Source organism: Myodes glareolus, chromosome 1 (assembly GCF_982192425.1).
Source record: "Myodes glareolus chromosome 1, mMyoGla1.1, whole genome shotgun sequence".
Lineage (NCBI taxonomy): Eukaryota > Metazoa > Chordata > Mammalia > Rodentia > Cricetidae > Myodes > Myodes glareolus.
The window spans coordinates 37262408-37334496 of NC_142026.1; the positions used below are offsets into that span (position 1 = coordinate 37262408).

The 72089-nt window shown below is 38.2% G+C and overlaps 1 protein-coding gene and 1 long non-coding RNA gene across 3 annotated transcripts; one reads left to right on the plus strand and one right to left on the minus strand.

Annotated features, from left to right (window-relative positions):
• Positions 1–24898: 24898 nt before the first annotated feature.
• Positions 24899–28687, minus strand: LOC146896097 (uncharacterized). The gene is made up of 2 exons (XR_015003939.2): positions 28336–28687; positions 24899–25319 (listed from the first exon to the last, which is right to left on the minus strand). It is a non-coding gene; the product is annotated as an uncharacterized LOC146896097 (long non-coding RNA).
• Positions 27425–59215, plus strand: Fam174a (family with sequence similarity 174 member A). Of its 2 annotated transcripts, XM_087905914.1 has the most exons (3): positions 27434–28031; positions 49912–50046; positions 58607–59215. In XM_087905914.1, exons 1-3 carry the CDS (start codon positions 27595–27597, stop codon positions 58608–58610), a joined length of 576 nt encoding a protein of 191 aa, XP_087762040.1. In that variant the 5' UTR covers positions 27434–27594; the 3' UTR covers positions 58611–59215. The 2 variants fall into 2 exon arrangements, with proteins under 2 accessions (XP_085552286.2, XP_087762040.1); XM_085696160.2 differs by lacking the exon at positions 58607–59215 and having other exon boundaries at positions 27425–28031; positions 49912–50050.
• Positions 59216–72089: the final 12874 nt, after the last annotated feature.

Sequence of the window (72089 nt, forward strand, 5' to 3'; positions counted from 1 at the left end):
TCATCTAAGAAGCCTTTCTTTACAGCAAATGGAAACCCTCACAGAAAAGCATAACTGGACATAATACAGTGATCAACAGATCCTGGGATTCTGGCCACAATGGATCCAGCTACATCAAAGCTCAGGACTCTACAGGAAATGAGATATTGGGGAAGAGGGGCAAAAGGACTGTATTGGGGAAGAGGGGCAAAAGGACTGTTACAGCCAAAATACTAGGAAGTTGGCTATGAAATCTATTCTCCTAGAACTGGCTGCATAAATAATAATGGAACAATGACAATATCAACAGACATTTTAGTGTAAAATGGGGAAACTCTCAAGGTGTTCCATCACTAGAAAAGGAACTACAGGTAACTACTAATGACTGATAGGAAGAGAATTAAGTGCTTCTGGGGATAAGGCTCATTATTGGTTATTTAGGGCACAGTGGTCAGCCTTGAAAAAATATATACACGAAAAGAAAAAAATTATGACACATATAATATCTATCTTTCTATATATGTTTATAGATAGATGATATAGATATAAATATACATGGAAATAGATGATAGGTAGATAATATAGAAATATTAAGAATAAGAAACAAGCTATTGAAGGTGTGGGTGTGTGAGAGTAGTTAGAGGAAGGATATCTAGGGGAGGCTCAAGGCAGGAAAGGGAGTGGGAACGTGATATAATTTACTTCAATTATGAACAAACTTTAAAAATCGCACTAGATAGTTTAATTTCAATCATTCTTTATATTCTTTATGATGAACAATGTTTGTTTTAGTTCATTTGATTTTACCAAAGTGGTATAAAATCTGAATTTTAAATTCTACGAAGTTCGTCATCTTACCTTTAACAGCAGCAGCAACAACAGCATATTCTCTAGTGTCTGAAATAAATATCTAAATCTGTAGTAATTTCTGTTTTTGCATATTTATTTGTTTGCTTCTGCTTTGTTGAAAATGGTTCCAGACTTTGTGTTTGAAAGGAAAGAACTCTAAGCTCACCCCAATTCTTTTGCTATAGTGTGAGCAATCCAGGAAGCTATAGCTTCCAAACATTCAATTTTGTTGCTTTGAAATAGCAATCTGCAAAGTTCTCTTTCAGAAGAGATTATATTTCCTGGACGGAAACATCCCTTCTGTCGCTATCACTCTTCAATAATATCATCTGCCTGGAAATGCCACTTCTCGTGTGCTGTGTGACAGGACGTTCATTCCATTTGCTTTGCGGAATAAACATCATAGTTTTCTCAATTCAAGTTCTCCGACATTCTAAATTAAATTCAAGTTGTATTCAACCTCCTCAAAATTGTTTCAGAAGCAAGTATTCATGTATAAATCTCCTCACTCAAAGCAATTTACCTTTAAATTTATAAATCTTCAGAGCAGAAACATTTAGAAACATTAAAATTTCACTCATGTGACACTGGTGTCCTTTGTAAGAATACTCCGCTAGAGTTGTTCTATGTAAGTTGATGCGAGAATGTCCTGTTTGATTTGGAGATTGTCTACACTGTTACACATTCATTTATTTCTCCAGCTTTACTGTTACAGAATTAATACATAAAATTAGTTAGTTAGCAAGTACAATCTGATGTTATGTGATTTTTATATATGAAAACTTTGTGATTATCACAATTAAGCTAATTGACATACCTTCTTTGGTACTTCATTTTTATGAGTGTGTACAGTGTCAATTCTTTATTTCTCTTCTTTCGTACAAATAACAAATTGATTATTAATTGTAATCATGATGTGCAAAATTGGACTCCAGATAATGTTTTACACCTTTTATATCCCACTAAGATTCTTATTTTATGTGCTCAGAAATATCATATTAGTAAGAAACTGCCATAAAGCATCAGAAACTTAAATTCAGTGAAAATACTTAGGATTCCTACAATTATGTATTTTACTATATAAGGTTTTAATTATAAAATTAGTAGTTATCGCTGGGTTGTGGTGGTGGATGCTTTTAATTCCAGCACTTGGGAGGCAGAGCATGTGGATCTCTGTGAGTTCAAGGCCAGCCTGGTCTACAAGAACTAGTTTCAGGACAGGCTCCAAAACTACAGAGAAACCTTGCCTTGAAAAAAAAAATTAATTGTTTTAGTAGTGTTCTACATTTTCTTATGCAAACTACATAATAATATCACTATTTTCCTTTAAAAATATTTACACTGACATGAAAAATGCTTATTTTAAAGCTAAATATGTGATTAAAGATAACTGCTACAGAGTCCTTTATTCCTTTACACTTTACAAGTGATGAATGTAAAAACCCCAGAAGGATGTGAATAACTGCACATGCAAATATCTTGCTACCCAGTGAATGATTTTTGTTTCAAACTTCACCCTTCATAAGAAGCATCTCACAGATTGGCTGGGGCTTTTTCATGTATGCTATGTCCATAGTTTGCTTGGATATACATTAAATGTTTCAGGGCAATATTATTTTATAAAATTATAGTTCTACTCATCATTTAGAAGCACATTAAGCAGGTATTTCTCTCCACACACCACCTCTGTCGCCAACTGCTGCTCTCATCTTCAGTTAGCTTGAAGCTTCCATCTATTCAAACACTATGAAAAAATACATTCTTTAGCATTTGTTGTCATGAAAATGACTGAAATGAAAGTTTCTCATACTAAATTCTGGTAAAATATGTTCATCACCAGTTTCAAGGATAATCAGATGGGATATGGATTTCAAAACTGGTATCTTTTGATTTTCTGTGACATCTTCACGATGCTACTGCAGTCTCTGCTGTCTGTGATTTGGAGAGAGCATACTCCTTCATTTGTGTTTGGAGGTTTTCTGATTTTGCATATCACACCTGAGTCTGGAGTGTGTCAATCTGGATCCTTTTCCATTTCTCTAGCACAACAATCTCTCACTTTGGTGAAACTTCAAGACACAGTTTTCTATCCATCATTTTTAAGAACTGCCTAGTTTACTTCTTATCCTCTACTCTCTTGGCCATGCCAGTGTGTATTTATTTAACTATGATTTTTTTCTGCAGTTGCACAAAGGTCATCCTCTTTATTCTCCTTAGATCATTTTATTCTCTAAATAAATATCATAATTCCTATAGAACTGTTTTCTGAAAAGCTCCAACTCTCACTGAATTGGCCAGTGTCAGTCTCTTAACTCCATTTCTTTTAGGGACTCTATTGGCAATAGGTAATAAGTTTCAGTAAAGTGTATCTTTGGTTCTCTTGACTAGTCCTCTGCAAAGGTCTGTGAGCCATGTGGATAACCCTATTAGATTTTGCTGCCTCACTCCACATTGGCTTCCATCCATTATAAAGCAGAGAACTATGATTTCTGTCTGCTTAGATTTCAACCTCCCATATTCCTATTAACTGAAGGTCTTTGCCCTGGATATTGCAAATGGTTCTACAGTTGTGATGTTCTGCTGTTTGTTCATCATGAGAATCATGGACCATTTGTGTTGTTGTCTACTTTTGTAGACACTGTTCCTATTCCTACTTGACTCTGTTCTGCCCATTTCAGCGGCAGTTCTTTCCTTCTTACTGTTCTCACTTCTTTCTGTGACATTTCTATTATGTCTTTGCCGTCTATTTTTGATACATTCTGTTAGACCATGACCCAAAGGTTCTATGTTATTTTCATGTTTTTTTTTCCTGGACTACTAATTTTTGTCTTATTGAAGGTTGTTTATTTACCTTATGTAGAAATTCTATTGTTCAATAAATGTAGAGGACCTCCCAGGTATAGAGAAGGAATAGCAGAGCCGAAAAAAAACCAAAACAAAACAATGGACTGCTCTCATTATTGCTCAGAGAAGCTTTTGTTTGCTTCTTGGTGACCATTAATGCATTGAAACACAATGCAGCTCAAAGTGCTGAGAATAAGTAACTGTCCCAAAGAGGAAACCTGTGTAACGCCCTCCAAAGCTCAATAAAGATCAAAGAGGAGGTAGAAAGAATAAAAAAAAAAAAACAGAGAATGAGGGCACTGCATTGGTATGCTTTCAACCAGATATGATACATTTCAACAGTCCAGAAAAGAGAATATGAAAAGAACACAGAACCTTAGGGGTTTGGGCTAATAGAATGTTCAAACCCAAGAAGTCAAGATAAAATTGCAGTATCAGAGAGAGAATATCCAATATCCCTCTCTCTCTTGCATACACACACAGAGAGAGAGAGAGAAAGAGAGAGAGAGAGAGAGAGAGAGAGAGAGAGAGAGAATGAGAATGTATGACATTGTTAAAGAATAAAATTTAAAACTTTCCAAAAATATAGCATGAAAATGTGATATGAGTTCTTGTCATCAGATACAGTAATAAATAATCATTAACTTTGAACCTCACCATTAATGGACAAGCATGGATATTTGGACATTAGAAAATGACTATTAAACTTTCTTCTTGTGTGATTGAAATTAAAATGGAATGTTTGGCAGGCAGGGAGATTTCTGACCAGCAAGGGATACTGATCCTGTAGCAGAAGATACAATGGAGGGGTAAGTGTGTTCCAGACCCGCCACACAAGCCCGGTAAGGGAACACACAATTTTCCCACCATCCTTATCTCCCTGGATATTCTGAAGGGGTGGCTTCCCCCAGCTAAACCCTCTCTCCTCCTACCCCATCCCGGCTTTCCACCAGGAACCCCTTCCCTTCCTCTCTCCCTTTTTCGGGGCATAAAATCCTCCAACTCAGCCTGTGTGGGCACCACCAGGACGGGGCGGTGAGTGCAAACTGAGGGAGTTTCTTTGTTTTAATAGCCTGCCTGCAGCAAGGTAGGAATGCAGGCAAAGTGATTCCTGGCCAGCAAGGGGCACTAATCCTGTAGCAGAAGACCCAGCAGAGGGAAGAGCCATTGGAGAGCATCTGAAGGAAGAAATGGGCAGGTGACAAGGCAAGAATTCCTCCAACAATCTGAAAAACAACAAGAAAACACCAGATCCCAGCGATCTTATGACAGAAAGACTTGAACACCCTATTCTGGAAGAAGTGGAAAACAGTGTCATTATGAAAGCAATAGAGTCTCTTAAACAGGGTATGAATAACTCACTTAAAGAAATGGAAGAGAAATATAACAAAAAGATGGAAGAAATGAGTAAATTCGTAAACGATACCCTGGGAAACCAAGAAAAAACAAACAAACAGGTAATGGAATAAGTTCAAGAATAGAAAACTGAATGGGGGCAATGAAGAAAACACAAACTGAGGGCCGGTTGGATATGGAAAATGTAGGTAAACAAACAGAGACTTCAGGAACAAGCATAACCAATAGAATACAAGAGATAGAAGAACGAATCTCAGATTATGAAGACACCACAGAGAAAATAAACGCTCTGACCAAAGAAAACATCAAATCCAACAAATTCTCATCACTAAACATTCAGGAAATCTGGGACATAATAAAAAAAGATATAAGAATAATAGGGGTAGAGTCCATTAATATTAAGTGATATTAATGACCAGTGGTTGTTGATTCCGTTTATTATTTGTGTGTGTGTGTGTGTGTAGTAGAGTTTGTGTGTTTCTCTTCTTTGAGTTGTGGTTGTGAAGGGTCGCTAGATGTCTGGGTTATTGTAGGCAGTGATGGCAATGTTGGATTCCTTGACTTCAAACTCTATTACAGAGCAATAGTATTGAAAACAGCTTGGTATTGGCATAAGAACAGAGAAGTCGACCTATGGAATCGAATAGAAGACCCGGGTATTAACCCACAAACATATGAACACCTGATATTTGACAAGGGAGCTAAAGGCATACAATGGAAGAAGGAAAGCATCTTTAACAAATGGTGCTGGCATAACTGGATGTCAACCTGTAGAAGAATGAAAATAGATCCATATCTATCACCATGCACAAAACTCAAGTCCAAATGGATTAAAGACCTCAACATTAATCTGACCACTTTGAACCTGATAGAAGAGAAAGTGGGAAGTAGTCTACAAGATATAGGCACAGGAGACCAGTTCCTAAGCAGAACCCCAGGAGCTCAGACAATAAGAGAAGCAATGAAAAATGGGACCTCCTGTCAGGAAGACCAAAAGGCTACCTTCCGACTGGGAGAACATCTTCACAAATCCCTCATCAGACAAAGGTCTGATCTCCAAAATATACAAAGAACTCAAGAAACTAGACACTAAAACTCTAACTAACCCAATTAAAAAATGGGGTACTGAATTGAACAGAGAATTCACAACAGATGAACTTCAAATGGCCAAAAGGCACTTAAGGTCATGCTCAACCTCCTTAGCGATCAGGGAAATGCAAATCAAAACAACTTTGAGATATCATCTTACACCTGTCAGAATAGCCAAACTCAAAAACACCAATGATAGCCTATGCTGGAGAGGATGTGGGGTGAGGGGAACACTCATCCATTGTTGGTGGGAATGCAAACTTGTGCAGCCACTGTGGAAATCAGTGTGGCGGTTTCTCAGGAAACTGGGAGTCAACCTCCCTCAGGACCCAGCAATTCCACTCTTGGGAATATACCCAAGAGATGCCCTATCATACTGCAAAAGCATTTGTTCAACTATGTTCATAGCAGCACTATTTGTAATAGCAAGAACCTGGAAACAACCTAGGTGCCCCTCAATAGAAGAATGGTTAATAAAGGTGTGGAACATTAGAGTTCTACTCAGCGGATAAAAACAATGACATCTTGAATTTTGCATGCAAATGGATGGAAATAGAAAACGCCTAACTGAGTGAGGTAAGCCAGACCCAAAAAGAGGAATATGGTATGTATTCACTCATATGTGGATTCTAACCATAATTAAAGGTCTTTGAGCCTATTATTCGTGATCCTAGAGAAGCTAAATAAGAAGGTGAACCTGTTGAAAATCATGTAGCTATCTGCCTGGAGATTGGAAATAGACAAGAGTCCCAGGTAACCTCGGGTGCATGGAGGGGGTGGGAGGGTTGTTGGAAGGGGAGAGGGTTAGAGAGAAGGGAGTAGGGGAGGAATGGGGAAAGCTATGTGGACTGGGATGGGGGAAGGAGGAAGGATGGATATGAGATCAGGGAAGAATATATCTCAACTAAGGGAGTCATTTTAGGGTTTACAGGAGACTTGATTATAAATGGGATCCCAGGTCCAAGGAGAGATCCCCAGACTGTTCTCTAGACAGAGGAGAAGGTGCCTGAACCGGCCTTGGCCTATAACCATACTGATGAAGATTTTGCTTATCACCATAGATTTTTCATCTGACGATGGATGGCGATACAGATGGAGAACCACATTGGAGCACCGGACTGAGCCCCCCATGGTCCAAATGAGGGGCAGAAAAACAAAGAACATGAAAAAATCTCAGGACTGCGAGGGGTGCAATCATCCACTGATACAAGGGGACTGATCTAATGAGAGTTCACCAAGGCCAGTTGGACTGGGACTGAACGAGCATGTGATCCAACCAGATTTTCTGAATGTGGCCGGATCTCTGAATGTGGCTGGTCCGGAGCCTTTCTGAAAAGCCACTGACAATGACACTGGAACTTGTTTCCTCTGCATATGCTGGATTTTTGGGATCCAGTCTGTTCGGATACTCACCTTCAGGGACCTGGAAGGAGTGGGGAGGAACTTGAACTTCCCACAGGGCTGGAAGCCCTGACTGCTCTTAGGGATGAAAAGGGAGGAGGAGAGGGTGGGGGGAATGGGAGGGTGTTGGGAGGAAGGGCGGAAATGAAAACTTTCATAATTTAATAAACTTAAAAAAAAGAATAATAGGGGTAGAAGAAGGAGAAGAATTGCAGATCAAAGGTCCAGAAAGTATATACAACAAAATTATAGAAGAAAACTTTCCCAACCTAAAGAACAATATTCCTATGAAGGTTCAAGAAGGATACAGAACACTGAATAGACTGGATCAACAAAAAACATCCCCTTGCCATATAATAATCAAAACACAAAGCATTCAGATTAAAGAAAGGATATTAAGAGCTGCAAAGGAAAAAGGTCAAGTAACTTATAAAGGTAAACCTATCAGACTTACACCAGACTTCTCTATGGAAACCATGAAAGTCAGAAGGTCCTGGATAGAGGTACTGCAGAAACTAAGAGACCATGGATGCAAGCCCAGACTACTATACCCAGCCAAGCTATCATTCACTATCAACGGAGAAAACAAAATATTCCAGGATAAAAACTAATTTAAACAATACGTAGCTACAAATCCAGCCTTACAGAGAATAATAGAAGGAAAATTACAACCCAAGGAATCCAATATTCCCAACACTGCCAACAATAACTCAGATATCTAGCGACCCTTCAAAAACACAACTCCAAGAAGGAAAACACATATACTCTACTACCCCCCCCCAAAAAAAATGACCGGAGTCAACAACCACTGGTCATTAATATCACTTAATATCAATGGACTCAATTCACCTATAAAAAGGCAGAGACTTAAGATTGGATATGAAAACAGGATCCAACATTCTGCTGTTTACAAGAAACACACCTCAACCACAAAAACAGACACCTACTCAGAGTAAAGGGTTGGGAAAAAGTTTTCAAAGCAAATGGACCTGAGAATCAAGCAGGTGTGGCCATTCTAATATCTAATAAAATTGACATCAAACTAAAATCAATCAGAAGAGATGGAAATGGACGTTTCATACTCATAACAGGAACAATTCATCAGGAAGAAGTCTCAATCCTGAATATCTATGCCCCTAATATAAAGGCACCCACATATGTAAAAGAAACTCTTCTAGAACTCAAGGCAGTCATCAAACCACACACACTAATAGTAGGAGACTTCAGCACACCTCTCTCACAAATGGACAGGTCAATTAGATAGAAACCTAACAGAGAAATAAGAGAATTATTGGAGGTATTGAATCAAATGGACTTAACAGACATCTATAGAACACTCCACGCAAATAGCAAAGAATATACCTTCTTCTCTGCAGCTCATGGAACCATCTTGAAAACTGACCACATACTGGGTAACAAAGCAAACTTCCACAGATACAAAAAAAAAATATTAGTAATCACCTGAGTCTTGTCAGATCACCATGGATTAAAGTTAGAATTCAACAACAATGGTACCCCCAGGAAGTCAACAAACACATGGAAGTTAAACAGTCAACTACTAAATCACCCCTGGGTCAAGGAAGAAATAAAGAAAGAAATTAAAGTCTTCCTTGAATTTAATGAAAATAAAGACACAACATACTCAAACCTATGGGACACTATGAAAGCAGTGCTAAGAGGAAAGTCCATAGCACTAAGTGCCCAATTAAAGAAAACAGAGAAAACACACATTGGAGACTTAACAGCACACTTGAAAGCTCTAGAAAAAAAAAGCTGATTCACTCAGGAGGAGTAGAAGACTGGAAATAATCAAACTGGGGGCTGAAATCAACAAAATAGAAGCACAGAAAACAATCCAAAGAATCAATGAATCAAAAAGCTGGTTCTTGGAGAAAATCAACAAGACCGACAAACCCCTATCCAAACTAATCAAACGGCAGAGAGAGAACAGTAAATTAATAAGATCAGAAATGAAAAGGGGGACATAACCACAGACACAGAGGAAATTCAGAGAATAATTAGAACTTACTACGAAAGTTTATATGCCACAAAGTTGGAAAATGTAAAAGAAATGGATATTTTTTTTAGATAAGTACCATATACTAAAGTTGAATCAAGATCAGGTGAACAAACTAAATAGACCTGTTAGTCGTGTAGAATTAGAAGCTGTTATCAAAAATCTCCCTACCAAAAAAAGCCCAGGACCAGATGGTTTCAATGCAGAATTCTACTAGAACTTCCAGGAAGAGCTAATACCTATACTCCTTAATGTATTCTACAATATAGAAACAAAAGAGTCATTGCCAAACTCCTTTTATGAAGCTACAGTTACTCTTATACCAAAACCACACAAAGACACAACCAAGGAAGAGAATTACAGGCCAAACTCACTCATGAACATCGACGCAAAAATTCTCAATAAAATACTGGCAAACAGAATCCAAGAACACATTAGAAAAATTATCCATTATGATCAAGTAGGCTTCATCCCAGAGATGCAGGGCTGGTTCAACATACACAAATCTATCAATGTAATCCATCATATAAATAAACTGAAAGAAAAAAACCATATGATCATTTCATTGGATGCTATAAAAGCATTTGACAAAATTCAACACCCATTTATGATAAAGGTGTTGGATAGATTGGGTATACGAGGATCATACCTAAATATAATAAAATCAATATATAGCAAGCCGACAGCCAACATCAAATTGAATGGAGAGAAACTCAAAACCATTCCACTAAAATCGGGAGGGCGACAAGGCTGTCCACTTGCTCCATACCTCTTCAATATAGTGCTTGAAGTTCTAGCAATAGCAATAAGACAACATAAGGGGATCAAGGGCATTCGAATTGGAAAGGATGAAGTTAAACTTTTGCTATTTGCAGACGATATGATAGTGTACATAAGTAACCCCAAAAACTCTACCAAAGAACTCCTACAGCTGATAAACATCTTTAGTAATGTGGCAGGATACAAGATCAACTCCAAAAAATCAGTTGCCCCCTATACACAAAGGATAAAGAAGCAGAGAGGGAAATCAGAGAAACATCACCTTTCACGATAGCCACAAAGAGCATAAAATTTCTTGGGGTAACTCTAACCAAGGAAGTGAAAGACCTATTTGACAAGAACTTTAAGTCTTTGAAGAAAGAAACTGAGGAGGATACCAGAAAATGGAGAGACCTCCCCTGCTCTTGGATTGGGAGAATCAACATAGTAAAAATGGCAATTCTACCAAAAGCAATCTATAGATTCAATGCAATCCCCATCAAAATCCCATCAAACTTCTTTACAGACCTTGAGAGAACAATAGTCAAGTTTATATGGCAAAACCAAAAACCCAGGCTAGCCAAAACAATCTTATACAATAAAGGAACTTCTGGAGACAATACCATCCCTCACTTCAAACTCTATTACAGAGCTACAGTATTGAAAACAGCTTGGTATTGGCATAAGAACAGAGAAGTCGACCTATGGAATCGAATAGAAGACTCGGATATTAACCCACAAACCTATGAACACCTAATCTTCGACAACGGAGCTAAAGGTATACAATGGAAGAAGGAAAGCATCTTTAACAAATGGTGCTGGCATAACTGGATGTAGAAGAATGAAAGTAGATCCATATCTATCACCATGCACAAAACTCAAGTCCAAATGGATTAAAAACATCAACATTAATCTGTCCACTTTGAACCTGATAGAAGAGAACGTGGGAAGTAATCTAGAAGATATAGGCACAGGAGACCACTTCCTAAGTAGAACCCCAGTAGCACAGACAATAAGAGAATCAATGAATAAATGGGACCTACTGAAACTGAGAAGCTTCTGTTAAGCAAAGGACACTGTCAGTAATACAAAAAGGCTGCCTTCGGACTGGGAGAAGATCTTCACCAACCCCTCATCAGACAAAGGTCTGATCTCCAAAATATACAAAGAACTCAAGAAACTAGACACTAAAACTCCAATTAACCTAATTAAAAAATGGGGTACTGAACTGAAAAGAGAATTCACAACAGATGAACTTCAAATGGCCAAAAGACACTTAAGGTCATGCTCAGCCTCCTTAGCGATCAGGGAAATGCAAATCAAAACCACTTTGAGATACCATCTTACACCTCTCAGAATAGCTAAACTCAAAAACACCAATGATAGCCTATGCTGGAGAGGATGTGGAGAGAGGAAAACTCTCATCCATTGTTGATGGGAATGCAAGCTTGTGCAGCCACTGTGGAAATCAGTGTGGCGGTTTCTCAGGAAATGGGAGTCAACCTTCCTCAGGACCCAGCAATTCCACTCTTGGGAATATACCCAAGAAATGCCCTATCATACTACAAAAGTATTTGTTCAACTATGTTCATAGCTGCACTATTTGTAATAGCCAGAACATGGAAAAAATCTAGGTGCCCCTCTATAAAAGAATGGTTAAAAAAGGTTTGGAACATATACACATTACAGTTTTACTCAGCGGTAAAAAACAATTGCATCTTGAATTTTGCATGCAAATGGATGGAAATAGAAAACGCTTTACTGAGTGAGGTAAGCCAGACCCAAAAAGAGAAATATGGTATGTACTCACTCATAAGTGAATTCTAGCCATAGTTAAAGGTCTTTGAGTCTATAATTTGTGATCCTAGACAAGCTAAATAAGAAGGTGAACCTGAAGAAAATCATATAGTTATCCTCCTGGATATTAGAAGTAGACAAGATTGTCAGGCAAACTTGGGTGCTTGGGGGGTGGGAGAGTGGAAGTAAGGGGAGATGGTTAGGTAGAGGGGAGTGGGGCAGTATTGGGGATGGCTTGAGGGAATGGGAGGGGGAGGGAGGAAGGATGGTTATGGGATCAGGGAAGAATATATCTCAACTAAGGGAGCCATTTTAGGGTTTGCAAGAGATTTGATTCGGGAGGGGTTCCCACGCCTAAGGAGAGGTCCCCAGATTGTTCCCTGGGCAGCAGAGGAGAGGGTGCTTGAACTGGCCTTGGCCCATAACCATACTGATAAATATTTTGCATGTCACCACAGAACCTTCATCTGGCGAAGGATGGAGATAGAGACAGAGACACATATTGGAACACTGGACTTAACTCCCTAGGTCCAAATGAGAATCAGAGGGAGGGAGATCGTGAGCAAGGAAAGCAGAACCAGAGGGAACCTTCATCAGATGATGGATGGAGATAAAGACGGAGACCCACATTGGAGCACTGGACTGAGCCCCCAAGGTCCAAATGAAGAGCAGAAGGAAGGAGAACATGAAAAAGGAAGTCAGGACTGTGAAGGGTGCGTCCACCCACTGATACAAGGGCACTGATCGAATGAGAGCCCACCAAGGCCAGCTGGACTGGGACTGAAAGAGCATATGATCAAACCGGATTCTCTGAATGTGGCTGACATGGGGGCTGACTGAGAAGCCATTGACAATGGCACTGGGTCTTGTTTCGTCTGCATGGACTGGCTTTTTGGGATCCTGGTCTGTTTGGATGCTCACCTTCCTGGACCTGGAGGGAGGGGGCAGGAACTTGGATTTCCCACAGGGCAGGAAACCCTGACTGCTCTTGGGCATGGTGAGGGAGGAGGAGAGGGAGTGGGAGGAGCGGGAGGGTATTGGGAGGAGGGGAGAAAGTGGAAATTCTTTAAATAAATAAATAAAGAAAAAAAATTAAAAAATAAAATGGAATGTTTGTTGATACCAGATTTACGTTTATCCTACTGACATGAACATAGCTGTGTTGGAACCCAAACATGTTCGTTTAATTGCTAAACTTTCAAGATCTCTCAAAAATTAAATACATTCATGTTAAGTGTATCAACTACCACCAAAGAAGCACATCAACAGCATCAGCTGAGATATCTCCTTTAGGTTAAATTGTAACTTTCTTTATTACAAATAAAAAAAAAGAGTGAGAGAGAGAGATATTGCTTCTCTCTATGCCGGTTCTCTACTAGCCTTCTACTTGACGTCAGCTTTGAAAAGAACCTGATTCCTTTACTGATCCCTTTAGTACTCTGATCCTTGAACAACATAAGATGTCACCTGGTATAAATGAACTAAGTAGGTGGCCTAGAACAAACTATAGAGAGGTTGAGTCTGAGTTAGCAACATTTTAGTTAAGCATACATGAAAGAGAAATGTTTACTTGCAGTATGCCACTGTGATTTTATTGTTACTGGTTATGCACTATTATCCCAGGAACAGCAGATTGAAACATTAAGCTAGAATCAAGACATAGGCATATTTAATTAGGAAAATATAATAACAAGGCAGTAGATAATCTATGTTTGCTTATACCACCAGGGTTCAATATTCTTCAATGCTATTAATCATGTGTGTTTTAGAAAAAATAATTTTGTATCTCAATTTTCTTAGTTATAAAATCAGAATAGTAATGGTGTTTGGTTTAAATAAAACAAGACAGTTATTTACTATTTGCTAACACGATATCTAGTGCATACTTGGTACTCAATGTTTGAGCCCCTATTAAATATAGACTAAGTTCAAAGTACAATCAGCTGACCCAAATTTTGAGTGTATTTTGACAAAGTTTATTTAATTGGAAACATGGATATTTTTTAATAAATTAGAACATTGTTATGTTTTCCCAGTATTCCCGCTATACATATCAACTTTGATCACTTTAATATAAATTTATTGTAAAATGTTATTTAAATGTTTTTTAAATATTTAATGCTTGGAGCAAACTGTAAGTTAAACAATAAGTGAATGATTGATACGTAAATATTCATAAGAATTCAGAAACAACTATTTACACCAATTTTGGAAAATCTGTTTTCATTTATTATAAATTGTATTTTAAATAGGACTGTGCTTAAAATATATATTTTTAAATTGCAAAAGCAAAGTAGTCTTTTTCCTAGGGAAATTGCTCCTCATTCGTATTATAGATTTGATGGTGTCTTTACACTACAATGGTCTACTATAATATGTTATCTTTAATGAGCACAACAATCTCTAGGTGGCTTGGTTGCTTACTAGTATTGCTACTGTGGACTGGGGATTTTTGGAAAAGAAGAAGTGTTTGCTTATGGTTTGTTATTTCAAGCTAGATCTGAATTAGAAAAGTTTGTCTAATGGAATTTCGACGTTTCAGTTTTAGGTTAATGCATAAAGGACAGGAAACAGAGTAGGAAAACATGTAGCAAAAGTATTATAAAGATTTTCTGTACCCAGGCAGTGGTAATGCAAGCCTTTAGTCCTAACAATTGGGAGGCAGAAGCAAGCAGATCTCTATGAGTTCAAGGCCTGCCTGGTCTACAAAGAGAGTTTCGGGACAGCCAGGGCTGTCCTGAACAGAAAAACCCTGTATCAAAAGAAAAAAAGAAAAAAAAAGGTTGTTAGTTATAGTTATGGAGCATAAAATATGTTGAGAGAAAAGATATAATCCAGATGCAGGAGGTGAGGAAAGAAAATTATTCTTGAACTGTTGTATAATATAAATACTGTTTTTACTTATTCATGGTTTGTGTTACTACTCTTGAACGTCATGTCTCAGAAATTTTGAAATATAGGATCTAGATACTATACTTTCCATATCTCCCACCCTTTTTCTAAAATTCAAGTGGTCAGAGTTAGATTTTGAGACACATTGGAAAACAGTTTTGTTTAAATAATTTAAAAACATTAATTTGACTCTCAAATTCAGAATGATTTATATTTTCATCTTTCCTAAATATTGGCATGGATGCTTATAGATGAGAATGTTTGGGTAGCAAATGGCTCCCTGATTTTATCTTAGAAAATCAGAATTCCATGAATAAAAATGAAGAACAAAATATTAAAACAAGCATTCAGAATAATGATTCCTCCCTTCCTCTTCTGTCACTATTTCTTTCCTCCTCTGGACCTCTTGGGAGGTCTGAGCGAGTGCATTGGATACTAACACATGCAGGTATGTACAATTTGGGATAAATACCCGAGGACAAAGAATGGAAAGTCAAATGAGCCAGTTCATTGCTCATAAATGTCATCTGGAAACTGGCAATGAGATGTATCACACACCACACTGCAGCCCACATTGAGATGACTTCCTGACAATGCTACAGGGTAGAGCAACTGCATCAGTTAAGTCCCCAAGCACAGCTGAAAGGCAGACAGTGCGGTCCCTGCTGAAAGCCGCCACTGCGAATTGGGTTCTGTATATCATATACTGTCTTTGGGGGTATATATTACAGTATTAGAGTTTAGTGTGATTACACTGTCATTCTCACTGAGCCTGTATTATATGAAGTCAGGCAGGAGGTCTTTTGTGCACTGACATTCATAATTTAGCAGAAAACATCAACTAACTGAGACTAGATGTTTTCTTTAAAAACATTATTAGAAAATGTCATGCAGTGTGTTTTGATCATATTCATTCTATTCCCAACTCATTCCAACTCCACTCCTCTTCCTTATCCTTTCAATTTTGCATCTTCTCATTACTTTTTGACACCCATAAAATTCACTTTGTGATTCTCATATATTCTTGGACGCGAGGACTTCCATTGTTGTCAACTTACCAGGGGCTACACTCTTGAAGGAAACTGATCCTCTTTCTCCTAGAACCTATCAATCCCACAAAATTATATTAATTACAATATTGTTTGGCCAATGGTGCAGGTGCATTCCTATCTAGCTCTTAAATCTTAAATTAATCCATTTCTATTATTTTATATTTTACCATGAGCTTGGTGGTTTGTTACCTCACATCTTGTCTCAACATGACATCTGCCTGACCCCACCTTCTTTCTCCCTGCATTTAGTTTAGTTTTCCAACTTAGGTATATTCTGTCCTGACATCAGCCAAAGCAAATACTTTATTATTAACTAATGGTAACAAACCATATTCACAGCATGGAGAGGGGAAACCCACATCAGCGGTCATTATATCTCTTCATAGTCATAAAAATTCTTCGACACTGGCAAAATATCATGGTGGCAACCAACCACTCTCTTATGAGATTTAAATCCCACTCCACAACATGAAACCAATACATGTCACAATTATTGAGTCAAGAACCTGTGATGAAATAGCTCATGGACTCTAGGGCACCACCTACTATTATGCTGCCAAAAGTACACAGAATTAAAGTAAACCTGTAATTACTGTGTGTATAGATTACTGCATCCTTCAATTCTCATTAGAAAAGAAGAATATGTGTTGTTTTTAACGAAGTTTCTATCATTCTATTTTGTTAATAAACACTCAGGAACCAAATACAGTCATGAAAACCTGCTAGCTCAGAAAGGCAGAGAAAGCTCCCAACTGTTTCCTCCTCTTCTACCATCTCAGAAAAAGAGCTTTTCATTATTCCATTTCTAACAAAAACTCTCTCCACATTCTACAACTTGTGAGTTTCTGTCTCCTTCTTCCTGACTTCCTCTTATATTCTATGGTTTTTTTCTTGTCAACTGGTGGCTTGTTCAATTTTATCTGTGGTTGATTTTATTTAATACCATTTATAATAATCAAGCAGAAAGTGATGTGGGATTCCCCTCTGTATACTGTGAATACCAATGATTAATAAAGAAACTTTCTTGGCCTGTGATTAGGTAGAGTAGAGCAAGGTGGGGAAAACTAAACTGAATGCTGGGAGAAAGGAAACTGAGTCAGGGAGAAACCTTGGAGCCACCACCAGAGACAGACATGCTGAAACCTTGCCAGTAGGCCACAAACCTCATGGTAAAATATAAAACACTGGAAACGGTTTAATACTAGATGTAAGTGCTAGCTAGAAATACAATTAAATGATTGACAAATCAGTGATTTAAATAATATGGTTTCAGAGCTTAGTAGTTGGTAACAAACAAGAGGCCTCCTACAACAAGAAAGTTCTTGGATTAAAGATATGTGCTAGAGCTGAGCCAATGCACTAGAAACAATTTTTTTCCAGCAAATAAAGCAACTTTGGCATTTACAGTGCAATCAAACATCTTGCAACATTTCCCACTTTTGTCTAAATGAAAAGAAAAGATTTTAACTCTAACACAGTGAAATAATTTTCAATAATGAAACTTTTTCTGACAAACTTTGCAAAATGTAAAACTTGGTTGCATTTGGCAGTTTCAGGATTACTTCTAACTTCAAAATTCTATAGAATGTTTGTGTCAGTCTCATATCAACTCAGTTATTTGAATGTTCTGAGCAGTTCTTAGTCTGAAGCTGATCTAGGGTATATGTATGTCAGCTTGGTGGTATTACCACAATCGAGGTCAATTTGTCATTGCAGGGTCCCATCATCTGGGAGACCTCAAAGGTTATTTCTAGGGCAATTTCCTCTTCTTCTTGGGACATGTTTTACTTGATGAAATGTTCATTTTCTTTAAATGTTTTTCGTTTGTCCAATGGTCTCTGGATTCTTTAGTTAGATGCTTTTATGTGCCTGAAAAAAATAAAAACAAAACCCTGCCCCAGTTCTAACTTTGGGCAAGAGGTACTTTTCTTGGTAGGTTATATCTTTCCTAGGGAAATATGCTTTGGGGCAACAAAAAAAGTATTATCTTTCAATTAAATTTTTTGAAATATACCAATATTCCTCTTTTTCTTTATGTATACAAATTCAAGGTTAAAGTATATTTACTTTTAAATATAATCTATCATTTTTAAGTGAAGTCTATCGTTTTAAATGTAATTTATTATTCTTGCTGATTGATTCTGAACCTGTTTCCTAGAAAATTTTAAAATCTAGTCTTAATTAAGCATGATGTCAATTTGCCCACTATTTTATTATTTTTCAGACATTTTGTCTGTTTTGCTTACATAAGCTACATAAAATGTAAAGCCATACATTTGAAGGCTTTGCTAAGTTTTGCTAGGTTTGGTCATTTTCATTCATGCATTCCATGATCAGATATCTTTGCCATTTATCTGCCTGTTAGTGATTTTCCATTTTGATGACCATATAGATATACCATTGCATGTACACCATGAACTAGAGAAGACATAAATTTCCTTTTGCCCCTTTTATGTTTATCCTATAGCCAATAGTGCTGCTATTTCTTCAGTGTATTATTCTGATTTGGTAGTATCTTCCTCATTAAGAATAAACCATGCATTATCCAAAATGCTGTGACCATTCAATTGGTCCGCACTGTGTAATGGTGCTTTTTTGGGGGGATGGGTGTGTAGTTTAGGGATGTGGGTAACAGGCAAATGAGCTGTTTCCTCTGTGTGGGAAGGTATAGACCCCTTTGCCACCACATCCTGGTCACAAAAGACTTCTGGCAGGTATCAGTTCCACTGTAATACCTTTCTTTCCATGGTTAAGCTATGAGGGAATCTCCCTTTGAACAACCCAATAATTACAGTAAAGGTCACTCTTATGAACATATGGTCATAGGCAATGACTGAGGATAAGGTTCTCCAAGGCCTGTAAAGTATCATGATTTTTTTTTTGTCAAAGAGAGAATATTTATTCTCTGTATGTGGAAAGTGTTCACAACAGAATCCAACAGGCAAATGTTGATGGATGCCTTTTTGCTTTATGAAGAGTCCCCAGCTTATAATTCATCAATAAATATGATATACCTAATTAGAGTATCATCTGGTTCAATATTGTTCTGGGTTGCATTCACAGAGAAGTGCTTACTGGCAGTCAGAAAAGCTGCTCTTTGTTCCTGTCCGCATTGGAAATCAGATAGTAAATTTCTAGTAACCCTGTAGAGGGGTTTACAATAATCTGTAAGTATGATAAGTGTTTTATCTAGTGTGCTAACATACCAATTATGACTGTATATGAGTTTTGTCACTGGGTGTTTGGATAAAATGCATGTGCCACCAATACCTACTCATTGTAACTCTAGTATTCAGAAACAACTAACTTACAGAGATCCAACTGTCTCTACTGGGATTAAAGGTATAGGCTACCACCACCGTGGTCAAATATTTTATCTTATTTCCAAATAACTCCAACTCTTGGAGATTCAGAAAACAATTTTGAACTGTAGTAACTTCTTAAATATACTTAAAACATTTTAAATCTCTTAACTGTGTTTTTAATACCAAACAACAAAAATATCCTTTTTATTTGAGAAGAAAACTCAAAAGTTAATGTCTAAGATTGCATGGCCATATGGCAATATACAGTCTAATATTCTAACATAGAATTAAGACATGTGATTTAAGAAAACCCATTTTTCTTTCCATGTCAGTTAAGACAAGTTCATCTTTGGAAAATTATCATTTGAAGATATTACCATTTTTATTTTTTCATACCTGATCCAATAAAAGGTATTTGTCAGTCTTTATAAATTAGTCTGGATTGAATGACCAAGCTGTCTAATGAACCTTTGGTATTCAGGAGGTCTCTTCTGTTTGAATCTAATCTTTATGAATCTTGAGGGTATCCACAACTTTTTTCTGTGGACACAAAAGCAAAACCACTTCCTCAATGGAGCACATATCCTGCTTTCTATAAAATATACTGGATGAGTTACTTCAGCAGTTCATTTCTGCTGTCCAATGTCTCTGTTCAGTTGTTGTTCCTTTCTCATTAGCATTTTAAAAATTTAGATTCAGTAAATTGTGGAAGATACCTCTGGAGGTCTTTATTACCCCTTCTGTTTATTAAGCATGTCTTTTACAGTATGATTAGATCTTTGTTTAAGCACTTGTCATGTAGGACTGAGAGGCATACATGTGCTTCATGTTGTAATATGCAAAAATTGTTTCATTTTACTAGAGAAATATGCTGGAACATTATCAGTACTAATTTATACAGGTATCCCCAAATAGCCATAACTTCTAATGTATAATTATAGAATCAACCTTTTCAGAACTTAAAGCAGTTGCTCACTGAAATCCAGAATATGTTTCTATGGTATGGTTCACATACTTTAATTTTCCAAAGTCTATAATGTGAAATACATCCATTTGCCAAATTTCACTTTTGGGGGGTAACTTCTTGATTATTTCCTGAACGTATTGGAATTTGATTATTCAAAGAACAAATAGGACATTTCCTTCTAATTTCCTTGGCTTTTTTTCATGTGATAGAAACTTCTTTCTTCAAAATGTTGCTGTTGTTGTTTCTTATGAAATTCTGAGGCCTCTAGCACATTTCCCATTAATAGCTGATTGATTTGATCATTATCTTGTGCTTGAGTGCCAGGTAGACCCTGGGAAGTCTGATATCTGTTGTATACAATAGATGATTTCTATTTCTGATTGCCTGGGATTGAAGGTGTGTGCCACTATCTCTCGGCTGGCAAATTTCTTTTTGATGACAAATGAAGGAGAATTCCAAAGAATGGTCAATTCTTCAATATGTTGAGCATTTAACTGTTCTTGTACCAGTTGTTCTAGTGCCTGTAACTTGTCTACTGTCAAGTACATAATCAGTTTTTCAGTTAACCATTTTAAAAGTATAGCAGTTGGTACTTTTGAAAGACAACGGCTATTGTATCCTGCTTTTGTACCAACTGAATGTTCTGTGACTATTCTTGATAATCTCTTTAAATATTTTTCTCAGAAATATTCTTTATTTTATTGTTTGTTTCTAGATTGGATGAATATTAATCTGTGTTTTTCATTTCTGCAACAAATTATGTTCCCAGAAATTCATGACTATATTTTTATCTATGACTTTAATTTTCCTATTTGTCCTTCTGGCCCTAAACACTCAACCCATTTTGCACTTTGTTTTAAAGTTCCAATCCCTAGAAGTTGAAAATTTACCTCCTAAGAAGGCCAATCTTAAAAACAAGATTTTGGTGAAATTATTGTTACATTTGCTTATGTGTTTACTAAGCCTTCAATTTTAATGTGATTTGTTTCCAATTTTAGCTTTGGTAATAGTTAATTTATAACAGTTTGCTGTAAGTGGATTTTATTCTGTCTTGCCTGCCATCTTCCAAATAACCACTGGGAGATTTCATATTAATTATGAAAGTTCAGCCGATAGCTTAGTAGCTTAGTCTTATTTCTAACTGGCTCTTTTTTTCATGGCTTATTTTTTATTTTTTATTTTTTCGAGACAGGGTTACTCTGTAGCTTTGGAGCCTGTCCTGGAACTAGCTCTTGTAGACCAGGCTGGTCTTGAAGTCACAGAGATTCGCCTGCTTCTGCCTCCCAAGTTCTGGGATTAAAGGCGTGTGCTACCATCGCCCTGCTCTAACTAGCTCTTATAGCTTAAATTAACCCATTTCTATTAATTTACATGCTGCCACATGACTTGTGACTTTTCCCTCTTATATTGCATGTTTTATTGCATGTTTGCATGAGAGGGGTCTCATCCACTGGAGACTTGGCCTTATTCCTTCAACATGCTCTCTCCTCTGAAAACTCCTGCCTAACTATTGACCATTCAGTTTTTTTTTATAAAACCAATCTGAATAAAAATTCTTCACAGTGTACAAAAATATTATTTCACAACAGTTTGCCAAGATACTTGTTTTCTGATCTCTCCTGTTTTTTTTATTTTTTATTTATTTTATTTTTTTGTCTACTGAAACTGTTCAGTTCTTTATTACATCCAGAGCAATTTCATTTTTAACAGACATTCAGTCTTTTAATTTCTGTGTGGATGAGTTTCTTTAATGATGACAGGAAGCAGCAGAATCTAATTTGATATCATGATCCACAGGAAACCCTTAGGGCATTTCCCAATGGCAAAGGATTACCTTGACTGTTCTTTGTTGATCTGCATTAATTAGTCCAATACTGGCCTTTGCAACACTTACTGCCGAAAGCTTAGGACTTCTGTTTTGACTATTTCTAGAAAAATTAGTGTTTCTAGGAATGCCTTGCTTACATTCCCTTTTCAAATGGCATTGCTTACCACAATTAAAATATCTGACATTTGGATTTTTCTTAAAACTTTCAGAAATTACTTCTCCTATCAGAGTAGCATCATAAGCATGAGATCCAATATCAGATGTATTTTCAATCCATTCAGCTATTGGTGCTGATCTTGACTGTGAAGGGCTACTCACCCTTTTCATTCTTAATTATCATTTTTAAAAGCCAAAGATTTAATTAATATTTGTCTATTTTCTAGATATGATACTATTCTATTACAGTCAAAGTCAATCTTTGCAAAAAAAAAATCAGTGAAGACTTTCTTTGGGGCAGTGTATAATTTTAGTCCCTTTTCTCATTTTTCAATGTTGTCCCAAGCATTTAAATCTGTTTAACTATATGGTGCTAAGGTATGTCATCAAATAGCAAAGCTGCCTTTGCTATTCAGCATATTGGTATTCATGTAAAAACTGCTCTTTGGAAATATTAACATCTCTAACACAATTTTGTTGTTTCATGACCCTCGTTTCCTCTTTCCACTATGTTCATCATTGAAACTGAGGATCAGTTTCCCATATTGTTGTTGCCAAATCTTTCCAGTCTTGGGGGACAATTCTGTTCTGACTTGGCCATGACTTGAATATCTGCTTTACATTGGGTGAGTGTATCCTATATGAAATGATTGACTCCTTAAATCTCCTCAAATCTATTTTTACTATAGGATTTAGTTTAATTTCTTGATAACTTTGAGGGTACCTATCATCTCCTGGTAGTTCTTGTATAGCAATTGGATAAACTAATGTTGGTTTTCTAATAACCTTGTTCATCTTCAGTTTAATCATGTGGGTAGTGCAGCAGGTTCTTATCTAAATTCCTCTCTCTGTATCTTACTATTTTTATTTATAAGTCTTTCCAAGGCTTTTATTTCTGTGCCCATGTCATGGGACCCAAAACAGGACCACCACAGAGCTGATATCCTATGTAAACACATTGGGGCTTATTGACTACAAGTAAGGTAACTCGAAATACAAGCCATCACACAACCACAGTGGGTAGAAGAAAATGGCCCTGAGGCTTCAGGTTAGGGGGATTTTAAAGGGAAACACTACAAGCAGGGTGTCACAAATCTTGGCATTTTGGGATTGGGTAAAAGTGTACAACTTTTGAGTTGGTTGGTTGGGGTATAGGAGAATTTCAAAACAGTGGCAAATCAGGTACCTACAAGGAAGTTTGAAGCAAGCAGATGTAAACAGAAGTTTTTTGGATACACTGGTGGGTCACTTTGACCAGAACAGGCACAGTTTTTGGGGAATGTCTATGACTTCACTGGGCTGCATTCACCCCCCTCCCAGTTATGTCCTGTCTAAAATGAAAACTTTTTCAAAATGGAGTTTGTTCTCTTCCTTCACTGTCCTATCAGTCCACTTCGCATATTTGGCATAAAAGGTTTACCTTTTAATACTACTTAACTCTCTCTTTAAGGATTTCTTAGGTATCTTACCAAATCTGACGATTCATAAGTTTGTCCTCCACTGGCATGTTTTCTCTGTCCATGTGTTTGTGCCACGTGTTGGAACACCAAATGCTGTTTATCAACGAAGTCTCTGTCGGTGTATTTTATCAATAGACACTCAGGAGCCAGATGCTGGGATGAAAACCTGCTAGCTTTTAGAGGCTTAGAACACACACAGCTGCTTCCTCTTTCCGCTGTTGTTCCACAAAGACCTTTCTTCTACTTTGTCTCAAACAAATCCCCCCCATACCAGATCTCTCTCCCTTCTACTTCCTGTGTGTCTCTCTGTCCTTCCTCTTGACTTCTTACACTCTATGGTTTTGTCTTGTCAATTGGTTACTTGCTCTGCCTCTTAACCTATGGTTGATTTTATTTAATCCTGTTTACAATATTCAAACAGAAATTTCTTGGATTAAAGGTGTGTACTAGAGCTGATCCATACACCAGGAAACAGCTTTTCCCAGTACATAATGCAATCTCAGGGTTTACAGTGTAATCAAATATCCTGCAGCATATCTGTACTTGATGGTAATTGATACAGATTCTTAAAACTGGTCGAAATCAGATGTGCTCTTGCTAATCTTTGCTTAAACTGGAGTTCTCAATCATTGGAAACCAGTTTGTTGAGGTCCTTTATCTTTATTTGGACTGAAAAATTAGTGGACTAGGAGAATATTTTCCACTGCCAGCAGTTCTGGAGGACAGAAGGCCTAGGGGCAGAACTGCTTCAACTATTGCTACCTGGGAGTGTACTGCTCTTGTGTCCAGGTACTTAGATTGGAGGTTTCGTTCTGTGAGATCTAAGAAGCCCTGACTTTTGAAATTTTCATCAGTGAGCCAGTGCAAAACAGTTGCAAACACTAATACGCAGAGCTTTCCAGAATTGGAAGGACCTACACTGGACTCTATGTTTGGGACAGTCAGAGCAACAGTGGCAAATGCCACAACTCACTAGTAGAGGGTGTCGGAACCCTTAGCCCTGACAGTCTCAGTTTTCAGGCCTACACTGGTTGAGATACCTGCCTGTTAAAGTTCGACAGCACACTGGAAGACTTCTGATAACCAAGTTATTCTGTCCAGATCCTGGAGACCCCACAGAACAAACAAAGAAACTGAGCCACACATGTGAAAGCAAAGAGCCTTTATTCAAGTTGGAACTTAGATTCTCTGTGTGTCCAATGCATTGGCATGATCAGAGAGCCCCAAGCTCAATTGGGATGGGGCTTTTCATCTTAACAGAGGTTGGGATGAGAGATTTCTAAGGCTCAGGACCCCTGGTTGACTGACATTTGCCTGAGGGTGTCCTTGTGAAAGGAGATGGGTGTGTGTTGGGCTAAGGGGCATCAGGTGTTCTTATCTACAGCGGTTGAAATGTTAGGTACTTTCCTCTCAGGTGGTCCATTTCCTCTCAGGTGGTGCCTGGGTCTTCTTTGTTGAGCTTGTTATGGTTGGGCCCCACCCAGGATTTACTGTTTCTCCTCACACTGTTGAAACTTTGCTGTTGTGACATCTTTCTTCCTTTGTTCCTCTTACAACTCTTTTAGCTCCTGTCATGATGAAAATAAAAACGTTGGCAAGGAAAGACAATACAGAGGAAACCACTGCGCCCAATGTGGCAACACTAGGGAACAACACAGAAGACTGTCACCCAGTGGCTCAAAACTAAGCTCAACAGCCTACTTAAAGCATCCAGTCGTGATGAAAATAAAAACATTGGCAAGGAAAGACAATACAGAGGAAACCACTGTGCCCAATGTGGCAACACTAGGGAACAACACAGAAGACTGTCACCCAGTGGCTCAAAACTAAGCTCAACAGCCTACTTAAAGCATCCAGAAAGGAGGTGTTACAAGGGTGACTAATCATAGTAGACCTGCAGGTAAATGACAGTCTATCTATACAAATCACAGCACAAGACCTCATAGGGATTCTTCCAATCACAGATCTCTTGTGGGCCAAGAGGGTGTTACGAAGTTCTTGACCCCTGGGAAAAGACCACAGACTCAATTCAATTATAATTAAAAAGTTTATTAATTAGCTGCTGGAAGGAAATCAGCCTTAAAGGTCAATTTCACATATGTCGTGAAACAGGGGTATGGGGAAAATTTTTGGTTGTTGTTGTTGTTTTTAGGTGAAACCACAAGAAGACCTTCAATATTTATGCAAGCAAGCAAAAACTGATCTGTTCTGCCAAGTTTACGTGGTTAAGACCACTCAAAACAATCTTTGGGTATCTGTCTATCTTAGTTAAAGACGTCAAAAGCACGGTTAGTCATGCAGTAATGCTGTACATTTCTGGGTGGGGTCACTAAGTGAGGGTTACTGGGAACTTACTCCAGGGACTGCAGTCAGAAGACAAATGGCTAATGGGTCTGAAGATGGATGCCTTGCATAAAACAGACTGTTCTTTTTTGTTTTTCTTCTTCTTTTTGGCTATCACAAAGGAATTGCTTGAGGTCTCGGGTGAAAATGGCTACAGAATTAAGTAGAATTCATCAATGCTTGTCTTGCTTCTTACTACTGTCTAAGACTGATTTAGGATGTCTGGAGCATGTCTTCAGTGGTCCTCTGTAGTTGCTGGAATGTCTTCAGAGTGATCTTGCTGAGGGCCAGTTCAAGGAGTACACTCTAGCTCCAGAACCTTAAACATCTGGCTCTTGAGAACTTTACTCCTTTAAGAAAGACTTAAAAATCTGTTTGTCATAAAGACTGAAAGAAATCTCAACAAAGAACCAAAAATTCTAATCACATTTACCATTACTGAGTAGTATTTAACAATATATAACTATATACATACTCAATCCTTGTCCCACTGCCCCAGGAAAATGTAGGTATTTGAGTCTTCTTACTGTTACGTAATGGGAAACTTAAGACAAAGACAACTTTATATAAATGTAGGCAGACAAGAAATCTGACCTCAAGTTCTGTAAGATAAAACTGAGTGGGCAAGTGAAGGGTCCACATATTTGCTAAGTTAATATGCAAAGGGAAAGGCAGTTTTCTGTGTTCTACAAGTCGAGGAGTCGTTTTTGCGTCTTGAGGCAAGAAACTTGCCTGGGTTAGAGTCCTATCCTACTGCAGAAACTAGGGAATATGGAGACTGTTCTCTTGTTGATTGTCTTTCAGAAGGATGACTGCAGGTCCCTGGAATCTAACCAAAGGGCTTCACAAATATTTATCTTTTAAAGTGGGGAAACCTGAATTAACAACTGTACATTTTCTGAAGTAAAAGCTTCCAAGAAAAGTCGGGATCCTTTAAACTTGAAAAGGTTCTCCTTGAAGTTTGTAATCCTGATGAGGGAACTGGGACCAAAAGCACACTGATGAGACACAGTTTTGAAGTTTGACATCAGGGAATTAGTTTAATTCCTTTTCACACATGTGATGCACACGACATACAATCCATTTTCGTTCATCCTGCTCCGTTTACCCAACCTGGGCCAGCCCTTTCACTGAAAAAAATGAAAGCAAAGTTTCTTGAAAAATTTTAAAAAAAGGAAAAAGAAAGCAAAATTGGCCTGCCCATTAGAAGGTCCCACTGCTGCGCGTGCGCAGTCGGCTCGAGTAGTTGACGTCACTGAGTGCGGCCCGCCCCTACATATTAGCAACCAGAGGCGTCCGTAGCAGCAGTGGCTGCGGAGATGTACGAACTTCCGGTTGTCCCGACGAGCTGTCGTCGCCTCCTAAGCCGCCGCCGTCGTCTCCGCCACCCGCCACCCGCCGTGCGGGCTCTCGGCCGGTTCCGGTGCGCCCATGGTCGGCGCTGCGGACCGGGAGGCTGGCCCGGCGGCTGCGGCGTGCTGAGAGGGCGGCGTGGGGACGATGCGGGCCCCGCGCAGCTGCTCCCGGCCTGGCTGTCTCCTGGCTCCGGCCTTCTTCTTGCTGTTGCTGCCCGCGCTGAACGAGTCCGGGACGGCGCTGTCCACGGCGGCCCGGGCGGCGCCAGGATCCGGGCCTCCCGAGTCCGGGCCGCGCACGCAGTCGCCGCTGCCTCCCGGCCCCACCGCTGCCCAGCCCCGGGGCCAAGCTCAGGGTGAAGCCGCCGGCCCTCGAGGCGCGGAGGGCCGCAATGGCAGCAGCCCCGGAGCGGGGCCTGAGGCGGATGGCCTCGGAGGGAAGGCCGCGGAAGGCTCGGCCGGTGGCAGCTTGGCTGCTGTGAGCCCCAACCCTGGCGACAAGCCCATGACCCAGCGGGCCCTGACCGTGTTGGTGGTGGTGAGCGGCGCTGTGCTGGTGTACTTCGTGGTCAGGACCGTCAGGTGAGGCATTGCCTCGATCCCCACCCCCCTCCCCCGACACACACACAGACACAGACACACACACACACACACTGGCCTAGAGCCTGCGGACAGGTGATGTCTGTGATCCGGGTTTGACTCCCTTCCTTGCTTCCAGTGTCAGAGACCTGAATTCCAGACCATCTGGTTGACTGTCTTAATGGCCCTTGCTCAACCTTACGTCCGTGACACAAGCTGATACCTTTCATTTATAAATCAGCAACCCACCTCCAGCGTCTCGTTCCCCGAGGCTTGCCTCTGCCATAGCCATAAAAGACACCCTTACCTTGAAGTGGAAGTGATCGCCCATCCCTCGGAATTTTGATTGCACAGCTGTGCAGTTCTCTTACTGCTCTGCAGTTGGTGTAGCTAACTTGTCGGCGGGTTGCCTGTTAGAGTGCACTCCTGTGTGTGAGGCAGGGTTCCACAGACAGTAGTTCAAAAGCGCCTGATGCGTGTTTCACTTTTATAAACCTTAGGTGTCCCTCCTTGCTAGTTGTATTTCTTAGTCGGTGCCCCGAATCTTCCCCTAAGTTGCACTCAGTTAATTGGGTACTGCATCTCTGGAAAGGTGTCAAACAGAGCAAGACCTCCATCAGAAAGGGCCATCCAAGAGAACAGCTGAGGAGAAGCTAATGGCGCAGATGGTATTTTGTGATATTTGCCCTGGTTTATTGCTTTCCAAATTAGTTCACGCTTTCCCCATCATTACACGCTACCATTATTTAATAATATATGTTGTTAAACTGTCAAAACAAAATTTCGTTTTTAGCAAAGTGTGAATGGAAAACCGACCTGACTTGATTTAAAAGTGTTTGATTAAAAAAAACTACGATGCTTTTGGCGATGCCATCCAAGGAACAGTATGGAATTTGTTTTTATGACACATCTTAATATTTGGTTGCTGTGTTTAAAACTATTTGCCATGTAATACATTATCTTGAAGCGTTTAAACTATAAAATATTTACCAGAAAGGTTTGAAATTCTACACTGAAGCTGATATTAAGGAAATACCTCTTGTCAAACTTTGTTGTTGTATATATAAAAATGAAGAAGAATCAGAAAAGGGTAATGAATTGCTCCCTTATTTTCCAAGTTGATATGTATTTGAAACTAGATTTTCTTTGTAGCCACTAACCAAATATTACAAATGATTGGATGCAGAAGCAGATTTGAAAATCTAGTGTTTTTCTTTCCTGTTTTTATTTTGTATATACAGTTTAGACCAAAAGTTAGATTTTGAAGAAAAATATTGTGCCATTCTTTTTACTATTTTTATTTTTATGAACCGTTAACATCCTAAAACATTTTTCTCAGTTTTCACTAACAATTTAGATATTGTTGTGTGCAATCCACATGTATAGCTCCCTAAAGCCTGTAATAACTATTAAGAATGGAAAGGAGTTCAAAGCATTTGAAAAACCCCTTGTAGAAGCAGTGTTATTGATCTGAAAACCATTGATTTAAAAAGTTCAGAAAATCCACAACCACTCTCAGTCACTGTGAAGTTAGACAATGTTGAAAAGGTATTAAAACCTGTGACTACCAAAGTGAGACTGCTTTATGTTAACAAATCTGAAAGGAAAATAATGTTATTTAATATCATGTGTAATTCCTGTAAGGTACATAGAAAATGTGGTAGAATGATAATTCGCTTGTTGTGTTTTCTCTTCCTCGTCATTCTACCTTATTTCATTTATAATCTTACCTACACATGTTTACTGCCTTTACTTCTCTACATTCATTTCTGTTAAACTTGAGAGGACTCAGCCTTCTCCGGTTCTATTAGATGATTCAGTAACATGTGGTATAAGAGCAGCCAAATTCACAATTGGGCCTGATCAAAACTGTGTTGCTGCATCTAACACATGGTGTAGTCCCAGTTCTAAATTTAGTTGGTTGCCTTACATCCGTAACCTGATTGGTGCTGACGGAACCAGGGGATCTCCAGAACTCACATTCTTTACTTCCGACTATGCTTTTCATCCTCATTATGGCTCCCTTTCCAAAATACGTGTGACAGCGAGCCAGAGTTGCTTTTATGCCAAGGGAGAATACTCACAGATCATTTCTTTAACTGATGATGTGAGGTGAAACTGAATATTTTATTTATAAGATTTTATTGTATTAAACTTTATGCGACTTCAAACATTTTTCTTTAACTCAGCATCACAAATATTTGGATAGAAATAATTTATACTGGCAGTCTAGAAATTTTCCAAACAATGACATTCTTTCTGTAGAGGAACTTGAATACATTACAAGAGTGCTGTAGGGGCAAAGTAGACTTCACAGGATGAATACAGCCTCTCTGTGAAAATGTTCTTGCCCGTTTTATTCTTTACCCTGTGCCCATTACTGAACTTTGTAGCACTGTGCACAGAGAATAAAGCATACTGTTGCTTTGTGAATGAGCTTTAATTCATTCTTTATGTTGCTGAATAGGTAAGTGGTGAGAATTAGAAACTTAAAGGATAATTACTACTTGCTAATTGATAGAACAGAGAAATATGAAGATCTCAATTACTACTAGGATTTCTTTCTTTTCTGTAGGACATTCTTTCTATACTAAAATGTATAAGGCCAGATGCTGTGGGACAATGGTCTGTACCCTGTCGCTTATATCTTAAATAAACGCTGATTGGCCAGTAACGAGTCAGGAAGTATAGGTGGGCGACCCGGCAGGAAGTAGAGGCAGGACAACGAGAATTCTGGAAAGAGGGAAGTTTAAGTCCACAGTTGTGATCCAGACACAGAGCAAGCAAGATGTGACTGCCTTGCCGAAAAATGTACCAAGCCACATGGCTAGCATAGACAAGAATAATGGGCCAATTTACGATTTAAAATTAATCAATAAGAAGCCCGAAATACTAGGCCAATCAGTTTATAACTAATATAGACCTCTGTGTGATTCCTTTGGGGCGGAACTACTGAAGGACCGGGTGGGACAGAAACCTCTGTCAACAGCCAGAAAACAATCATAGAGAGTTATTACAATTTTAAGCGTTGTATGGTGATTATGTAAAAATAGTTCCTATTATAAATTTATGATTAATTATTCTTACCTTAAAGCTGAGGTTCTTTTGCCCCCCCCATGATATGTGTGTGTGTGTGTGTGTGTGTGTGTGTGTGTGTGTGTGTTTTATTCAGTGTGATGCTTAACTTTTCCTTCTTCAGGAAGGTCCTTGACTTCTCCAGTCTCAGAACTCTGAAACAGAGATGAAGAGCTCTTTGAAGTGGTGGCGATGAGTACCAAATTTAGCTTTGATAGTCTTCATTCAGCCAGTCAGTATTTATTCAGCTGTCCTACACTGGGCAATTGCAGTGTCGTTTTGGGATAAATCAACATTATGGTCCCCGTGGTACTGCCAGCCTGGAGGAGCACAGGGACATTCATCAAACAGTTAAAACAGATAATTAACAATCACTCCAAAGGCGCACTCAAGTTCCCTCTCCTCAGTCTGTCCCCCTTGGTAGTGATCCTTCTTCACTTTCCATCTTGGCTTCCTTGGATGACAAGAACCATCTGTATGTACAATTATTGTACAACAATTAAAAGTAGAGTTATAATATTTATGTCTGGGTCTTATTAATACTTAGTGTGTAGAAACTACATGGCATTAGTTTAGTTTAACCAGAACCTGTATTCTAAGCATAAAGTGGAGCTTTCTTCAAAGAATCTTGCTTTGTAGCTAAAACACTCCTTTTGAGATTTTTATCTACCACGCATATAAACTAACAAATATCAATATTAATTGATGTATATCATATATAATGTCACAAAATTTGAGTATTTTTCTAATGCTTGCAAAAATCTTCAAAGTAGCTGATGTTCATCTGAAGGTAGTTGAGGCTGAACAAGGTCAAGGGTTTGTCTGGAGCACATCTGTAGGACCTGCCCAAATCCAAGTCCACCTGAACCTAACATAACCAGTGACTGTGCTGTCTGCTTTAACAAATACACCTTATTCAAGGTGATGCTGTACGAGAAGATGGCCTGTTCATTTATGGGGAAATGAAATGGGTAGCCATTCTTTGTAAAATATGATTTTTGGTGAATGTAACTTTCTAAGACTTTACAAATTGAAAAAGTAAAACAACCTTAATATTTGATGATACTCATTACTGTTCTAAACTTTAAAATACTATAGTGCTATATCAGTCCTATATCCTGCCCTTCAAAGATTTTCTTGATTTGCTATATATAGTCAGAGAGTGGATATATTTTAAAGTAATTACTACTGCTAGACATTGCCTTGTCTGCTTTACTTTTTCTTTTCCTTCCTTCTTTTCTCCCTCCCCTCCCTCCCTCCTTTTCTTCTTTCCTTCCTTCCCTTCCTTCTTTCTTTCTTTTGAGATAGAGTCTCACCATCTGACATTATGTGGCATATTTCTTGCTATGTAGAACAAGCTATATAGCCTTAAACTCGGACACATACCTGCCTCTTTGCCTGAGTGCTGAAATTAAAGCTATGTGCTCCCATGTCCAGCTTGCTATCTGGTTTCTTAAGATTTAGAGTGACTACAGGACTTTCACTACCAATTATAAAATTATGTCATTGATGAAAGTTCAGCTTAGACAGTGACAGAGATAGAAAGTTTGTAAAGCTATTTCCAGCCATGAGTCACTGCCATTAACTTAATAAGTATTGCTGTGTGCCTGTCAGCTCTAGGCCTTGTGATAGGAACTAGCAGTGCATAAGGTTGGAATGTGAACAATTTGAAAGAATCTGTTTACTTGTTCAGATATCCTTCGGAAGTGTCGTTCGTGCTCTGGTTTGTCATCACTGAGACAAGAAATATATATTGAATATATACTATATAGAGAGATAAGAGTGCTTTGAAATATATTTAGCAAGTATGACTCCTCAAGGAATTGTATTTTTTGAGAAATGAAACTTTCCCAAATGATTATGCCTACTGTGAATAATGCAGTGTATAATATAGTAAGTTGTGTGGCCTACTCTCCTGATGTCAAATAGGACCAGTGATGGTGATTATAGTAATATAAACTGTCAGTCATAATAGTGGGATGGAACGCTGGAGAAGACTAAGGAAAACTAGGGAAGGATGGATATTTTACTTCACACTCCTCATATTGAAAGGAGCACAGTGCTTACACCTAATAGTAAAGTAAGTAGATGTGGGCTGACTGTAAATACGCTATGAGGGAAAATCAGAGTTATCTCATTGAGATTTTCAGCAGAAGTAGTCTCTCTCGGGCCTTCTCTCTCTACAAAACATGCATGCAAAAAGAGAAGCTGGCTGAGTGCTAGCATTTGCTAGAGTTCTGAGTTATCAAGAAGTCACAGGGAAGAAAGGAAAGAGAACAGACTGAGGATTTGAAGAGCAGGCAGGGATCAGTGAGGACTAAGGCAAGAAGGATACAAGACCAGCCCTGCACAAAGGTCTCTGCATCTGTATTGTGGGAATACAACTTCCTTGGGTTTTTGTTTTTTGTTTGTTTGTTTGCAGTGCTTCTTTGCTTTTGTCCTCCAGCTCAGGAATTAAATGCTTGTGGGAATATACGTTCACTTGTTGCCAAGGATGGTAGCGATCCTAATGGCCATTTTACCAGATTTTGATTTTTGTGGGGAAGATACCAATAAGGATATATGGAGTACTGCAAGGGAGGCGAGATTTGCAGTTGTCAGAAACAGTTGGTGTTCATCTTTATCTTCACTTTAGGTTTGGGGAGGACTATTGTTTTATGTTTTATGTTACTGTTTTATAACCTAGCCATTTAAAGCTCTAATCTTTGGAGCTGACTCCAAAATATTGTATGATTTGACCAGTTAGTCATAGGAGATGATGTAGCAGGACAGAGTCCAGCCCAGCACTCTGGGCTATTCAAATACACACCCCTAATAGTCATAATTCTATAGAGAGGGTCCATTCTGAACAGTTCCCGTACAGTAATGGGCTATTTGTGTTAATCTTCCTGTGCAGGTTTCTTTTCTGTTGTCCTAGCCCAGGTCTATTTCAGTGTGGCCTGTTGGGAAGTCAGCCCTCCTGCAGTGTATGCCTGCTTTCACATGTGACTTCCATAGTGCACTCACAGTCCATCTCAGGCTTGTGAATCAGGGAAGCGAACTGTTTCTACCTGCAAAGATTACTCAAGGACTTACATATGTGTGGTACGGGTTCTGCCAGGTCATGGCCATTTTGGTGGTGATGGTGGTTATTGGTTTTTTTTTCTTTCTTAAGCATCATCTATAAATCTATTTCTTTTCTCCTATAATTTAAGCATAAGCCATACTTTTGAGAGTTTCATTTTTCAAGTCAATATTTTATTTTCATGTAGCCCAGGCTGGCCTCAAATTCCCTACATACTGGGGCTGACCTTGATTACCTGATTGTCTCCATCTCCTGAGTACAGAACTTATAGTAGTGTACTACAGTGATAAACATTTTCAGCATTTTGGGTTTTCTTTCAGTTGATTTTATTATTGTTGATGGTGTGTGTGTGTGTGTGTGTGTGTGAGAGAGAGAGAGAGAGAGAGAGAGAGAGAGAGAGAGAGAGAGAGATGCAGGCTCATGTGGACCATGGCACACAGGAGGAGTTCAAAGAATAAATTTCAGGAGTTAATTTTGTCTTTCTATGATAGGGTTTGGGACAGGATTCAGGTTGTCAAGCTTTTAGGGGAAGTGTTTTTATTCATTAAGCCATCCTGCTGTCTCTAAGTAATTTTAATGCAATTTTTTTCACCTGTCCTTCCATACATGCTAAAGCTACTGCATTTAGTCACTAATTTTCTGCATGTAACTGAAAAGCGAAAACATTTTAATTTTTTTAAATGTTAATCCAGGACTGTGTTTCCCTGTTTTCCTATCATCTTAACACACAGGGAAGTTGATAGTCTGTATGATGTCCTTTGGTATTATCCACCCAAGACCCTGCTCTGTGACTTCAAGAATGGAGAGTGGGAGGAGCATTGCCTTAAGTATCAGCATGTATGTACTGCATTAGTGTGTATGACACATTATTCGGGAACTATCTGAAGGACGGCTGCAAGTGTGGACTATATTAAGGCATAACCAAGCAAGTTTATGAGCCACTTTTGAATTTGTTAAGTTAGTTCATGGTAAATTTGAGAGACTGTTAAGCTTCTCAAATTGCTCTGCTTGTTGGGACTTCAAAGATAACAAGTTAGGTTTCTCCTCAAGGAGGCAGCAGTCCAGGCGAGGACTCTCACCACTGATTAGGGTACTAGGTTGAAGGCAGAAGAGTTTAGGAATGAAGGATCAAGCTCAGTGTTGGAAGAAACTGCCCTGGGATCTTACAGAGGTCATTTGAAAAGGCACTCACTGTTGTTAGCACTGTAGTGTTTGTCTATAATTAACATGTGTCCTCTGCAAGTCCAGTCCAGGACTTCAGCCTCTCAACTGACCATTACAGACAAGTATTTGGGTTACTGTTAGCAATCATAATTTTGCACACAGATGTCAGGGACCACCCCCGCCCCTTGGCCTGCAGAGAGATGGTTCATATGAGGTGGGATGAAACTCTAGTCAGTGTCATTGTCTTCTTAGGCACTGGGTCAAAACTTCCAGAGTCTGGAACATGTAGACACAATAAAAAGTTGGAAAAAAGGTTTCCAAGTAACAATTATCACAAAAGAGCTTTAGACATACCTACATAAATACTACCTAGTGAAGTTGCAAAGCATCTATGACCTTTGCAATAAGAATGAGTTCTGTTCGCCAGATAAACAGAGCTAAGGAGGACCTCGTATAAGCATAAGAATGGAGTCTATTGGTGAGGATGCAAAGAACTCTTTCATAAGGATGGGTTCTAGTCACTGATTGTCCAAGCTCAGGATCAGGGCCTACACAATGCTCAGGATATTGGAGGGTTTCAGGTGGAGGCTGGCTCCTAATAGAATAGAAAATAGAGAAGGAACATTTGAAGGTATGAGAAAACACAGAATCTGAGAGAACAGGAAGGGCTACCTAACACTCACATGGTAGGAATAACAGGGGTAAGGCAGCAAGTGCTTTTGTACTGAAATATCCCCATTTGTTTATGGCCATGGTACCCTGCACATGCACGATCTCATCAGACACATCTTGTTTCCAAATACTTAACCTCTTTCCATAGCCCGGCTTCTAACTGCACCACTCTCAGACATCCTTACAGAGGACAGTTCATAAATACTTTGCCTTCCTTCTGTGTACTCCCTCCATTCTCTGTGAGCAGTGAATACAGCAGTTTATACTTTGACTTCTGAAGCACCATTTCTCAATTTTTCTTTTCTTTCTATTTATAGTACCTTTTTTATGTTTCCTTCTTGATAAAATTTATTTTAAGCTTTGGTTTGTTGGTTTGTATATGTTCCTTTGAAGCAGGGTTACATGTGGTTCAGGCTGGCTGCTCATTCAAAATATAGCTGAGGCAAGCTTTGAACTCCTGTTTCTCCTGATTCTGCTTTTAGAGAGTTCTGATCTAGGTAGCTATGGATCACTGAACCTTTTTCCTGTTTTGTTCACCATTCTTTTGCCTCAGAGAGCAGGTCTGTGAGTTCTAATGTCCCTTTCCAGATAATAGAATATGAATATTTGCAAAGGGATATTCTTACCTCTGCTAATATATTTCTATGACATGTGAATCATTCCCTTAACCCTTTGCATCTTATTATCCTTGCTGCTCAATGATCCATCCAAGATTTGCTTTTAAATTGCCATTTCAACCCTATTAACAGTATTGTGAGTTGTAAGCTACCATATTCAGCTAGCCTCTTACTAGATAGATGATATAGTCTTGCAAATTTCAAATTTGAAACCATCTTTCTGTTTTTGAGACAGAGTCTTCCTACTGTTAGGAATATTTCTTAAGAGGAGCCTCTCTATTGGTGCAAAGAACTCCAGTCAAACCAAATTAGACCAAATCAAAAATGCCCAGGTTTATTGAATGCAGCACTCTTGGGTGGCCAGGAGCATGGTGGGGGAAAGACACAGAGGGAGAGCACACGCCAAACCTGAAACCATGTGTTCCTTTTTCTGACACGAGCCTAAATAGCCTGTGGGAATGGTCCTGACCTTGGGGAGGGGTCAGCTTTTGGTTTCCTGGAGATGGAGTCTTGTACAAAGCAACTCCCAGGGGAGTTGCTCCATTGGTGCTCCATTGGCACACCAAGGATGAATGTCAGAGGCTGGGGTGATGCCCCCAACTTAATATTGCATTTCAGACTCTTTGCATGTAGGGATGATAGAGGGCTGAGGTCTCACTTTTGATCAAACATCCCAGAGTCCTTGGATATAGGGACATTGGCTTTGTGGGCATGGGGTAATGTGGGAGAGAGGAGAGCTGGGAGTTGGCGCGCTCACACTCAGCGAGAGGTGTGGCTGGCGCATCATCCAGTTTGCTGTCCTCCTGGAGTCCTCAGGCAGCTGCTTTTTGAGGGAGATAAGAAAGCAGGTGGCTAGGAGAAAAAATATTTCTATTAGTGGCTCTATGAAATGGGGCTAGCCATGGGATGGGGGCACAATTGCAGATAGAACCAGATTTTAGTTTGCAGGTGTCCTTGATCTAGGAGAGTTGGTACCAGTGGTGAAGTCCTTGGAGCTGGTGCAGGTGTTGGCATCGTCTGGAGAGCGCTTTATAAGTTGGTCCTGGTCTAGGCAGCAGGAGTGACCTGTAAAATATGCTTGAAATTGGCTGGGGTTAGCATAGCAGAACTTCTTCCTGGAGCCTGTAAAAGAACTGGAACAGATTTACATCTTGGTGTCAGCAAAAGGCTATTGCTTTAGGTTAAGACAATTAAAGGAATTGGGAAACCTTGATTTTTAAAAATACACCTGAAATCTGTTAGTCCAAGACTATGAATCCTGTTAAAGAGGCACACTTCTCTGTATTTTAGCAGGAAACTTCATTAAATGTCATGGATGAAGTAATAAGTTAACAGTACCTAAGTTATTATGCCATTAGATGGATTAAATGAGCAAAAATGAGTCAGCTTTTTTTTTTTTTTTTTTTTTTTTTTAGCTACATAGGCAATCCCAAATCTTCTCCTTAGTCCTTGGAGAATCCCAGTCTTATAAGCAGTGCTTTCCATTAGCTGCCCAAAGATTTTCCTCTGGGGGGAAGATTTAGTCTACCTGTCTTGGCAGGATGAGAATATCGATTCCCCGGGTGAAGCATCCAGGAAACTGAAGAGGTGAAAGGCCGCTGTTTGCTGTGTGGGTGGGTTTACCAAACCCAAAGGCAAGGCCTGTAGGCAGAAGGTCTTTCTTCTTGGAGGAGCTAAAGAGTGCTTTGGAAGCTACATGTCTGTGTTAGAAGCTCTTTTGTTAAATGCCATATTCTCAGATCTTTAAAGACACTTGAGAATTAGGTACCATTTCCTGTTATTGTAAACTTGGCATATAAGTTAAATTTAGAAGTGTATCCAATAAGTTACAGTTTACCAATGCTAGTAAATGTAGGAAGATTAAAAGGAATATTTTAATAAGTCAAAGAATGTTAGCACACATGGATACTCTTACCCCAAGATGACACTCAGGTCAAAATGGCGACTACCCGTGTGTTGGTATTTTTCCAGAGCTGTTACAGTCAGGAGATATCTTTAAATGAGCACATGAGCACACAGAAACATAAATCCACATCACGAAAACACATTTATATTCACACAGACATACTGTGGCTGCATCATTTTAACAGACAGACAAATAAAGCACTTTTGAAAACCTGTGTCAGCTGACCAACTTCAAAATCCCGGCATAGTTCAGCAGAGTGAGACAAACAGCAAACAGCTTTTTCCAGCACTAGCCTAAATAGCCTGTGGGAGTGGTCCTGACCCTCCCTGTGGAGGAGTCAGCATTTGGCAGGCTTTTCAGGAGGTGAGTCCGGCCCAAGGCAACTCCCATGGGGAGGGAACCTGACATGGAGCTTTTTGCCCCATTGGCATCCCATGTCAGGGGCTGGGGTGACACCCCCAACTTAATGTTACAGCTACATAACCCATTCTGGCTTTGAAGTCACAATTCTGCCTCAGCTCATGAGTTTGTGAGTTACAGGCATGCAGCACTATGCCCAATTTCAACCATCATATTTTTTCCTGCCTATAATCTTAAGCTGAATGGTTTCAACTAGGTGATTGCAATCACATTCATAATTCCCCAGGCTAGGAACTAGACCTGCCTCTGGCTTGTTTACCATTTACATCCAGTTATTTAGTTTTTGTTTACAAATGTCCCTTATGTGAAAAAGCCATGTATTTGTTTCATAAATTTGTTCTCATTGGTGCTGTCCTCATTTCTCTCTTTACTCTAAATATGCCTTTTCAGTTTATCTTCCATCCTGAACAGATTGTACTCCTTCTAAACTGTAACTGTATATAACATGTGCACGTGTGTTTATAGTTCCGGTGTGGCTCTACTCTCCAGTCTGTTAGTCACTGTTCATGTGCAGCTAGAATGTATGCAGCTTAAATGAAGTTTAATTATACATTAATTACATCACTCTATCAATAGAATCAGAACCGAAAAAATTTACTATTACATAAAATTCTGAGCAGCACACATCCCTGGGGTTAGGGTTGTTCTTAGAAAATTTCAGCTATAGGTTTAAACTGTGTTTTTGAATTGCTTGAATAAACTCAACAGTTTAGCTACCTGTAATAATCTGGTTTTGTTGTTATGTGAGTCACTTGTCAGAGCTTGAAGTTATTGATGGGTGACTATGAGAATCACAACTGCTTCTACCCATGTTTTAGTAGCTAGAATTAGGCATGGCCCTAACTATTTGAGGGCTAGAAAGTATATGTGTGTGTCATGGAGCATGGGGGTATGTTTACATTTGGTGAACATAGTTCTATCCATCAAAGGCCGTGATGCTTCTGTACAACCACAGCCCTGCAGAAACCAACTTCAGTTCTACTTTGGACATTTCTTTTGTAAGTTTGACAACCTTGGTGAGAGAAATTGTGCCCCTCTCAAGATCATCATACGTTTTCCTGAGAGGTTGCAGTTGTTTGTTTTCATTGTACAAACCATGACTATAATTGCTCTTCCATTCACAGGAGTGTATATAGAGAAAACGTTTTCTTTGGGAGGATGCCATGAATAGGATTGCTTTGTATTTTATGTATTTTTATATGCAATATGTAATATTTTGTGCATTGCTCTGATATTAGTTCTCTCTCTCTCTCTCTCTCTCTCTCTCTCTCTCTCTGTGTGTGTGTGTGTGTGTGTCTGTGTGTGTGTGTGTGTCTGTGTGTTTGTGTGTTAGTGTTAGGATCCCAGTATCCCAGTATGTAAACTAGTTAGGAAAACAAATGTTATACTATTTGGGCAGTGTTCACTGAAGTAAGAGTCTGAGAAACTTAATAGAACTGTGTTCTTGATTTGATATTGATAGAGATAGAATAGCTCAATGTATTAGAAGTACTGTGTTAAGCTGAACAATATAAGACTGTCAAAAATTGATAGGGTTTGTTTTATTCATTTTACTTTTGGCTCAGCACTTTAACATTAAAATCTGCTGAGGGATCCTGATGAAGGTATTCAGAGTAAAGAGCTGTGAACAGAACTGACCTGGTATGTCCTGAAGAGAGTTCAGGGGATGTAGTCACTGGTGGAATGTAGATGACAGTGTCTCACAGACAAACCAAAGTACTCGGTATTGATTAGGAGGGTTTTGATACTCAGAAACAACATACACAATTGGCAGTGGCTGCAATGTAAAGACGTGTTTCATCTTTGCTTTCCTGTTGTATATGTGAACAGCCCCAAATTTGTTGCAGTAATTTTTATAAAAATATTATATAAAATTATCAAGAAGTCTTAATTTTTACTCTTTGTCTCTATAGGATGTATAATTTACCCATATTCTTGTGTTTCCATATAACAGAATTACGTAGAATGGGGAGCGACCTGAATGGAATAAAGGAGACCTTTTTCTTTCTTTTTTTTTTTTTTAGTGGGGGGAGGCAGTCTTTAATAGAAAGCCCACAAGAGAGATTTCTTTCAATCTCATTTGTCTAAATTGCTTAATTTCCTCACCACTCAGAATGCCTTCCAAAGGAAATTGTTTTTGTGATAGTTTATGACAATTGTTATGATCACTTTGTATTCTTTAGGGCTGGGTAGACTTCATTGCTGTCCAAGTAAAATAGTGATTACAGTGTCTAAGAACACTCACTAATGAGAAAGATTCTATGCGGTCATGGAATGGAAGAGATGGGCTCATATGAGCCTCGTTGTTGTGCTTGGGAGTGTCAGTAGATGCTAAGTTGTTATTCTTCACCAAAATTTAAAAAGTGTGAATGTGAATAACACAATTATATTAACTGAAATTATCCGTTCTAATATATTGTAAGAATATTGTTTTGGGCATCAAAAGGTGATTTGACCAATTAACTTTGTAACTCTGGTTAAGATAACTTAGGTGGATTATGATGATAATATACTATACATTAATGTTTAACATTTCTAGTTGTGTAGGCAAGCTGTTTGTGTGTGAATTTTATTTTAAAAATTACAGAAGGTAAGGCTTATAAACTACATAGTTCATGTTTGCCACTTGTGTCTGCACACTAAACAGTAATTACTTTTATTGGAACTGTTTTGTTTCTCATTACAATTGTAATATAGTCTAGAAAATTTTACTATATGTTTTCTAATTCCTGCACCATGTTTTAAGACTTTGTCATGTATTCTTTTGATACTTAGAATATTTGGGATATGTACATAGATATGTATCATAAATACACAGAATATATTTCATGCCTGTATTATTTGGTTCTCCAAAATTTTATTTATTGATTATAACTATTTTGAGTCAATTTTAAGAACATATTTACTTAAATTGCAATACAATGAAGTTGAAATTTCAAAATACATTCTTCAGTATGAGAGATACTAATAAACAATTTAACATGTATATAATGATTAGAAAATGTCTCTGCTGCCAGAAGGTGGTGACACACTTCTTTAATTCCAGCACTCAGGAGGCAGAGGCAGGCGGATATCTGTGAGTTTAAGGCCAGCCTGATCTATAAGAGCTAGTTCCAGGACAGACTCCAAAGCTACAGAGAAACTCTGTCTTAAAAAAAAAACAATAAATAGATGAATAGATAGATAAGCAAATGAATGAATGAATGAATGAATGAATAAGAATGAAAATATCTCTACTTTGACCAGGATAAATAAGAAAAAGTTTAAAATATGAGATTAAAAAATAGTTCAATACCACGGCAACACTTGAATAGGAATATTTGATGGAATTAATTGAGTAATAAATTATAATTCCTGAGGGTAATAATTTTGCTTAAATTGCATATTGCATTTTGGATAAATACATGGCAACTTCTTTAATCATATTTTGTGGGATTTACTTATAAATATGGAAACTCAAGTGTTAGTATTGACACGGTTGGTTCATTCTTAGTGTTTTGAAGGAGGATCTTATTCAACCCTTTTCATTTACTAATAATAACTGTTTGTCTTATTTTCATACAACCTTATGGGAGCCATGGAGAGGAAAGTGGTGGTTTGGATAAGAATGGCCTCCATAGGCTCATATATTTGAGTGTTTGTTTCTTTGTTGGTGGTCCGTTAGGAAGGACTAAGAGGTCTGGCCATGTTGGAAGAAGTGTGCCAGTAAATGATGTGCTTTGAGGTTTCAAAAACCCCACCTGGCCCATTGTCTTTGCTCTGCCTGATGGTCAGGATGCAAGCTTCCAGCAACTGCTCCAGCTCCACTGCTGTCTACATCTTGCTCTGATATAATGGATTAACCATTATATCTACAATTGTAAGCAAGCCCCAGTTAAATGTTTTCTTCTATAATAGTTGTCTTGGTCATGGTGTCTTCTTCACAGCAATAGAACAATAGCTAAGACAGTTTCTCATCCATTTAAAACACATACATACACACACACACACACACACACACACACACACACACGAGAGCACCTTTGTTACCTGGTCCAACTTGAATTTCTCTGTAAGGATCATAATACCAAAATAAAGCCACATTCTGTATTTCTTACAGTTATCTCCTCAACTCTAACTCAAGTTTAAAATTTGGAAGACATTTTTCAGTCTAAATGCCATTATAATCCATTATTTGTGTCTGTTTCTATAAGAATTTCAACTGAAAACTGGCGTGTTTGGTTTGATGAAGTGAAATGAGAGATGCCCAATTAGTCAAAGAATTTGATTATGTAGCACATCCAATTTTGATTTCATGAAGAAAACTATAGAGAATTAACATTGTGGCTCACGAATGTTGTTTGCTTATATTGCTATTACAAAAGTGCTTCAGATTAATTCTTGTTCACAAATTGCTACATTAATTCCTGGTTTTTTTATGATAAAGAAAGTAACGATAAAAGTTTTATTTATGAAATATACAAGTATATAAATATGTAGTTGTATATTTATATATTGAAATCTACTCTATTTTCTGTCTAAGCACATAACTAATTCATAAGTACGTGTGTGTGTGCTTGTGACTGATTTATATATCCCTCGGTCTAGTTAGGATGTCTTATAAAACAAAGAAATTCCAATGACTATTATTTTATACTTAATACATTCCTTGCACATATTCTATTAAAAGGAAATGAAAAGAAACAAATTTATGGATCAAATGATGTGTTCACACATTTGTAGAGTAGTAGAGTGACATGGAATTTTATTCTGTTGTGTTTATTTTATGTGGCATCTAACATTTTTACATAAAATTTTATCGTGCTTACTTTAGTACTTTTATTTTCATTCTATAAATAACTGATGCATATTATTGAAACAGGGAAAGTTCTGACTGAGCTGAATATATTTAATGAAACATTAAGGAATCTGCATCTATGTTAAGACAGCCACTTGAATCACTTATGCTGTGATTAAATATAGCTGAATATAGATGACTGCTTCATTTTTCCTGCCATTTCAGGATTCCATACTTTTCTACGTGTTTTAGATAATATTTCTAATTTTATTAGAAACCAAGAAAATATACATTCATATTACAGTATGTGTTTGTTATGCCTAACTGAAAAATGTGCATATTAATAACCATGTATATTACTATTAACATTTGTATGTATGAGAGTAAAGACTAAAAGTAGAAAATTTTAAACTCTCCTTTACGTTTTGATTGAAACATAATGTAAACTGGATAGGAAAAAATACATAGCTTTATTAAAATTAATATTTTGTACTTAGTGTTTTAAGTAATTCATTGGATCATCACAATTTTATAAAAATTGTGTTGGCTTTTGTTTTCCTTGAGAAGCATCACTACACACAGCAGTGTTTATAATAGCAGTTGATATTTTTATGAAATGTAGATGTCATGACCATGTTGCCATCACTGTATATCACTATAATAAGGAAAGACGTTTTGAGAGAAATATCATTTCAAGTTATTCTATTAATATAAGACTTTTAAATTTTGTTTAATCATTTTATGAGTTAATACATATACTAAAAGGGAAATTTATTTTAATCAAGATGTACCTCCCACTTTTTATGTGTATTTATTATTATTTTATTTTTTTAATTTTTCAAAAATTTACACTTTCTCCCCTCCCATTCCCCTCTAGCTCCCCTACTCATGCTTCCTCCCTTTCCCTCCCTCTGTTAGAGAGGGCAGGGTATCCTGCCCTGTGGGAAGCCCAAGGCCCTCCCCCCTCCAACCAAGCCTAGGAAGGTGTGCATCCAAATAAACTAGGGTCCCAAAAAGCCAGTACATGCAGTTGAAACAGGTTCCAGTGCCTTTATCTATTGCTTCTCAGTCAGCTCCCATTGGCAGCCACATTCAGAGAGTCCAGTGTGATCACATGCTCGTTCAGTCCTGGTCTTGCTGGATTTGGTGAGCTCCCATTAGATCAGGCACACTGTCTCAGTGTGTGGACCAAGCCCTCACGGTCCTGACTTCTTTGGTCATCTTCTCCCTCTCTCTGCACTTCACCTGGGTCTTGGGAGCTCAGTCCATTGCTCTGATGAGGGTCTCTGTCTTTTTTTTTTCAAAGTTTATTAAATTATAAAAGTTTCCATTTCCGCCCCTCCTCCCAACACCCTCCCACTTCCCCCACTCCCTCTCCTCCCTCTCCATCCCTAAGAGCAGTCAGGGTTTCCTGCCCTGTGGGAAGTTCAAGTTCCTTCCCCCTCCCACCAGGTCCAGGAAGGTGAGTATCCAAACAGACTGGATCCCAAAAATCCAGTATATGCAGAGGAAACAAGTCCCAGTGTCATTGTCAATGGCTTTTCAGAAAGACTCCAGGCCAGCCACATTCAGAGAATCTGGTTGGATCACGTGCTCCTTCAGTCCCAGTCAACTGGCCTTGGTGAACTCTCATTATATCAGTCCCCTTGTATCAGTGGGTGATCGCACCCCTCGCGGTCCTGATTTCCTTTTTCATGTTTTTCCTCCTTCTGCTCCTCATTTGGACCTTGGGGGGCTCAGTGCTGTGCTCCAATGTAGGTCTCCGTCTGTATCGCCATCCATCGTCGGATGAAGGTTCCCTCTGGTCTTGCCTACTTTGCTCATGTTCTCTCTGTCTTTATCTCCATTCTTCACCTGACGAAGATTCTATGGTGATATTCGAGATAATAATCTGCGTGATAGTGGGGCAAGGCCAGTTCAGGCACCATCTGTACTGCTGTCCGAGGCCTTAACTGGGGACATCCCCGTGGACACCTGGGATCCCCTCAAGAGCCAAGTCTCTTGCCAGCCCTAAAATAGCTCCCATAATGTAGATACCTTCTTCCCCATCCTATGTCCGCCCTTCCTCCATCTCCACCCTCCCATTCCCCCAAGCTCTCCCCAGTCTTTTCCTTCTCCCTTCTCTCTCCCCCTCAACCCCTTCCCCCATCCCTACCCCTATCTCCACCGCCATGCTCCCAACTTTTGCCCAGCAATCTTGTTTGCTTCCAGTTTCCAGGAGGATCAATATATGTTTTTCCTTGGGTTCACATTGTTATTTGGCTTCTCTAGGTTTGTGAACTCTAGGCTCAATGACCTTTGTTTATGGCTAGAGTCCACTAATGAGTGAGTACATACCATATTCATCTTTTGGGGTCTGGGTTATCTCACTCAGGATAGTGTTTTCTATTTCCATCCATTTGCATGCAAAATTCAAAATGTCACTGTTTTTTACCGCTGAGTAGTACTCTAATGTGTATATATTCCACACTTTCTTTATCCATTCTTCCATTGAGGGGCATCTAGCTTGTTTCCAGGTTCTGGCAATTACAGATGATGCTGCTATGAACATGGTTGAACAAATGCTTTTGTAGTATGATTGGGCATCTCTTGGGTATATTCACAAGAGTGGTATTGCTGGATCCTGAGGTAGGTTGATTCTCAATTTTCTGAGAAACCGCCACACTGATTTCCAAAGTGGTTGCACAAGTTTGCATTCCCACCAACAATGGATGAGTGTTCCCCCTTACTCCACATCCTCTCCAGCATAGGCTATCATTAGTGTTTTTGATTTTAGCCATTCTGACAGGTGTAAGATGGTATCTCAAAGTGGTTTTGATTTGCATTTCCCTAATCACTAAGGAAGTTGAACATGACCTTAAATGTCCTTTGGCTATTTGAACTTCTTCTGTTGAGAATTCTCTTCAGTTTTATACCCCGCTTTTTAATTGGGTTAATTAGAATTTCAATGTCTAGTTTCTTGAATTCTTTGTATATTTTGGAGATCAGACCTTTGTCTGATGTGGGGTTGGTAAAGAACTTTTCCCATTCAATAGGATGCCTTTTTGTCTTAATGACAGTGTTTTTTGCTTTACAGAAGCTTCTCAGTTTCAGGAGGTCTCATTTATTCATTGTTGCTCTCATTGTCTGTGCTACTGGGGTTATACATAGGAGGTGGTCTCCTGTGCCCCTATGTTGCAGTGTACTTCCCACTTTCTCTTCTATCAGGTTCAATGTGGTCAGATTTATATTGAGGTCTTTAATCCATTTGGACTTGAGTTTTCTGTCGAGAATCAGGTGTTCATTGGTTTGTGGATTTATATCCGGGTCTTTGATTCATGTCTTGGTGGTTTGGTCTGATCTTTGCAGAAGAAAAAGAAAAGTATACAGGCTAACTGTATACTTGGGGGATTTTCTTTGCTTGCCCTCTCTTATGTCCTCTCAGCACTGGGGTTGACTCTCAGATCCTCTACCTGAAGTAGGCTGTGGTGGTGGATCCCTCTGGATGGATCTACTGGTACTAGATCAGGGCCACTTGCTGGCTAAGGGACCTCTCAGACAAAAGGGTGGGTTTGGTAGATGCTGGCTCGGTGGAACAAAGAAAGCCCTGCATCCTTGCACTCACCACTGTGTCCCCAGACCCTCAACCCCAAAGCAGGCTGAGTAGGGGGATTCTAGGACCCCACAGATGGAAAAGGGTGCTTGGGGGCAAGCTGGGGTGGGATATGTAGAGAAAGCCAGGAACTGGGGAGAAGCCCCACCAAATGGCCAGAGAGTTTAGGGGATTGGAGGGTGCCTGTGCTCCCTTCCTGAGGCATCTGGCCAGCAGGGCGGGGACACACTTCTCCCGCCCACTTTTTAATGTTTAGTACTTAACTATCCTATCTCTGTTTATGAAATGGGTTCTTGTTTTCAAGAGGTTTCGACAGGTAATATTTAGATATGTCACTTAATAAATCTGCAATGTAAACGAGAGTGAGAATATGCCTAGAGAATACATAACTGGAACAAATGACAACATTCTGTGATCCATGCAGGCAGGTGTTTATATCACACCCTGGAATGGGATATAATGTTAGACGGATACATTTTTCTGTTTGCTAAAGATTAAGAAATCATTCATTAGTGATGACTTTTGTTCTAGATAAAGGGTTAGCTGAGGTTAATCCAGGCTACTAACATGTTGCCCACTGGACATACATGACCTGAGAGAATTTAGTTTATAACCCAAGATAACTTCATATATGACATTAAGTTCCTCATTGACCGAAACTCATTCACCAGGAAGTCATGTGATTTAGAAAAACCCCTGAAAGACTTGCCAAAGAGAAGAGGCTCCATTAGAACTGTCATTGTCCACAGCTTGTACTATGGAAGGCTTGACGCTGTGTGTACTCTTTCAAATCACAGGACAACACAGGAAACATCACAGATATTTGGAGGGCATTGTAATTGCCAATCTTAAGGGAAACGGGAACGGATCAATAGTGAACTACTTTCCTTAACTTTTTCCTCTTCTTTCCAAAGTGATGTTTTAAATTTTTCTGTCAAGTACTTTATTAAGTCTAAATTTAACCTTGGTAAGCAAGCTAAATTCCTTCTGCGAGCAAGTTTTTGTAAAGTCCTAGATACAAGAATTTTTTAAAAAGTAATAAATAAAACAAAATACTAAGACAAAGATGTGACAGAAATCATATTGCCCCATAAAACCTAAATAACAGGAAAAATTTAGGATTTTCTTTGATGATATGTTTGAATGCATGCAGACATACATGTATTTGTGTATGTTGATTTATACATGCACTGTAAATTTGTTAGTTTAAGCTTGCAATTTCTTACAATAAAATGCTTCTTTATACTTCACTCTGTCCTGTTCTTCCTAGTTAAACTACTGGGTTTTATAATGGTTAGATATGTGATGTTAAATACTGTACTGAAACCAATTTCTTAGTCCATCACTTTTGGTTAGATATAAAGATAAGTCAAGAATGACTTTTAGAAATTTTATTTTTCTCCATAGTTATATCTTATAAATTTTGATTGCTGAGAATAGATTTTTTATAATCAAAAACTAATATAGTGTTTATTGGTTAATACAATTCAAACATTAATTTTAATATATGTTTATGTAAATGTATGGGTACTTTTCTTTCTGGGTTCCCAGAGTTCCTTTTGAAGACGTTTCTATTACTCTGCCACTGGTGCTGAAGTGAATATTCTAAATATAAATTAGCATTGTTATCTTAAGCTGAGTAAATTAGTGTTTAAGTAAAAGAAATTTCATTTGTGATCACTTGCTGAAATATTTTGTTTCTAATCTCCGCAAAGTTTCTGTGGAGGACTACCTACTACATAGAGTGGTGAAGCTTTTGCATTGGAATCAACTTGGGCATTGAATACAAGTTCATAGTTTCAGATCAGTGAGTCAGAAATCACCAGCTTAGTGACTCCTGGTCTTTACTCCTGACATTTTGGTTTAATTATGGCCGTAGTGTGATCATTTAAAAAATCCCGGGTGATTCTGATGGGTAGTCCAGGTTCTGAACCATTAATCTAAATTTGAGTGTATGTCTAGGACCTTCCGTTATCTAAATGTAACTTCTTCATGGTAGCAGCAATGCTTAATGTGTCTATCAATAAGAGTGCATCAAGGATATGAGATAAAGGCCGGATTGAAGGCTTCAGGAAATTTTAATATCTGACGTAAGGCTTAGGAATTATCTTTCGGGACTGGACAGATGGCTCAGCAGTTAAAGCACTGCTGCTCATCCACGGGACCTTGAGTTCAGTTCCCAGCACCCATGTGGGGCATCTGGGAACCAGCAGTAACTACAGCTGCAAGGGCTATGACACCCTCATCCTTCTGGCCTACGTGGGCATCCACACGAGTTTCATTCACTCACATATTCATAAATAAAAATAATATATTATCTCTTAACTTCAGTTCACAGAGGGTTAAAAGAGTAGAGAGTGTGCTAGACAGGAGAAATGTTGCCATACAGATATATAGGAATAGGTTTATTTAATGAACTACCTATGATCTTTGGTGCTAAATTGATTGTTTTCATACTCCTGATTGTAATCATTTTTGTACTGAGTGTGTGCTTGGGAGGAAATGTGGACTAATTTGTTTAATTTACAACTACATTTGAGGTGATGATTAGGCTATATTAAAATACTTTTATTAATTTATTTGTTCTCTTTAATAGGATGAGAAGAAGAAACCGCAAAACTAGGAGATACGGAGTTTTGGACACTAACATAGAAAACATGGAATTGACACCTTTAGAACAAGATGATGAGGATGATGACAACACATTGTTTGATGCCAATCATCCTCGAAGGTAAGTTGGTACCGTAGTTAAATAGTGATGCATAGCTTTGCTCACATAACTGACGTATGATATTTTACAGTGTGTTTAATGATGTCCTCTGTCCTGCCTAGACCCCCAATCTCATTCACATGCCTTTGCTAAAGTGCATATAACCAATATTATACATTCCCTAAAATGAGCCGCCTTTTGCAAATTTCTTTGCAGTATTTGGGGTTTGAATTTTTCATTCTTGCGGTATTCATTATTTTTGCATATGTTTGTGTTTGAGAAGTATTTAGTAAGCTTGCTTTTATTTTTATATTCGTAAATGGTTTTGTTTGTTGTTTGATTTATTTGATTTGCAAATAGTACTTCCTGACAGAACTCTAAGACTGCAGTTTTGTCAACTCGTGTAGCTGTGATGTCTGTGTTCAGATCTAGTCTCATGACATGCCAGGATCTTTCCGAAGGCACTTGTTATGATTATTATCAGCGCAGATAGAATGAGAAGAGGCTACAAGGGTTACAGCATGTGGGCAAAATATGCTAAGAGAAAGAGGAATTTCTTGTAAAGAAAAGTTAGATTCTAGAATCATGTAAATCTGAGAGCACACAACTCATTCATTTACTTGATTAAACTTATTTAATCAAGTGTCATACTTGTGTGTAGTACATTCTTCCTAACCTCACTCCCTTCTTTGTTGTTCTCTCTTCTGGGGATCCCCAACCATGCCCACATTTATGCCTTTTTGTTTTGGTTCCAGTGCACTGGAGTTTAATCTGCACCGTGTGTGAACACAGGTATACAATAACCCATTGAGCATGGTGGTCTCACAGTTAGGTCCATAACTCAGAAGAATGACTGTGCCTTTGTGAGAATTGTTCAGGAGCCAGTAGCTCATCAGAGAGGACTGTAGCCGCAGTTCGCCACTGGCTGTTGACAGGCCCAGTGTTACACATGCTTGGTGCAGATGACTCAAGCCGTTCTGTGCAGTGGCTGTCATGCCCTGAAGGCAGCAATTCATAGTCCTTTTTTGTATCTTCCACCTGTTGCATTCCTTCCACTCAGTCTTGTGAAATGTTTCCTGAGCCTTCTGGGGTAGTTTAAATGTTGTGCTTAGGGGTGAGCTTTCAGCTACCACTTATTAATAGCACCTTGAGCAGCCATGACTGCATTCACTGCTGTTCTTTGGAAGAGATATATCTGTAATTATGGATAAGAGTGACATTTGCCTATTGGTATAAACAGGTGTATAGAATGCAGTTTGGTTCCATGTCAATTTATTAAGCAACAGTAGTGAATCCCCAATTAGGCCCTATGCTCCTTAGCTTCTGGCTTTGTGGGTTTTCTGTTTGTTTAGTATGTTTGTAATATCAGGCGTGCATTCCACTCTGGAGAGGTCAGTCTAAAAGCCGTTGGCTGTCCTTGGGACAGTCACTATTGCACTGCTGGGCATATCCCGCAGGTTCCCGCTGTTCTGAGGATTCATGCAGGTTGACTTTATATTAATGTAAAAATTCCCTGATCCTCTTGCTCCTGCAATCATTTCACTCTGGCAGTTTTCCTTGAGCCTTCGGTGGGGGAGTGTTTTGTAGGTGTATCCATTGGGACTGGGCTCAACCACTCATTTTGATGATAGCTCTAGGACTTGAAGGAGGCGAGAGTAAAAAGAAAGGTGAGTTAATTCCTGCAAATATAAGAGTAATTTGTGCTATTTAAGGGTTTCAGAAACTATCAACCAGACTTAGGAATTACTTTTTCTAGACATAGGTGAGAGAAATAGTAATAATAAAGGTGGTGTAGTGTTCAGAGATAAATAGTGAAATTATCTTGAAATTTGATATCACAGTAGGTATTAAATATATCACAGCTACACATGAGGAGCACACTCAAACCATATGAAGCTGTAGAAGTTATGGATCATCAAGGGCGAAGCCAGTTTTATTGTGAGGAAGTAGGGATGATTATGCAGTATGCCAGTGATCAGAGCAAACTGGATGGTGGTGGCGTACACCTTTAATACCAGCATTTGGGAGGCAGAGGCAGGAAGGTTTCCCAGTGTGAGGCCTGCTGGGTTGAGTTCCAAGACAACCAGGACTATATAGAGAAACCCTGTCTATAAAACAAACCAAAAATGGAATCATTCTGTTATTAGAATCAGTGTATCCAGGTATTCTAGCAACTTCTGCTTTTCTAGGGGAAACAGAAATCAGCAAATGGCCCAGTTTTATATGGCTACTGGGCTATTAGACTTAAGCAAAACAGAAAAAAAAGAAACTTAAAAATAGTAAACTTGGGATTCCACATTTTTGTTAATTAAGGTTACCAGAATTAATGATTATGTACTTTTTGAGGATTGATATATGTTAATTTTTTAAATAAGAAACAAAGATGACACAAAGTAGCAAAAGTGTTCCTATGTCCATTCTCTACTCTCTCTCTTTCTCTGTGTGTATGTGTTTGTTTGTGTCGATGTAGATTAAATCCAGAGTCCAGCATACTTTTCTAGGGAAGCACCAGCTGAGCTACATCCCCAGCTTCACATTTGTGTGTTTTTACTACATAGTGCTGTTCTTTCTTGTCGGCTGACAGAATTCATGAATGGGAGCACTAGAAAATGAAGTTTTTCCCTTCCCTTTGCTAAGTCTGCTAGTGCATTCAATTTTGTAATAGCGTTTTTACATATATACATAGATACACATACATATATAGGTTTGTTTGTGCATATTGCATATACAATTAAAAATACTAGGGTGGTACAAAATTCTAATTATTAATAAAGGTCCTTCTTTAAATTGTATTTGAGATAAAATTAAAGGAATCCAAAAGCATTTGGATGCTTCCTATTTATTTCTCTTTTGTTTGGTGTTTTCCCACTTTAGTCTTTCTGTCTATTTCTTACTGTTCCCTTTGTATTGCTTCCATTCTTTAGACCAAACCTTCTAGTAGCTCCATTCACCTTTTGAAGGTACAGGTTTTTGAAGTAGATGAGTTGAGAAGTATAGCACTCCCCTTCCTGTTTCAGTTGTCAGAAAGAGCTGCATTCAGTGGTGGTGACTGCTATTGGTGCAGCAGTGGATGGAGCGGGCTTTGCAGCAGGCTGGTGACTGTGGCTTGTGTTGTGCTGTGCCATAAAGAGGAAATAAAAGCTAGCCATCAAAGAACAGATGTAACATGAGGGCCTGCTTGTTGGGGTTTCTGTCCTGCCCTGTTCCCACAGCTGATAAATCCCAAAGAAAATCACACAGAGGTCTCAATAAGTTTTAAACTGATTGGCCCAATAGCTCAGGCTTCGTATTAGCTCTTATAACCTATATTAACCAATTATTCTTATCTATGTTGGCTACATGGCTCAGTACCTTTTTCATCAGGGCAGGTCACATCCTGCTTCTTTGGTGACTGGAGAGGACTGGGGAGGAATGGGCTTCCTTCTTCCCAGAATTCTCCTGTTCTCATTGCCCCATCTCTACTTCCTGTCTGGTTGTCCCACTTATACTTCCTGCCTGGCTACTGGCCAATCAGCATTTATTTAAAACATAATTGACAGAATACAGAATTGTCACACACCATATGGACATAAAACTTTTAAAGTTTGGAGTTTGTCACACTATAAAAAGGATGACTGGGACATTTCTGGTCTTTTTTTGCCCTAGAACTTTCGAAAATGTGATAGCAGCTTTATAAAATCCTACCTAGACCTAAGTTACAGCTCTCTTGGCAGCGTGCTTACCAAGAGGGAAAAAAGACCCAGAGCAGGTTCCTGTTGTTAGCATAGGTGGATCCATCCAAACCTCACAATTATTTAAGAAGCCACCTTCGCAACATAGACTCTTAAGGGGGAAGACTAACCTGAGTAAACTTACCAAGCATGACTTAAGGTAGGTATTTTCATGAATTGCTTTCTTTTAATCATTGAGCCAGCTTAGAATTCTATACAAATAAATATTCTAAGTACATGGATAAGACAGACAAATGAGTATTATTCAAAATTAAGTCATATCTCTGCTACCATAACTTTACATGGTTTACTTTTAATCCTTTTATAATTCTTCCTTCAAATTATTTATGCTGTTTTGCTCTTTAATTTTTATTTTATTTTCTAAGATTACAATAAGTGTAGCATTTCTCTTTTCCCTGTCCTGCCTCCAAATCCTCCCATACACCACACCTTACTCTCTTACAAATTTATGACTTTTTAAATTGATCATTATAACATACATATATGTTTATATGTATGTACACACATGTACATATACAGTCCTAAATACATAAGTACAACCTGCTCAGCCTATATAATGTTACTTATCTGTATGTTTTCAGGGCTGACTATTTGGTATTGAATAGCCAATTGATGTGCTCGTCCCTGGGTAATACTATTTCTTCCCCTGTAGTTTTTTGTTGTTGTTGTTTTGTTTTGTTTTGTACAGGGTTGAGGCTTTGTGGTCTTTCCCCTTGAGTTTGTCATTCCTGTTGGTGTTGTCCTTGTTCAGCTCATCTTAACCAGTTGTGTTGTTAAGAATTTGTGGATGAAGCTTTTGACATTTCGAGGAGATACAATCTGACAACAAACTTCTTAATCCTCTGACTCTTAGAACCTTTGCACTTCTTCAGCAGAAATCCAGAGTTTTAGATACCAGTTCACCTGTCAGTTCCATTGGATGAATCTACAGCACCTTTATCTATCTTATCTGTAGATAGATAGACAGACAGACAGATGTATAAGTGCAATGTGGACAGGCTTGTCTTTAACTTGTGGTGATCTTCCAGCCTAAGCCTCCCAAATGTTGTGATTATATGTGTGAGCTTTTATTACATGTCTCACTTATTATTGTAGTATATAAAACTTAGCAGTGAGTCTACATTCTATTAGCAGAAATAATACTCAGATTTAATGGGTAGAAAGTATCTCAGTAATTGATGCAGGTGTTCCTAGATGGGAACAATTCACTCTGACTTGGGAACAGTAGCAGGAATGGCTGAGATGGCAGCTGGTTGGTCTCAGGTGCACTGGACACTGCAGTGGGCTCTTTACTAGAAGGATTGGGAGCATGGTCGTGTAAATTGGTTCATTTGACTCTCACTTGAAAGAGAAGAATTGGGTCTGAGAAAATTTAAATAACTTTAGACACCCCATCCTGTGACAGTCTCTTTCCATTTGTTTAATATTCATTGATCTATACCTAAAAACATAACATTTTGTCCCTTATGTCATGCTAAGGCCCTCTGTTGCTGTTAGTTTTCCAGATGTGCATCCATAAGTTAGGAGTCTGAGACCTGTGGCTTGTTCTTTTTCCTGCTTTGTGAAGAACGTTAGTGTTCTGCGGTAGCAGTTCTAGTAATTAGTTCCAATCCTTCGTACTTTTACAGTGTTAGTATTTATAAAATGCTCCTTTATTGCCAGGGAAAATGTCGTTTCTAGAGAGGGAGGGGATTTTTCTTGCTCACAGTTTTAAAGTTCGCTTTAGGTGCTATTTCTAAAGAGTATTTCTCTTATAGTATATCATCTTATTGTTTAGGGACTATAAATGTAGGAAAAGTCAGGTTTTCAATGATGGGTGGAGTTTTCTCCTCCTTTGGACAGAAAAACTCAGGAGAACAGGCAGCCCTATTATCACTAAAAAATATCATTTATTTTGGAAAAAAATTGAGATTGTATTTTATTCTATGTCAATACTCCACTTTAGTGTTGGACACTTAAAACAACTTTATAGTACAAACAACAAATAGAAATAATATATTAGTAGTGTTAAGTTTAACTTCTATCAAAAGTAAAATTCTTATAATGATACAAGCTAGAAGATAACTCTAAAATGAAGGGGATGGCCTGGAAAAGCCAATACTAATGTCATTTTAATGCCATGCCAGTAATTTGTGTCAAATATGTCATTTTAAAGCCCCGAATTTGCTTCCTTACTATTTTCACTCTTTTACTGTAGTTTAATACTGTATGTGTCCATTATAATTTGTACCTGGAGATACCACGTCATAAAATGCTTTCTAGCTGTTTGTATCAGCCTGCCAGAATCAGAAAACATATTTGATAAGTTTTGACATGTGCAATAATTAGCGGACCTTATTGGGCTGGTGATATAGATGGGTGACTGAAAAGTACTGTGACCTGTATTTAGATGTGGTGGGCTGACATGTTTCTTGAGCGTCACTTCTCGCTAAGGGAATGGCTTAGACCAGTCTCCTGAGGCTGGATTCTTCTTCCTGGCCACGTCACTGTCACATAATGGAGACTGACTGCATTTCTAAGGTTTTGGCGCCGCTTTCCACTCTGGAGCCTTTGCCTGTTCACATTGTGAAAACTACTTTTAGTAATCAACACTAACGTTCCTTGCAAATTATAGTTTGTTCAATTAATTTTTTTTTAGAACTTTAGCAACCAATTGGCCAAAAAGGTGTTTTAGAAAAGAGGCTTTAAGTCAAGATCACCTTCATCTTCTGAGTGACGTCCAAGCTGTGTGACTTCTTTTGCACAGCTGTCTTACAAAGTAGAAAAGTAGGATTTTTATCTTAACTAATTTATTAATTGTTCACTATCTTCCCAACTTTCCAAAATTAAACAAAATTTCTGACCCAGAAAATAAAGCTAGAGGATCAGAAATTTGCAAGCATCTTTAGCTATATGAGACGTAATGATGATGATGATGATGATGATGATGATGATGATGATGATTTTAAAGGACATTATTTGTGACAGTTAATATAAACCTAGAACTAAGCATGGTAGATGATGCAGTAATTGTAGAACTTGGGATAGTGAGGCAGGAGAATTTCTGGAACTACAAAGTGAGATCCTGTCTGAAAAAAATTAAGATTAAATCATTTAATATATTTTATTTGATTAAACAACATCAAAAAATGCTTTAAGAATTTTTTAATGCTGTTCTTCACACTGACACATGCAGACCAGTATATTGCATAGCTGTTTTGAGTGTATTGGAAATCATGAAAGCATTGACTGCTTTGTTTAATAAAAGATTCTACCTATCTTTTGTCCATTTCAAATTGTTGTAAGTTCTGTGGAGACTTAAACCGTTACTTAATCGAAAGTTCTGTTGCTTTTAGGCTGACCACTAAAATATCTAAACCAGGTGCCATTTTAACTCTGACAATGCAATGATACTTCATGCAAGTATTTTTCCTACCAAGTACTTTTGCATTTTTCATCTCTTTGGAATAATTTGGCAGCTTGTGATTGCAGCTGTACATGGTATGTGATAGATTTTTATCATCACAGAAATTATTGAACTTCGCTTATCTAGGATATTATTCCGTGTCATAGTTTGGCTCCCTTAATAGGACAGGGTGTGCTAGCCGTCCTGTCTTCAGTGGCCACAGTCTGTCATAACTGCTTTCCAGTTTCAGTGTCTGTCTCTGCCTTAACTTCTCACTACCCAGCACTCTCAGACTGCGTCGTGCCCTCTTGACTCTGGCCTGCCTTTTTTACCATCTCGATTCTTTCTTCAGGAAGAGGAACTCGGGTATTTTTCTTAAATATTGCTAATGTCCTCCTGGTTCTCCTGAGTTAAGGCTAGCAGTTGAGAATGGCATATTGATGCAGTGATATGTGAGTTGTAGTTATTTTTAAAACATGCACAAGGTAACCAGATAAGTTCATGTGCGAGAGGAAGAAAGTATGTGTCAAGGGGAGGTGAAAATTCCAGCCAAGGTGTGATGTTATATAAACGCTCATTTGTTCTCAGGCTTTGTGGATGTAGAATATGCTGGAGTCAAATTAAGAAGTTCATATAAGAACAAAAGCAAAACTCTAAGTTTGATTTTGCCAGTCAAGAGAGTTCTCAGACCACGCCATGCTTTTGAATAAACGAGTGATACTGTTAGACTTCTGGCCTAGCCGAGATGACCGAGTGCTTTGTAAGTTACTACTACTAGAGTTAAGAGCTGAGGCGCAGTGTTTTGAGCTGCTTTGTATGATTCAGTGAGGAGTGAGTAAGAGTGAATATTCATATTGCTATAAATATACAAAAGAAAAATAACCAGATATCCCAATGTATGAGATGATTGAAAAATGTGTCTTTTCTTTGTTCACTTGTCTGAAATGGAATAACTGTGTAGTCCAAACTAGCCATGAATTTATGGCAATCCTCCATGCCCACCAAAACTGTCTTTTTGTGATTTTCTTTTTGTTACCATACTACAAATATCTAAATTATTTTTTCCATTGAATGTAATTTCAGACTTAGGCTTTTGATTGTGTTTCAAAAGCTGAGAAGCAGATTAAGGAGCTGTATTCGTAGAAATTGTAAAATAAAAACATTGTATTGCCTTAAGTCAGTTGAAATCATTTGTTGATGTTCTGTGAAGAAACTTTATTGTGAATATAGACATGGTTTTATGACTCAGAATATTATATATAAAATTATTTTGAATAGCTAAAATTACAGTTCAAACGATACTATTTGAAGCAGATAATAATGGCAGTGTCACCCAGGCATGGTGACTTATAATAATGATTTTTTTTTTTTAGCTTTACATTATTCCCTCAAAACTCCTGGGTATTTAGAGGTGTTTGGACTTTATACAGAAGTGTAATTTATATATTTATTTATTCATTTACAGATGAGAATGTGCCTTTCATGAGAAGACTTCAAATTTCTACTGAAGAACAGTTTCTATGTCTAAGGAATAAGAAGCCACTCTATGGAGGGGAGGGGAATTTAAGTTGCAGACATTATGACAACCTTTAATTTGTTGTTACCGCAATAAATATTGTATCATTTTGTTATATCTTTGTATATTTGGAACTGCTCTATTAATGGGCTCCATGCTGTTAGGGATAAACTGTACTGTACTGGATTTTGCATTTGAAAATTATTTTTAAATAGTGTTTTCTGAAGCACTTTTGTTCCTTTTTCTTTTACCATATTATTGTAACCTGTTCTCTTTGGAGTACTAATCAGTTATTGTTAATTATTTTGTTAGCATCATAATTTAAAGAACTATAAGTCACAACTAACTGGTATGAAAAAATAATTAAAATTCTTCTTTACTAAAAATTTCCCATTTTTATGGGTAAAGAAAGCCAAATTTGTTATGTTGTTTTTGAGTTTTTAAATAGTAGTAATTGTCTGTGCTATTGTATGCAAAAGAATGAATGTAATTTAAAATTATTTAAGTGGTACAGACAGAAAGTGTTTACAAAATAAACACTCAATTGTTATATAGTAACTTGTGTGTTTTTATATTATCTCTATATACTGAGCCCAAAAAGTATTTTTCCCTAGTGTAGTGTCTCACATCTATAACTCTTGCATAAAGCAGGAGATTTTTTTGGAGTTTGAGTCCAAGGATAAATGTGGCAAAGAAGATTGAATATCTTCTTAGAGGTGAGATATTTTGGAAATCTATGAATGTCAAAGGCATTTGTAGTTTAATATGAGAAAGTTAATTACAAATCAGATGTCTTGTCAGAGATCAAGAGACTGAACTATTCCATCTGTAGACTTTATGTAGTGATTAACTTCATTATCACACAGCACATCTAGTCTCACCCAGGTCTGGTTTTACACATTTTAAATTTTAGAGGAAGACTTTCAGAAAAGGCATGGATCCTGAATGTCATTGCTTGCTAGCATTAATGAGATCATTCAAATGTGTGACAGAATGGGATAGTCGCCAGTCATAGGATTTATTTTTAGTTTATCAGCTATACTTTATGGTCCCTAGTTCTGTTCTGTATTATATTTTCTCTGTAGCAATGTTACTCAAGAAATCTCCCTCAGTTGGTAAACTTAGCTATTTTCTAGGCTACTGCTTCATGATGAATTAATTTCAGTTCTACAGTTCTTGTATTGACCTTAGAGTTACTCCCATTCGACAAGCCCACAATAGATACTCCTCTAACTAAGAGGAAAAGCTCAAAAGAAGAATGGTTTTATATTTGAATATAGCCCAGGCCTGTAATATTTCAAGTAAAACTGAAAACTTAGATGCTACACGTCTTCTTGTCACCACATCCTCTCTTCCGCTGACAAACTTGTCGGCTGTCCTTCTGGAATATTTTCTGTGGAGACAGCAGACTGTGGCTGGGGCTGTGGTCCTCTGGAGTTTCACCTTGACTGTGATACCAGAGCAGCTCGCTCACACATCTTGGAGCTGATGTTGGCTGTCGGAGGGAGTTCAACCCAAATGCATAACATGAGTTTTCCGACTAGACTCTGAGATCCTACAAAGGTAAGCGTGAGAAGCAGCAACATCTATTGCTAAGATTTCAGTCCAGATGTGGGCGAATATGGCTCTGGCACATTCTATTCCCTGTGCCTGACACTGTGATTAATTTAAAGTCAAGTGAAGGAACTGGTCTACATGTTCATCGCGTGAGAAGCAATATAAACACACAGCAGGAATCCAGTGGTGGCCAGTATTGGAGACCACCGCTATAGCTTGTCTGACTACAGGATGCATGTCCTTATCTGCAGGACAGACCAATCTGTCTTGAGTTCCCCAAATTATATCCCATTTGGGCTTAGCTCGAACCCTAGGATTTATACATTTAAATTTAAAGGGAAGATGAGGGGCTTAGTTGTAGTTACAGGAATTTAGATGCAAATCCTCAAACATGGTTTCTCTATAACAAAAGAAATATAAACAAAAGAGATAGTCAGTAGTACAAGGGAGATACACAGGTTTGAAGTTCATTAAAAATTCAAATTTTATAAAAGGTCAATTTAGACTGGAGGTACAGTATAAGCATAGCATTAAAAAGTTATGCTTATATATTTCTATGTGCTACTAAGCAGCATTTTGGTTTACTACAATGTTGAATTGTTAAATTGGATATCTTTAACTGTCTCTCATCTCTGATACATAGTAGTTCATGAAAACATTTGATATTTGTTCTGGTGATGCTGAAACAGCACTCAGGTATTGGCTCTTCCTATCACACTCACTCCCCAGCACATGTCACCTGTTTGTCCCGCCACACAGATTCCTCTGCACATGTCAGGGGACTGGATCTTTGCCACTTGTCCTGTCCTCCAGGCTGCTGACACTGGGTTTTCAGACCTTCCTTTCAGTGAGTTATATGGGTTGTATTGATTTTGAATAGCTGCCTGGGCCTGCTTTATGTTGATAGAAATTTGAACCTTCATTTTCATTGAGGTTTACCCCTTTGGTAATATGATTTATCTTAGCTTTCTGCTTTTCCTAGACAGCTTCTCTGTTTGGTGGCTTAGAGTCTTGATGCTGTCTTGGCATTTGGTTGAAGTTTGCAGATCTTGGTTTTTGTTTTTTTTTTTCAAGATAGAGTTTCTCTGTAACTTTGGAGCCTGTCCTGGAACTAGCTCGAGACCCACATTGGAGCGCTGGACTGAGCCCCCAAGGTTCAAATGAGGAGCAGAAGGAGGGAGAACATGAAAAAGGAAGTCAGGACCGCCAGGGATGCGTTCACCCACTGATAACAAGGGGACTGATCTAATGAGAGCTCACCAAAGCCAGCTGGACTGGGACTGAACGAGCATGTGATCAAACCGGATTCTCTGAATGTGGCTGGCATGGGGGCTGACTGAGAAGCCATTGATAATGGCACTGGGACTTGTTTCGTCTGCATGTACTGGCTTTTTGGGATCCTGGTCTGTTTGGATGCTCACCTTCCTGGACCTGGAGGGAGCGGGGAGAAACTTGAACTTCCCACAGGGCAGGAAACCGTGACTGCTCCTAGGACTGGAGAGGGAGGAGGAGAGGGAGTCGGGGGAGTAGGGGGAGTGGGAGGGTATTGGGAGGAGGGGCAGAAGTGGAAATTTTTATAAATTAATAAGAAAAATTGAAAAAAATAAATAGATACATAAATCAAATTATAGGGGGAAAAGGAGAGTAGCAATTCAAACTGTAAACACTTTATATATCTAGGTGGAAAAGAATCTAATAAAGAAAATTTATTGTCATAGGAAAATCTGAAGCAAGTACTAAGCTTCAAAACAAAGTAGGTTTGTTCCTTGCAAGTGACAATTCTACCAGCAAAACCAAACTATATTATGTTGAATTATATTAAATTTTACATGAAAAAAATCAATTTCAGTGATACATAATTATTGCAATCAGTGTACAAAGGGAGGCTTAGGAATTTTTTAATTGAAGAGTAAGTAATAGGATGAGTTCAAGGAAGACTGAAATGTTTTTCTTTTTTTCTGTAACTAAGTAGCCATTATTAAAATAATAACTTTTCCCTATTTGGGGAGGGAGGATGGCTAGGTTTTCACCTATCCATCTGTCCATCCATCCATCCATCTATCCTCCATTAATCCCTTTAAAAGCATAACAGAATAAGATATAACACAAACCATTACTTCAGAGTTGGACAAGACAAACCAACAGAAGAAAAAGAGTCCAAGAGAAAGCACAAGAACCAGAGACCCAACATTCATTCACCCAAGAATGTGTATGGCTTCACACTTAACTGGAAGCTGTAAGTGCAGAGGACATGGTAAACACCATCCAGCCCCTGTGCATGCTCTTATAGTTTGTTTCGTTGGTTGATTGGTTTGGTTTGGTTTGTTTTTGTTTTTGTTTTTGTTTTTTTCAAGACAGAATTTCTTTGTGTGTAGGCCTGGCTGTTCTGGAACTAGCTCTGTAGATTAGGCTGACCTCAAACTCACAAGGATTCTCCTGCCTCAGCTTTCCAAATGCTAGGATTAAAGGTGTGTGCCACCACTTCTCAACTTTGTGCATGCTTCTTTAGTCTCTAGATTCATATGATCTTCGCTCATGCTGATTTATATGGTCTTATTTTCTTCAACTGAACTGTCACTTCTGCCTATCCAGGGAGGGAAAATCAGTTTTCACCAATAAAATGATGCTGGGTATATCAACTGCTGCAGGACAGACCTCATGCTCAAGAATGGTTGACCAACATATAAAATGGACTTCGGTTTTTTGTTTGTTTGGTTTGTGTGTGTGTGTGGTTTTATTTGGATTAAGTTTGCTGTGTTGCGGGGGTGACTAGGGGTCATGGTTTATTTTGTTTCCTTGGCTTGTAGATTTTGTTGTACTTTGTTTTGGGGGTAGGGGAAGAATATAATCAAAATATATTTAAATGTAAAAATGTTTTAAATGATAAAAATAATATATATAAAAGAACTGTATTTAAAAATAATAACCTTACTAATTTTAAGTTATTTTATAAAAAGAAAATAAGCTAAGACTGCATTATATTGTAATGCGGCTCTTATTTTGAGAGAAGGTCTGTACTGGGAAAGACTGGATAAAGTGACCAGTTCTGTGTCTTCTATTCTTTGTAGTCTGAAGTCTTATAAAAATTACTGAATTTTGTCCATTTTTATTCTGTCTTTGTATTATGTTATGGGTCCAATAGAAACTAGTTGGCCCTTTTATCCTTCTCCATGGCATACACATTATTGGAACCATTCTCCACTGTCCACATTTCTGTGTTTTTTCTTCTGTGTTTGAGACAAGACCTCACCCAAGCCCGAGCTGACCTGGAGCTCACTGTCAATCTCTAACAACTTTAGACTGGTGGCAATCCTCCTGCCTCAGACTCCAGGTACAAAGACTGTAGCTTAACGCACCATCTTTGGCTGTTTTCTGCGTTACTGGAGCGTGTTACTCATATGGAATTTTAGTTTTTGCCAATGGGAAGTTTTACATGATATCGCAGAACTTCTCAGATGAGATTTCTGCTGTACTTGACCATTTAAGCTAGCCATTAAGTCATTCCACTATTCAAGACAGGAGTAATTAAATCCCATCTTGATAGAAGAAGGGATTTATGTGTGAAGACAGGGAAAGAATTTTATGTCTGTCTGTCTTTGGGAACAGAAGACAGAATTGGAAAAATCAAATTGCATAGGAATTCTTAGCGTTCTTGGACTTTTCCAGTGGTCAGAAGCATCTTATTGAAGCTGCTCACACTGGGAAAATACAGATTTTTGTTTGACTTTATTGTCAACTCAAAAAATTAGGTGGTCCTTTAATAAGGAAAGATGTGGGCATTTGATTGGAATCCCAACAAAGTTAACTGGCTGTAGCTCATACTTTGGTGGCTTCCCCACACCCTGTTTTAGGAGTAGTATTCTGTAATTAAATCTATTTCAGTAGAAACATCACAAGTGTTCTCCTCGTGGTGGTGGCCAGTTTAGATAGAGTTCAAGTTGTATGTCCAGCAGTGTGCCATCTTACCAACAGGGGTACCCCCAGTTTCTTGTACATGCTACCTAAGATCAGATGTCACCCAGGCAAATATAATTGGGGGGGGGGAAGAAATAGAATAATTTTTATGAAAACTTCCAGTCAAGCAAAGAATATTAAGGAAATTCAGAAAAGTATTGATCTATACCAGGTCTCACGTTCTGCTAATAAGCGTGACTAGGACTCCCTGAACTAGTGACAGTGACTTCTTTGGTCAGTCAATCTTTCCTCCCTCAAGTTCAGTATCCCTGGCTTCATCCATTGAGATAAGTACCTAATACCTGTGAGTCTTTCGAAACTGGTGTGGTTGTAATGGGGAACCTTGGAGCCTGTTTGGTTTGATTTCAGTGAAGCACCGACAGTCACCCTGTTTTACAGTCTAGACTGTATCTTCACACCAGGTGTTTTGCATTGACTGACCTTTACACTGCCCACTTTCCCCTCCCTTCACTTACTGGACATTGACTTAGTATGAGAAAACAATACTGGGAGGAAGCCAAATGAATGCTTACTTTCATTTCTTACTGGATGCTATCTGAATTTGGTGGGCTTCTTACCAGCTTATCTCTTCCTAAGGCTGGAGTTTGCTCTCCTCACAACGATTTCTCTCAAGACTACTGGCAGAGCTTGTATCTTTTAATCTTCTAAAGGTCTGAATTATAGGATTATCTGTAAATATAGATGTCAAGCTGTGGGCAGACAGTTCTCTGACTTTTAAAGCAGCATTTCCCCCATCTGTGCTTGCAGGCCCTTTTCACTTCAGAGTGTCCTCAGAGTGTCACACTGGCTCCACCCAACAGTCTGCCGGTTCTTGTTCTCGTACTGAAGGCATAGCACACAGTTTGTTTCACATGGTATAGCAGGCGAACAGCTCATGCTACTGTTTTCCATTGCACATCAACACTAATTAGCTTCTTAGTCTCAGATCTAAAAATCCATTTCCATCTCCACACTCTCCATTAAGACAAATCCACAATGTGTTAGCTGTTATTTATAACCACCGCTTACAGCAATTACTAAATCAATCAAGGGAATTAGGTCCAATAGCCATACATTTAAGCTAGCTTAAATTGCAAGCCACTCTTAAAATCTCATCTCCAGAATGGCCAGCGAGAAAACATTTTTGAAGGGAAATCCTGCTTCTGAACTTGTCACTTTACTCTTGGGACATTAGAAACAGAAAAATAGAAACTTCAACAAGCTGCCCAGGAAACAGATCCTTGAAACTACATGCTAGAAGATCTCCTGTTCTTGCCTGGAGTCTGCCTCATTTTGTTCTTTTCTACAAGACTGCTCTTGGCATCGGAAAGATATCCAAGGGCTACAGTTTTTAACTTTGTGCAAGCCTTTAGTTGGCATAAAACAAGAAAGATGAAAAGAATGCAAGAATGAATGTTAAACCATGATATAAGTAGGGGTTTCTATACCTGGATATCCTGTGTCTCCACCCCTGCTGAAAAGAAATACATCATACGGCAAATACAACCTAAGAGACTCCACACATGGATGTTGAGGACGTCCACTCTTCACTCACCACGGGAACATTGTTATTAATTTTTAAGCTTCAGTATCATTATTTGGCATGTTTTCGAATGTGATGATAATGCAGGATAATGAAATTAGCTTTTAGTAAAGTGTCTCTCTGAAGTAAATTTGTACTAAGTGATATATAGCTTCTATTTTATGTATTTTTTTCACTTTGCAAAAAGTCTTTGTACTTTTGTTCTTCTCAACTTCAAATCTCTACATTGACATAAGTAGTAATTCAGACCTTGATATTTCTCTCTAGAACAAAGCATAATTTGCATCTATTTAAATCTGTGCTGGAATATGAAAAGGGTTGCATAAAAATTAGATTCTAGAAGTTGAATTCCTCGGGGTATTCAGCAGTAGCTGAGTATATTTTGGAGAACACAAGATTTCTGGAGAAAGAATGGCACGTCACATGTGTCCTTGAATGATAAATAATGTCACTTAGTCTCAACACCTAGACGTCAGTGCCACAACAGTTTTGAGGAAACCCTGCTGGGCACATAAAGACAAAAAGATGGAAAGAAGACGCAGCCAAATGGAGTGTGTATTCCAGCAACAGAGCAGACAGCAAGCACACATCCAAGTTCAGTAAGATGATTACTAGTTATGACAAAAATTTTGAAATACTGAGTTTTTATGTTCGAAAATCTCTGGTAGGAGCAAGATAACTGCTGTGTGTGGTATTCAAGATGTGCTTCTCAACACAGTTACCTATAAAATGAGATGTGTAGGAAAGAGGCAGATATTTGAAAAATCAGTAGGACAGCATTCTAGGGGAATTGCTCTCTGAACACTGCTTGGATGGAAGCCAATTTGAACTGCTATAGAAATTTAGCACTCAAAGGTGTGGTATCCTTCGCTCCGAAAACAAACAGGCACAATGCTGGGCTGTACGTGGATAGGCTGTACAGCACAATTAGGAGCTGGCAAGGATCCTTGTTTCAGTATGAGTGATGTGAATAAGGATCTATGGGAAGTTTTAAGGTAGTCAGTGATGCAATTTATTTGTATTTTAAAAGGCCCTGTTTGCTGCTGTACTAGTATAGATAGGTGAGGAAAACAGTCATGAGCCTTTGAAATACATAGGCACAGTATGTGACAGAAATGGTGGCAGATAAATTGCATTTAAGTGAAAGAAACCTGATACAAGTTGACGTAGGCAGCCAACTGGGCCAATTAAGGCACTGGGTCAGGAAGACTGAAGAGATAGGAATAAAAGCCACCATATGTTTAGTTTCAATAACTGAATTCCTCATAATATTCTCAACTGAGATACTGAATATGAATAAAAATAGATGTGGTATAATTCCTAAAATTTCAAGTTTTACTCGTGTGAATGAAATGTGCAATTTTGATGAGAGGGTAAAAAGTGAGACATTCATTATAGACCAAGAACTCGGAGGCATTAAATATTCATTTAAAATATTTATTAAAATATTTATCTATGTAGTATGTGTACAAGTGATTTGCCTGAATGTTGGCATGTGTACCACATTGTGTCAGGTCCTGTCAAAAGAGGGCACTGGATCCCCTAGAACTGGAATTATAGATAGTTCTCAGCCATGATGTGGGCACTGGTAATTTAACCCAGGTCCTTGTTTGAATAACAAGTGATCTTAACCACTGAACCATTTATCCCACACAGGGTATTTATTTAATTACTGCCATCTTGGAGATGTAATCAGGCTAATAGTAGTTACACATTAGATGTACAGCACCTTGCTAGAGAGTTTTGAAATATGCATCATCAACATAAATACAATATTTAATTTGCAAGCAGAAATCATCTGTTGAAATTGTTCACATTGCAGAAGAGAAATTATAAGATCCCTGTCTGCAAACCTTCAGGAATTGTAGATTCTAGTAGTAGGTTTGTGGTGTATTGTAGTAGATTCTACTACAGTAGAACTGTAGTGGTTTATAGTGATGTGTGTTTAACACTATGTTAAGGATTAATAAAAACATGTATTTATATGTATTTGTGAACAAAATGTGATTTGAAATGATAAAGTCATAAGAATAGCTGAAGTGTCCTGTAATTCAGGAAAAGTATGTAAATTTGGTACTGTATAAAGAGTTCCAGAGTAGAATCTCAATAGTATTGATACCACACTGAAGAAGAGAGATGCTTGGGAAAGATGCAGTGCACAGCTGTATCATCAGGTAGTGCACAGATCTTTATCAATGTGATGTAACTGTGCAGATTAGAAGCAGAAATACAACAGATACTAGTTGTGTTTTCAGGTGGGAATCAATTAAATGATGAAATTTAATTCAGGTAAAATATAGAATATGAAATGAAGTACTACATAGGAAAATTAACAGTTCTAGGAGTGCAGGTGGAGATGGTGCCCTGGAAGGACTCAGAAATGCTTTGGAAGTAAAAAGGAATGCAAGTGCAGCAGTTTATATTTTATATGGGGGAGGGGTGCAGATTCTTCTCGAAATGTCACCAGAGACCACAACAAACTGGCGTAGACACTGAAGACAGAAAATTAGCCATGGAAAAGTGAGACATCTTGGTGTTCTATGAGATTGTGAGTATTTCATGCAGGATTATGACAGGAGTATATGTAAAGAAACGCGGTTTGGGCGAGTAGGAAAGTGAGGTGACCTGTGGGATATGAGACTGTCGAATAGTACACAAAGCAATTATATCCTGGTTAATATCTTCAGTTTCCTGGCAGGTGTGACAAAATCTCCGGTCAAGTTAATAAGGCAAATTGATTTTTCTCAAACTATAAATGAAGTTCCCATGTTGCATTATCCTGGAACTGCCTCAGTTAGTAAATCTCAGCAGTCTATATTAACTCCACTTCGTTTCAGTGCTGATCTTTGTGACTAGAAACCCTGTTTGCAAATGGCTGCCACTTCTACAGAAAGTCCCATGGAAGCATTCAGCCAAAGAGAAAGCATAATACTGTGCGTTCTTTGTGAGAATCAAGAAATTATTTCCAGGAGCCACAGCCAAAGCATCCCCAAGCAAGGAGAATACTATAGTGATTGTTCTTCCAGACCTCAACATACATTAAAGAGCTATAAAATTAGAATGGCCAAGAAATACCTTAAAACGCATTTGTAGTCCTTAGCAATTGCGGAATGCAAATTAGAACAACTTTGAGATTTCCTCTCATCGCAGTTATAGAGGACAAGGTCAACCAAACAACTGGCAACAAATGTTAGCGAGGGTGTAGAAAAAGAGGAACACTCATTCACTGTTGGTAGGAATGAAAATTGGTGTAGCCACTCAGCAAATGAGTATGGGAAATCCTCAAAAGATTAAAACAACCTAACATATGCCTGAAAGGACTCAGCATCCTATTCCAGAAATGCTTGATCTGTAATGTTCATTGCTACTCTATTGACAGCAGCCAGAAAATGGGAGCAACCTAAATGTCCTTCAGCTGGGCAAATGGATAATTAAAATATGGTATGTGCACCATGGAGGCAGAAAAATAAGGAAATAAATTGATACAATTCTATTTCAATAAAAACATATTAAAATAATCTTTAAAAGAGAGAAAGTTTCATTGAGCAAAACTTTCTCATGTTTTCTATCCAGGTGATTGGGGTAGCATACATGGATGACTTAATATCATTAAGACAAATTACCTATTTATTAAAGCTTTTAAACTTTTTTATTGTTTATTTTAGTTGTTGAGGTTATAATGTAATTACATTGTTACTTTCTTTTTTCTCCCTCTAAAACTTCCCACATGCCTTAATTTGCATTCTTTCAAATTTATGGCCTCTTTTTCATTAATTAAATCATGAACTCATGAAAAAAATTTTAATTGAAAGCCATTCACGTGTATGAGGGACTGTTTGATGTAGAGGCAATAAGCTTTTATTTTATTGTTGGGTAATACTAAACACAAGTTCTACAGAATATCAGAGAAAGAACAAATGAAATTAATTTTATATTGTTTACAAGTGGAGATTGGATAACTCACAATGCAATGCAGGATGGATACTAAGATAATGTAAACATTGGAGCTAATCTGAAGCTTTGGAAAAGGGAGACCAGGAAACTGGACATCTTCAAGAAATCAAAATACTGTGTAAGTCATGAATATATTACTAAAGCAAACTTTCTGGTGGAAAGGGTTTGAAGTCACGAGATATTTAAAATTGAGGATGTGAGAGCAGTCATAATGCCAGTGTGAGTGAAGAGAAGACTGCTTGATTTGTATTTCTGTCTTAAGAACTTGGAGAGCATTTTTATATACATTGTCTACATTTATAGGTCTTCTTTAAATAAATATCTCTTCTTGTCTGTTGCCTAATGTTCAACTGGCTTATTAACTTTTTTGTAATATTTTGTCTGGGCATTTGTCTAAAACCAGTATCTTGGAGAGGTATTATCACTGCTCTGAAAGTTGTTGGAAGTATTAAGAATAGGCAGGATTTGGGAAAAGCATGGACATTTACCAGTGGATGAATGGATGGAAATTTTTATATGAGATTGATTAGCCACCTATGTAAACAGTAACTGTAATACCGACGACATGGATAAACTTGGAGGCTGTTGTGCAAAGTGAAATACTATAATTAAACAATTTTTCTGTGACGTTTTTCTAACATTTGAGGTTGCAAATACAAAAAATAAAAAGATGAAAATTAATAGAGTTAATATTCACTGAACATGAAATTTCAGTTATGGAAATGAACAATTTCTAGAGACCTGATAACACTACACATAGATGATCATTCTTCATTATATACATAACCTATTAAAGTTTAGGTACTATTCTCTGAGTCCAACAAATTAAGACAGAATAAATGCTGGTGGTGTGAAGATGTTAGACTTTTTTATGCCACCTGCAACAATTAAATTTCCTAGTATTTATCATGGCATATATAATAGCAGGCATTTTTTAAGTTGCTTTGCAGGGCATCAGAATTTATTTTTCTATGGTTTTCAAAAGAATGTCCTAATGACAGGTTTCAGTTAAAATAAGTGTTTAAATTATGTTCGTTAAGGTTGCGTAGAAAATAAAAAAAAATAAAGAAGTTTATGATAAGGAAACCTTATCAATAAAATTATACAAAGTGCACAGTATGTTGGTGGGCTGCATGCAAGAGACATTTATTAGGATGTAAACAAATGCACGTAAAAATTTGCTGTGTGCATTACTTACTGACCTTTGCTAAAGATTATCACCAAAAGATTGCCTTTATAACAATGAATATTAGCATCCAAAATTCGAGATTAGCGAAAGGAGAATTAGAAATGATACTTGATGTGACAAGTGTCATGACAGAGTATTCCTTAGTGGTGTGTGCATATTAGTTTCCTGTTTTGCTTCTTCCTCTTGTCTTTGTATCCTTACCGCATCTAGGTCCTTAGCTGTCCCCACGCAGAGTTGATGTGAATGCGTATTAACTGAAGTAGGAGGCAGAGCTGCCAAGGTCGTTGTTGCAACCAGATTCCCCTTGCAGCTGTGTCCCGCAATCAACATTGGCTGACTAATGGGATTTAGGCTTATGCATCCTTGACCAGCAGGTCTTGTTTTATGTAAAAGTATCTATTAGTCAAACATCAGCATTATAAAACATAGCAGCCCCTACTTGAATACTTGATCTTCCATTTGTGTTTGTTTTTTTTTAATTTCCCCTGGGAATGTAAAGCTATTATTTCATTCAAAGTTAAGTCAGCCAGAGGGTGAGCTATATCATGGGCTCTTCAGCTAACCTGTCACCAAGGTACATCAGTTATTTATGTACTTACAAACAAACAAACAACAGCAACAGAAACTACTTCCTGGGGTATGGAGGGGGTGGAGGGAAGGCAGCTATTTCTATTCCCATTGCTCTTAGTCTGAACAAGGAAATGAATGAGTAAATGGCGCAGGGAAATAAACATCAAGAGCAGGCTTCTAATTTGCCAAAATTTTCAAAAGGTAATTTCTACACTGTATTATAAAGAAAATGAACTAGTTGCATGAAACACAAGCTGTATTTTCTGAACTGAATGGCATCATTGTTCTCATTTACGTAATTCCTGGTTTTCGCTTTGGATCACTGTGCTGAGTTTAACAATCGTTTCATGATTCCTTATAATGTGGATGGTGAATTGGGGTGTAAACTCTTCTTTTTAAAACCAATTATTTATGTAGACACCTCAAATCATAGATTATATAGAATGACTTAAACGAAACTCATCTATCTATTTAGTCATGTAAATACTACATTTTACTCTCTACATTTTACTTCAGAAGATCTTAGGACGTGGGTCACCACAGAAATTTCTGTATTTCTTCTTTTTCTCAACATGCAGATTATTAAGAAGATAACTTACAATGATCCAAAACTTATTTCCTTCATAATTCCTTCCATTCTTGCCCTCATGTAATTATGGATTTTA

Excerpts from the sequence above, each read along its gene's own strand:
- Fam174a (XM_085696160.2), top strand. The coding sequence starts at position 27,595 with ATGCGGGCCCCGCGCAGCTGCTCCCGGCCTGGCTGTCTCCTGGCTCCG. Across the intron at positions 28,032-49,911 it reads TTCGTGGTCAGGACCGTCAG|GATGAGAAGAAGAAACCGCA; the intron begins GTGAGGCATTGC and ends TCTCTTTAATAG.